We start from the raw sequence: 72,089 nt of genomic DNA, 5'->3' as shown, positions 1-72,089 counted from the left end.
AAACATGTTTTGTTTTGTTTTGTTGGTTCATAAAGGGATGGTATAGTGGTGGTGGAGATGAGAAATGGGCTTTTGACTTTTTGCGAGATATCAAGATTCCGCTTGTGAAATGGTACAGAGCGTACCATTCTAAGAAGAATTCAAAGTTTATTTGATGAAAATCGGTTTTGAAATGGCAGAGACATCCAAAAACAAAGTAAAACAAAGCTGTCGGAATAAGAGGTGGGTCCCACCTTTTATTAGTATTGCTCTGTTTTGGGTATCTCAGCCATTTCAAAACAAATTTTCGTCAAATAAACATTGAATTTCTCTTGGAATTGCATGCTCCTTTATATTTCATAAGAGGGTTCTCAATTATATCTCACCAAAAAAAAAAAAAAAATGTTAGAAACCTGAAGTTAGGCCTCAACCAAAACTATACGATCCCAGTGATTTTTGTTACACTTTTGCAAAGTTAACCACCGGCCAACAAAGCGTCGCCAAATTATCAAGCAGAGTCACTCTCAGTTGTTAAGACAACATCCCTTAAACGAATTTACACCGGTGTAAAACTAAATTACCAAACACCAGTGTAAATTTTTGTGGGTTCTATTAGTGTAAACAGTGTGTCTTGTAGTTACTGCCTCTTAATAGAGTAAACATGTCATGATTAAATTGATTTATCAAACCCCCTTTAAAATAAAGCCACACATTTATGTACTATACCATTAAAAAAATCCTATAACTTAAAGAAATTACAAGAAATCAAGGAATCCAAAATATCAGGCGTGCAATTAGGACTGTAGAAGCCAAATGCACAAATTTCTTATTGTCATAGTTGGAGTACAAGACCTCGCAACCATTCTGAATTTAAATTAGAGGTGGAAAGAATCTAAATTTTGACCATTCCCAGCTCTTGTTTCAATAGGAGTTTGCTATTTTTTCTTGATAATTTTACTACACGCTCTCATGGGAACTGCTCTTTCTTTCCTAATTTTGAGTACCAATCATCCCTGTTTTTCAGTCAGAAAAGTTGGAAGGTCTAGTTGGAGTGACGCTTTGAGAGGGAAGAAACCCAAGTCATATGGCAACCAAAATCATACTGAGAGAATTGTAATAGGGAAAGTATGTTTGTTGAGATTTTCAACAGTCCGCTGAACAGTCATGTGTTTTGTGTGCATTCATGCAGAGAGGTGATGTAATGTCATCATTATGTGCACTCATCATGTGAGTGTGAATCCAACAGTATAATTGTTGTATATATGCAATCCTGATGATCACTTGTGTCATCAACTCCTTTGGGTGCTGCACTCTACACACGGGTTCAAAAGGTTGTAACTGTCACTTTGATGAATTGTCTTGCACTCTCCATTTTCCCACAGTCAAATGTCTATCAATGTGTTTGAGAGTCAGTGGTTAGTGATGACTTATAATCTGATGACATAAAAACAAAATATGTTTCACTCTGCGTTCGCCCATGTCAGAAATTTGCAGTTCATTATGAACGCGTTTCATTAACAATCAACTTGTGTCAGTGGTAATATTCTGACCAGAATTTCAAAAGTGAAAGAGCAATTTGTGTTCTGCAGATCTGAATTTATTTTATAGATTAGAATCGCACTCGTGATTCCTGGGGATTTTTAGTACTAAAATAAAGAAGAGTTCATATCTGGGGAAGAAAGACGTTTGTGATGTCATTTGCTATCATCAAGAAATATTACCTAGTTTTGTTTTGTTTTGTTTTTCCAGTAAAGCAGGATTTAAAAAAAGAAGAAGAAGAAGAAATAAATGCAGTGTATATGTATTTAAATCATTGCACAGGATTTTCCGTTCTTATCATCAAGCGCACACTTCCTGGGATTCAATCAAATATTAGAATCCCTTTCTTGCTGGGAAGGAGTGAAAGTGATGCACTTTGTAAAGATGAAAGGCAGGATTTTCTTGTCTTAATGCTATTATCCCCCAGAAGGAAATTTGTACCGAAAGGCAAGGGATAATGTAAGCTAACACTGCATAATTCTACCGGATAGCGGGGGCATCAAAAAAGAAAATGATTTTAAGATATTGCAATATTTGTGTAAACATTGAGTTCAGCAGGAATATTTCTATGTAAAAATGGTAGGCTTATGGTATACAGAGATATGTGATTCGTGTTGCGACTCCAGCTCAAGCTTTTGTGTTGTCTTTTTTCCCCCTTTTCTGTCAAACAGCGGAAACGATGAAGGTGACTAAAGGCAAGACAAAGGGAAAGGACAAGAAACAGAGTGAAGCCGAGGTAAAAACTCAGAGAGAAACAAAATGAACAAATATCTGCATTTCATTTGCCCCCCCCCCCCCATACCCCACAAAGATACTCATTGCATACCATCTTCTTCTACCAGCTCCATTCTGTTCTCTACCACGAGATTTGGCTGTTAATACTAACTAACAGAAATAGTGTGGTAGAATTATTAAGTTTCTCTTTGTATTTTTTTGTGGGGGGGGGGGGGGGCGGGTTGGTATTGTAAAGGTATAGGCCTACAGCTTCGCGTATGGATTGGGTCGGTGTAACACATTCAAGCTTTTTACGTCTGTTAAGTTAGACATATATGCAAAATTTACCGGTACTTAAACGCCGGTATGGTTCTATGAATAGCGTGATCTTAAGATCATGAGTTAACTCAATGCTTGTTAATTAGAGATATTTGTGATTAAAACTGCTAAAAAGAAAAGCAAAAAGAAACTGAAAATATAGGATATTTGTAATCATAACTTCAAGAGTATTAATTCTTGTGTAACACGTGATGTATCAGTGGAAAGGTTTTATTTTACTCTATCTGATTATGTACTTGGCTTTATTAAAAGATGTTCAGAAATGGCAGTTGAACTGTTTTGCAAACAAACTCTTCATATATATGGATATATATTTATGCATATTTTAAGGCTATTGTTTTGATATGGCTATTTCCAATCAATCTGTATCCTCATACATTTTACTCCACCTTTAAAGACCCCAGAATTCTCCTGATTGCTACATCAGATTCATCACTTCTTCTTCTTCTCTCCCAAGATACCGTCCATTATCTTTCTCTTGCCCATTCCTGCCATCACCCTGCCTTTTAAAAACAAGTATATAGCCATTCTCTTGTGCAAGTCCCTCATTTTTTGCTCTTTTATATTTGTTTTAGTGGGCTTGCCCAATAAAGTTACTAGTATTTCTCCCTGAAGAGCACACTTTGGTGTCAAGAGTGGGCATGTACTCTGTGTCAGTGCAAACTGCACCAACTGGATTAATAGTGCCAAAATGTCTTCTCCACCTTGTACCCCTGATAATCTTAATCCAGTTAGATTTGCACCCCGCTGTCACTACCAGTGTGCTTCATCTATCTCTCATCTCCCTCTCTTGCTGTCTACGTCTCCTCCCACCCCTCCCCTCTCCTCAATTCTGATTCACACCACTAAGCATCTCTAACACCCGGTCCCTTGTTCACCACTGAACTATAAATGCGGCCTTTGCTCTATTAATGCCTGTCTCCCAAATACATCCTGCCCATCTTCCATCATTTAATTACTACAAGTGTCTTGATCCCCGCCCCTCCCCAATTCCCTTTTTCTCTTTAATGCGAGCCTTCCCTATCCAGCCTTCTTGCCCATTACATGTGGAACCATCGTAATCTTGTTGAGCGCCCAGTAACAGGGTTCATTCCCCAGCTCCATATATAGTGCCCGCCTGTGTGATAAAGTCGTCTGCTTTGTCCACTGCAAATGTCTTCTCTTGGCTACCAAACATGCACTTTAATGTGTGGAAGCAGAGGTCATATATTAAACCTTCATGAACTGGGTAGAGTTTAGGGAGAGTAGAGGCAGGGTGGGGGTATTGTGCCCAGGCAGAGTTCAACCAGATTTTTTTTTAAATATAATACATTATGTTTATTGTATTTTTTGGTGAAAATTTGTGTGCTCATTGTTTTCAGTGTCCTGTGCAAATATATGTCATTAACCAGATTATCTCAAATGTTTCCATGTCTCATCCAGTTTATAACCATTTCTTTTCATCTGTTTTCTCTAACTTACCATTTTATCTGTCTTTGTTTCTATCTTTTTTTTTTATTGATTTACTGGTAGGTAATAGCTAAAGCTCGCCTTACCACCCAATTGCCTGACACCCCTTTTCACTTCCCATCCCCTAGCTCCTCCATCTGTCACTTCTATCTATTACAATGCCATGTCTCAATCACTCTGACAAGTAATGTGTCTTCTCCCTGTCCTCCCCCCTCCCTCTCTCCCGTGCATCAGTCACCAGACATCCTGGAAGCCATCAACCCTCTCGTGGCGGAGCAGCCGGAGTCGATCGACGGCCAGCTCTGGATCCCCGGCAACCGGGCTCTCATCAACCTTAACCTTGCACGTGAGTAGGCAACTCCCTCGATCCCTCCCCTCCTCTCTTTATCTCCCCCCATCAGCGTGCATCGTCGTCATCGCGGGCACGAGTCCTCCAGAGTTTTCCTTACATTGATTAGGGATGTAATCCATCTCACGTTTGCTCACTCCTCTGGCGGGATCGATTCTCCTGCCCTTCTCGCGTGCGTTACCGAGAAGCTGTCAGCCCCTTCACCGGTGGGTCAGAACAACGACATCAGCGCTCAGTGCTCAATGTCAGGCCCAGAAATAACCCCTCTGTGTACACACAGGGGGTTTGGAGACACCACTACGTCTCAAGTGTGTGTTTTTCATGAACAACACAAAGAATGAGTGAAACAAGATGTTTGCAATGTGGACTCACGTAGGCTCAATTTACTTCATTTTTCTTTCTTTTTTCTGCTTGTGTTTTCTGTAGATACAAGCAGAAAAAAAATAATTCTGCTTGTACACTTCATTGCTGTTTGGGGATACTTCAAATGTGACATTCTCATGAATATTCATGGTTTCAAGAGAAGGAAGGAGAGGATGGGTATATAAAGTGATATTGGATGCACGAGGTAATATGAACAGATGATGTGAACAGACTTGTATGCCTTCAAACTGATATGATGCTCTGCTGACGTTTTGAAAAGGAGAGATATGTGGAGACTTTGCGTTTATATTGGAGATGACCAATCATCGTATCAAATGATGCTTCAAAGAATTAATCATGCATTTGACTCGTGCTTCTCAAACAGGTATTGTTTGTATATCTTAAGTCCCTCTATCCCCCCCTCTCTCTCTCTCTCTCTTTCTTTTTAACACATTGATGGGGGCACCCACGCTTTTCAAGAATTTAATTCCTTTTTAACTATTCAAATACTGCATAATGCTACCCAGTGGACACAGATAATACTTTCAAAATGATACCAACAGTGACAGGAAGCCTAATTGATACAGAAAACTTTCAGCAATTTGAGTAAACACATAGAAACTCATCTGGTAATTGCCCACTCTTTCCGTCATTAGGTAACCTTATACATGGCTGACTAGCTTTCATCCACTCCATTGGACTTTCTCGAGCCAAATTATTCTTTCACGCAGCAGCTGCTCGTTTGACGCTGCTTCCAAGTCACTAGGGTGTGGATGGGAGACGATGTTCATTCAAGAGCTAGCCAGTCAAATGATAAGATTGTTGACGCTCAAAGACGCAATAATGAGGAAGTTCAATTCCCCATTGCTGAAAAAGGTGCAGAAGGCACTTGGTAAGGATGAAATATAACATTATCTGCATTGAAGAGTATCAGTCCTCTTCATTTTAGGCTCATGACAACAACAAAAAAAAAAAAAATAGAATGGTATCCATATATTGACAGAGTGCCTTCCGAAGAGTGTTCCTTTATGAAGTACAGTGCACAGCATCCCAGAACCCAGAGCATATTGTTCATAATAACTCCTCCTGCTCCTCCTCTTCTTCTTCTTCCTCCTCCTCCTCCTCCTCTTCCCCCTTCCTCCTCCTCCTCTTCCTCCTCCTCCTCCCCTTCTACCCCTCCTACTCTTCTTCCTTCTCTTCTTCCTCCTCCACCTCCTCCTCTCCCTCCTCATTCTTCTCCTCCTCCTCTTCCCCCTTCCTCCTCCTCCTCTTCCTCCTCCCCTTCTACCCCTCCTACTCTTCTTCCTTCTCTTCTTCCTCCTCCACCTCCTCCTCTCCCTCCGCATTCTTCTTCTCCTCCTCCTCTTCCCCCTTCCTCCTCCTCCTTTTCCTCCTCCTCCTCTTCTACCCCTCCTACTCTTCTTCCTTCTCTTCTTCCTCCTCCTCCTCTCCCTCCTCTCCCCTTCCTCCTCTTCATCATCCTCCTCTTTCTCCTTCTTCCCCTTCCCTCCTCCTCCTTCTCCACCTCCTCCCCCTCCTCCTTCTCGTCTTCCTCCTCTTTCTCCTCCTCTTCCTTCTCTTTCTCCTCTTTCTCCTAATCCTCTTTCCCCTCCTCCTCCTTCTCTTCCTCCTCCTCCTCTTCCTCCTTCCCCTCCCGCTTCCCCCTCCTCCTCCTCCTCCTCCTCTCCTTCCACCACCTCCTCTCCCCCTCCTCCTCTCCCCATCCTTCTCCTCCTCCTCCTATCCCCCACATTCTTTTTTTTTTTTTTGCTTCGCACCACAGGTAATCAAATCGGGGAGGCAGGTATGAAGGCATTACTTCTCGCTGTCCAGTATCAGCAGACCCTCAGCACACTGTCTCCTCATCCGGCTCTCAAAGGGCTAATGAGGTTGTCCATTGCGGTAAGTCAACTCTCCATCTGAACAGGAATTCTTACCCAACAATGACAACATTTTCAAGCAAAGAATAGGATCTTAAAAGTGACAAAATACTGTGCACATACATAGCAGCAGTGTAAAATCATTCCGAAATGTGTAAAAGTGCCAAAGTCAATGGCAAATATTCAACTTTTATTTGACTTTGTAGACTCAGACATAAGTATTTTAGGTTGTGAAATGGTTAGGGTTAGTTTGTGCATGACTGAAAATCACTATGGGAGCCTACAGGGCTGTGCGAAACCACACTAGTGCCGCGTGCTATAGCTTGCAATTGCCCATGCATGCAGTGGCTTCAGATCAGAAAAATAGTAAGATATCAAATAGCAAGGACCTCCCACATTACCTCTCTCGAAAAATCCAGACTAGAAACTAACTTTCTCTTTTTTACCTGGCCTTACATACCAATTATGCAATGCTCTGTCCAGAATTTCCTAGCAAAAGTTTGCAGCGATGAACAAATGCAGAATATTCTTATCACAGCTTCTTCATCAAAAACTTTTGTATAATATGTCTGTCATTAAAGATTGTGGTTATGGATATTTTTGACACTCTGGTTCTCATGAATTATTTTTTCCACCTGATGTTCTCCAAAAATGAATACATGAAACCCACATATCTGGCACTAGAAAAATAAAGGGGGGAAGGAGAAGAAAAAAACGATTAGTCTAACAGAGATGTGAACAGTCCTCGTCAGTAATCCTCGGGGGATCATCATGTACCGGAGTAGATCCCAGATCTCACCATCAACTTCTAGAGTGTGAGGGGGAAAAGCAGGTTGGCAGTGCTGCTGTGAAGGATTATACAATCCAACCGTGATTGTCAAGTTGTTTTTAGTTGAAAGGAATATGTCATGTTGGAATAATAAACTTTGCAGAGATTTCTTGCTTCTGTGTACTCAGAAGATCATTGCAGGGGGGAAAAACGGGTAAATATTTAAAGAAAGATGAGAGCTTTAGATTGCATAGTTGACTCAGGGAAGGAAATACATGAGGTGCATTTGGGTATCTTAATTCCCAATATTTATTACTTTCTTGCTTCTTGGGGGATTTACGTGCCCTGAGGGAGGACATCTGCATTTATATGAATTTTCTTACCTATGCCTACTTTACTCATAATATGTGTTTGAGTGTATGTGTGTGTGTTTTCCCTACGTGTATCCAGACTATCAGGATGCTGTGTTGTGTCAATAGCTATCAAAACAGGTGTAATAATCGGCCCATTGGAAGCACAAGTTTTTTGAAAAGCCGCAAATTGCGTATTGTGCGGGGATTCGAATTAGGCTGAACTTTGGGATCTCGGCAGACTTTGCAGAGCAAAGGGGAATGTTAATTTGCAAGCTTGTACTGATACTTGTCATTAATAGAAGGCGATAGAGTGTAGATATGAAATAAAGCTGGCAACTTCTTAAAGAGAGAGAAAAAGAAGCTCTGCAACAAGTGTGTTTTAAATCCTTGTGCCCACTTTGTTTTCAGTGTAGCTGCCGAGTTTTACATTCCTAACATTGCATACTTTCTTGACTATCAAAAAGCTGTTTTGATTGGCCAACAGAATGGATCAATAGCCCATGAGAATCCACAGAATGGATTAAAATTGCCTGGCTTTGTGGAGGACTAGATGGAAAATGCTGCTTTAGACTTGATGGGGGGAGAAGAGAAAATCAATATGTCCTCCAAATCCCAATGAAACGAAGTCGTTAACATTGTCACAGAAATCATGTGGGGAAAACTTATCATGGCAACCGAAATGGTCAGGTGATAGCCATGTTTTTAAATCCAAATCTTTCTGTTTCATTGATGTGCTGAGTAACATCAAACATGAAACAGATAGCAATGGACCCAATAAGCCTGTTTAAACCAGCATCTTGGTCTGAAAGCCCCTCACTTGCAAAGACCACTAGTTTGATTCCCCTGAGAGTTGGTAATGTGTACACAGTTTTGCCTGTGTGCAATGTCCACCTGCCAGTAAAGGTCATATCATTGTGTTTCCGTGCGAGTGGTCTCCCTATTTCATTGAATGCATACAATTTCTGGTTTCCGAAACGGAGAATCGTATGCATGCTGTACTTGCGGCTGTCACCATGCTTCTTGGTACCCTAGTAGATTTCCAGCATACAGATAATATTTTGAAGAACCACAGAACATGTACATGACTAAGAGAAATGCTGATGTGCATATCGCGCTTGAGCTGATCTGTTGATTTTTGTTTCGTCTCGTTTGTCTTCAAACCATCCCTTTGCAGAAGAACGGCGTCAGCGGAGAGTGCGAGACTTACCAGAAACTCCATGACCTCATGGTCCAGAAGGACCCATTCTACAAGCCGGTGTCGCAGAGCCCCTCGGGGGACAACCAGTCAACGGCGGGCTAGTTTGGAGGATCGAGGGAAAAACCAGCCATCAAAAATGAGAGCCGGGCAGTTTTCTCCCATGACTGCACACGGCGGCGGCGACAGTGGGCGTGGGCGGGGAAGAGAGGAGGAGATTGAGAGATACTATAGAGAACTCTTTTTAAGATTTCCTTCAGTTTTCTTCCCTTGAATGCAAAACGACCAAAGCCAGTGGCGCATGCTGGGGTGCAGACGCTGGGATCTTGTGATTTTTGATGTAGCCTATTGCTCATCATCAGATGTATATTCATTTCTCACCATTCCTCCTGTAACAGTTTGTGAGAGGCAGAATGACATCACAAGGGAGATTAACAAATCAATTTTTTTTGTGTGTGTGTGCAAAATTAAAAGCTGGGGCGGCTAGGATTTTGTTTGATAATCAAAGTTTGGAGAGCATGGCTCTAGCAACATTCCTTGATATTTGATGGGGGTTTTTTTTGTTTGTTTTTTTTAATAGGGGGCTTGCTTTTGCTTTCTTTTTGGCTTTTAGTTATCAAATGTTTTTGTCATGAAGACATTAACCCATTGAGGACTGGCTGATTTTGCTACAACACGCATTTCCCATAGACATTTGCCCGAGTATACTCGGGACTCGTCCTCAACGGGTTAAGGGCTCTGTGTTGTTGTTAGCAACAGATGGCATACACAGAACATTATATTAGTCAAGTAATTGAGAATTCTGTGAAAATCCAATGTTTTAGAAAAGCCCCTTGAAATTCCAGTCTGTGCTTTATATCTGAATTGAAATGACTGTCTTCGAGACACTAATCGCAGGTGGTCTGCAGTTTCAAGCAATCTTCAAAATGCTTTATAGCGAAAGCCAACTTGAGTTGCTATTTTCTAATCATTCATAGGGCCTAATTCACTATACCTCTCTGTTATTCCATGATGAGAACTACATGGCATTTGTTGTCTTTGTTATCAAGTAAATACAGACATTGGCAGGGAATGCCCATCAGATTTCATTTTTTAATAGTATTTGCAGATTCAGTATCAATCTTACATGAAAAGGTCACATTCACTTGGAAATGATTATTTTGATCTTTTCTTGTTTTCTGCTTGATTTTAGCATTGATAATGATATTTACATAATACTGGATATCAATGAATGGGATACCAGGAAATATTGCAGGAGTTACCGGTCAATATGCACGAATTAAAGATGAGTGCAATATTGGCTCTAACGAGTGCAATATACCCTGGCATTCCATGAATTAGAGCCATTAAATATATTCATTATTATCTATAGTCATTATCTAGAGATGGCATTAACTGTGAAAAAGTACCATACTTCTACGAGACATTGAGGTCAACTCTGCACTGAAAATAAAGTGACTTGCACTTGCCTATGTAGCAAGATGTTTGCAAACTTGTGAAATGTAATGAGAGTCTGTGCACCTAGCAAGCACTTGTACGACAGATGAGACAATACACGGTGTAATATTGCACGGCCACAAAGAACGGTAGCTTATGGGGAATTAAAACATTGGCCTATGCATTTCCTTCAATATTTTCTCGTATTACACAGTGGAAATCAAGCGGACAAGAATAAGCTTTTTGAATGCACCACTTAAACGTCCTGTGTAATTCATAATTCCGAAGCACCCTGCAACTCAGTACTGTGCCCTTATCAGTGCTGGTATATCGTGAAGAAATGTGTACATGATTCTTCAACACACCATGATAATCCCACAAAGTGTTTTTCGGGGGGGGGGGGTTTTCTCTTTTTTTTTCTATATCTTTACAAAGAGGAGCCTTAGGTAACACAAGCATTTGTAATGACATTCCACTTTTAGCAAACAGCAGATTATTTGCCCAGATGTTAGCCGTATAGGTTTACACCCCATTTGTTTACCCTGGCGTAAAATCCAGTATTTGCTTAGACTGCGCCCATTGGTGTTAGCAGTCTTTGAAGATTTTTTTTCCACTGCTGAAAGAGTTGAGGGTTGATTTAAAATGAAAATCTTCCTTCATTTTTTCCCTCATAACTATTTTGCCATCCAATAAAAGACCACAATTAATAGATTTTTTTGATTTTTAAAAAAAGGCAAAAAGAAGGAAGGCACTGTTGGAGGACAGAGAGGCAGGGAGTGGAAATGATGAAAGAGAAGATTTGCTCTGTGGAAAGAGAGGCAAAGAAAAAATATGGGTGCGTGTGTTTTGTCTGTAATAATGTATGTGTGAATGAGTCCATGTGAAGGTGTGTGCTGAGTTTGTCAGTCTCCAGATTCCCCTCAAACAAAAGAAAAATTGATAATTTGAAATTTACATAACTTTTGTAAATACAGTTGGATATGTACACATCAGCTGAATTGTACATTGATTGCTGATAACTACAATATTCAGCGCTTGTATAAACTGTATTGTAGAATGATCTGTACATACTCGTATACTTCATATTGTGATATATGTTTTATCACTTGTACATTGCCTGAGAAACTTGGTAAATTAAATCTATGAATGCAATTTAAATTCTGTGTTGTGTCTTTTGTTGTTGTGATTGTGATAATGAACGGGAATGAGAGCAGAGTGATTCTAAAGGAAGCACTTTCAATTAAAAAAAGAAAATTGATTTACACTGTATTGATATACCACTCAATGAGAATGAGAGTGTACGAGAGTTGGAATTATATCTCCACTTTCGCCCTAGTGCTTCCATGCTTTCAAAGCACGAAGCAAGTGGCCGACTCTCAACAAACTGACAAGACGATGCTTTCTACTCCAATGACTCCGTGTGTGTTTGGTATGACCGTTATTCACAAGAGCATTCTTTCGATTTAGACCGCAAGATCATATGCCTGGACATATTATTCTATTCTTGTTTTCTTGCTATGAATGATATGTTGCCTTCCTGACCATTGAAAGTGATAATGAATGGTAACAATGATGATACTGAAAATGATGATTATGATGATGATGATGATGATGATGATGATGATGATGATGATGATGAAAATGATAATAGCAATAATCATAATGATGATGATGATAGTAATGACAGTAAGAAAAGTAGATGCACTGTTGAATCAAATCTGTATTATTTTCTAGAAATTAATCAAATCAACATATTGTTTACTGTATATTCAAGGAAAATCAACCACATAATGGTACATTCATTGCCGTAGGGAACAGAAAATATATCAAAGAAAGCATTCAGCAAGTATACTTTTATCATTACAGCTATAGGATGAGAGTATAGTTGATTCATTTTGTGAAGTGTGTCCAGGAACTTAGTGCAGAGCACTGCCACACGACTTGAAAGATGAAAATAAACTCTGAATGTCTTTCATGCATTCTGAAGGAGACTCGCCCAAAGTTCACCGTTGAGGGAATATTTGTGACATTTGATGAACCAGACAAATGAGGAATTCTAAAATTCAACATCTCATTAAGATTAACTCAACAAGTATTTTCGTGACTCTACAGATTCTAGATAGTACTTGATTCATTTGATGTCTCAAGAGACATTCAAATTTTCGTAGATTCCATTTTGTGTGGTGTTTTTTTATACCCCCGCCAAACGAAGTTTGAAGGGGGTGTATAGGAATCATTATACCCCCGCCAAACGAAGTTTGAAGGGGGTATATAGGAATCAGCGGACGGTCGGGCGGTCGGGCGGTCGGTCCGTTGCAAATCTTGCGTCGCGAACTACTTCCTCAGTTTTCAACCGATTCCCATAAAACTTGGCACAGATGTGTGCCTTGGGTTGTAGATGTGCAAGACGTATTTTTTGACAGTACCCAAAAGTACGTTGCCATGGTAACGGCATATTATGGGCAAAAATGGGTACAAATCTTGCGTCGCGAACTCCTCCCACAGTTTTTGATCAATTTTTATGAAATTAGGTACAGATGTTCATCTGAATATGTTAATGTGCAAGACACATATTTCCGCAGTGGCAAAAAGTGCGTTGCCATGGTAACGGCATGTTATTGGTAAAATATAGGGCAAAATGCTTCATGGCAAAACTGCTTCATCAGTGTTCTTCCAATTCTCATGGAATTCATATTGAATGTTTGTCTTAGGATATAGGTCAGCATGACACATTTCTTGACAGTGACAAAAAGTATGTTGCCATGGTAACAGCTCACATATTATGAGCCAAAATGATGGAAAATTTTGTGTTGCAAACTACTTCCTCAGTTTTTGCCCAATTTCCTTGAAACTTGGTACAGATGTGTGCCTTTGGTTGTAGATGTGCAAGACGCATTTTTTGACAGTACCCGAAAGTACGTTGCCATGGTAACGGCATATCAATGGCAGAAGATCAAGGAAAGATCTTGCGGATTTAACTACTTCCTCAGTTTTTTGACCAAAGCTTATGAAATGTGGCACACACCTTGATCTTGGTGGGAAGATGTGGAAGACATATTTTTCGGACGTGTCGGAAGCTGCGTTGCCATGGTAACGGCATATAAATGGCAGAAGATCAAGGAAAGATCTTGCGGATTGAACTACTTCCTCTGTATTCGACTGAAGCTCATGAAATGTGGCACACACATTGGTCTTGGTGGGAAGATGTGCAAGACATATTTTTTGGACGTGCCGGAAGCTGCGTTACCCATGGTAATGGCATATTAATGGCGGAAGATCAAGGAAAGATCTTGTGGATTGAACTACTTCCTCAGTTTTTGACAAAAGCTTATGAAATGTGGCACACACAATAGTCTTGGTGGGAAGATGTGCAAGACATATTTTTCGGACGTGTCGGAAGCTGCGTTGCCATGGTAACGGCATTTAAATGGCAGAAGATCAAGGAAAGATCATTCCTTGGGTAAGACTGTCGTCACGGGGCGGGGGTATTAATCACCTTAAGTGATATTTCTAGTTTTCAACAAAATGTGCATTGAGTTAGTATCGGGAGTCACAGATCAAGATTGCATGGCAGCAAAGAGTGTCTGTGCATATGATTAACCTGTTGAGGATGGACTGATTTTGCTACAACACCCATTTCCCATAAACATCTGCCTGAGTATACTCGGGACTCATCCTCAATGGGTTAAATGGATAATATAGTTGTGGTTGGGATCCTAGTAACAAGTGGGCCCCACCTTTTATTATGACCTCTTTGTAATTGGATATCTCAGCCATTATTTCTGGGTTTTTTTTCAAAAATTGATTATCATCAAATAAACTTTGAATTCCTCTAAGAATTGTATGCTCTTTCATATTTTGTAACTGGCTTATTCAATGAATATTGATTTTGAAATGGCTAAGATATCCAAAAACAAAGTGGTCCTTATAAAAGGTAGGTCCCACCTTTTATCAAGATCATCAAATAAACTTTGAATTAATCTTAGAATTGTATGTTATTTCATATTTCATAAGTAGTTTCTTATGATCTCACAAAATAAAAAAACAATCTGAAGCCCGATCTCAACCAAAATTATAACATCCCTTTAATGCAATGATATAGTACTTGTATGGTCATCTTCCTACCAAGTTGTTAATGAGTATGAAACCTTAATGGCAACTTGCTCCAGTTATCAGAAATAGAAAGTGGTTTTTTGTTGTTGTTGTTGTTCTCTTCTTGTTCTTGTTTTGGAGTTTGGTGGGTTTCAGTTTTCCGGGAGTATGTTTATAATGCACCAGCTAGGGCTCTATATTCACGGGAGCCAGCTTTCTGCTTGAATCGTAGGAGGGTGGAGTTTCCTTGATCAGGGGATGTCATCTGAGAGGATCTTTGCGGTGTTCTGCTCATATTGAGACTTTTCCGATGATGACAGGCGAAATAAAAGTGCTAGAGGCCGTGTAATATCAAGCTCAATCATATCCTTTTCATTTCCTTTCCTCTCTCTCTCTCTCCTATCTCTCTCTCTCTCTATCTATCTATATGTTTCTCTCTCTCCCTTTCTCTACCTACCCCTCTCCAGTCTTCCTCCTGCCTTATATTTGCCCTCATATTGACCTTAATATTTTTCTTTCATTTTCCCCGTCTGCCATTTTGACCCATATATTCTCTCTTCTTTCCTCACTTGTGTTCTTGTGATATGTCTTTATTTTGTGAGTTATCTTTCTTTCCTCTCCCTATTTTTTTTCCTCCCACACTCATCTTCTTCTCATATCATGGCTTCTCATTTCTTCCACTATTTTTATTTTCTTCTCTTTTTGAGTTTTCCTTCCCATTTTCTACCAGCGATTGTCCTTTTTGTTTCCTCACACTCCCCATCCCCGTTTCCCCCTTCTGTTTATTCTCGTTCTGGCGCGCTCTCTCTCTCTTTAATTCTCTGTATGTCCTTTTCTCTGTCTGCACATATGTTGCATGGTACAAATAATATGAGCCAATATCTTGCCGCACATGGGACAATTTTTATCAGCAACGTGCAAAGAGTTCCTAGTAAAGAATTGTCCCCTGCCTGCTAGTGTAATATCAACAAAACAAATCAAAGAAGGTTGGGCAAAGGGGGGGGGGGGACCCATGGCCCGTTATTTCAATCAGTCAGAGATGGGGGTTGTGCATCAGTAGTGACAGTTGCCCGTGGTTCTCGTTGGTTTGAAGTGTTACCAGACACGTCCTGGCCCCAAGAGGGCAGTGTACGGACGAAAGAGACTGGAATGCGAGTGAGTGAAATATGGAAGGAAGGAAGGAAGTGTTGGCAAAATATGATGTTCTCTTATCCCCGTAGGATATGTAGAAGTGGGCGGGTGGGGGGGGGGGGAGGGGCAAGGGAGAAGAGGATGATTCTGCACGAGGGCGCGCATTGTCCTGACAGATCAATTTAGACAGCTGTGGGGAGCCTCGTTATCGGGGACATTCAATCATGGGTCGGGATCGAAGTGTGCAGCGGGTAACATGGATGCTCAGACTCCCAGGCCACTTTTTGGATGGGCGAGGCGAGATGAAGTTTGATTGCTTCTCATTCCCCTGGTGATGCAGGTGACAAATGTGATTTCCAGTGCATTGTGGAACAAAGAGGACCCAAAAGAAATAGTTTCAAAACAAAACAAAGAAAAAGACAGATTGTAAAGACGTTAATTAGGGTAGTGCTTCATCAAATAACGGTCCCCCGTAAGGAACCAGGGAAAGTCTCAGAACAGCCTTGAACCATACAAAACTTGTTGAATATGAAACATATAAAGTGACAGAGATGAAATCATACAGCAGCTGCAAAATTGATTAGGAGCAGAGGATACTGTGGCTGAAATGAGAGCACAAATCTTGAGAAAGAAAAACTTGATGGGTTTCGTGTGCAATGCCGATGCACAGTTTCAATCAGATATGCTGAAAATGTTCGGTGGAATGCTTAACCCGGTTAAAATCCACGGGAACAGATGAATTCTACAAATCTCCCCAAAGGGAATGGAGAAATTGATTTCGCCACTGGATTCTCAAACAGTCGTCACACAGATGAAATGAACTGTTGCTCTTTTACCATTCTAGAATGTAGCAATTAATAGACGGCGCCAAAAATGTTTGAGCCAATTATTTATGTGCAACAGATGCTCTCCTTTTGGGTGTTTACGAGAAGTCAATATAATTTTTATTTTCTTCGGGGTCACATAACTTACTGGTAGACATTCATAATACGTCACAAAGTAAGAATGTCTTTGCACGGTATCATGATCCAAAAAGATGTAATTATTTCAACTACACAAATATTAAAAAAAAAACTGAACCAAAAAGTTTGATGTGAAAGACACATGAAGACGATGTCATTTGTTGTTCAGTTAGGTGCACTAAATTTAAACAAGCTATATTTTCCTACTTTTTAAACTTACCCTTGTTTTCAATTGAACTGATTGATTTATTACACTTTTGTTGACTGTCAATCTATAGCAAGTTGGCATACTGGCCAGAGTTCCCTATAATATGCATACTCAATGTCCAGTTTGAGGTATTAATAATACCTTGCCCATAGTACATTTCAATCTTTTACAGTCCAGGGATGCCTTGTAGGTGATCATATTTTTGTTTTAAGGCTAAGAAGATTTTTTTCCCCCCATGGAATGATAACTTTGTCTTGGCGCTCATGGCACCTTTCCATTTATGCCTTACAAGAGACTGTAGATGAAACATGATTGGGGTACTTTGTAAAGTGTGAATTATTTCCTGAATGCTTTTGGGGAATATATATATATATATATATATATATATATATATATATATATATACATCACGGTAACTTCATTTTCAATTGCTAAATTTACATTGTGCCTTCAAGCCTGTCCTAGTTCATGAGAATGAAAGTACAAGTACATTATATGTTGGAGAGGATATGGCTTGCAGACAGACTTATTTTTATCTGACAGCTACAGGCATTCCAATTTAATTTTCCCATTACCACTACGTGTTTAAATGGAAAAGAAATGAAAAGTAAATGTGATCATTAGTTGTAGGCCTATATTTTTGTCAGTTTCCTGTCCAGTAAAACATCATTGTGAAACACTGCAAGCGACAAGCATATCATCCAGGTGAAACTGCGGGAGAAAATTCCATCAATTCAGATTAAGTCAATTCAATTCATTTTACAAACATTCAAATAATCGGCATTTTCACATACATGTTATTTGAAATCGTCGATGTATTGTACATCAATCTCAAAATTGAACCAGGTTCATGTATACATAGCATGTTGTGTGGGACCTAGAAAAAAAGCAAAGCTTGTATAACAAGAGAGTGGTGAACTAGGATATAGGATATTTGGAGGACAGTACAAGTTTGGCATTATTGAAATGATACACAATTGGCTACGGAAGAAATAACTACATTTGTGCATACAAAATACACATTGACCATTAACTAAAGGTCATAGTTATCATATCATCAGTTGGCATACAATGTAGGATGCGAGGAGGTGTCTTTTTTTTTTTAAGTTTCTCTTTGAATACAGACAAACTGGGGGCAGATTAAACATCGACAGGCAAATTATTCCAAAGCTGAATTAGGAGAAGGAAAGATAACAGTGCTTTGTTGATCTGCTTCTTACGTTCTTTGCACAGAACCAGAAAGAGGGATGTGATGACGATTGTGTGAGAGACAGAGAGATTTTTAAAAAAAATGAGAGGTGGTGTGGGAGCGAGGGAGTGACGCGGGGGGGGGGGGGAGGGTATTGATGGGAGGGGATCCTGCGGGAGAGAACAAATATGGGGTATATATCATTTTTTGTTAACACTCTTTACATTCTTGGCAAACATCTTCCATGGGGGTTGTACAAGAGGAATGGTCCATGTGCATATCACAGCATAAAAGATATATGCGCATATAGTATGTTTGTGTATCCCAGCTTTCATAATGTGGCCGACAAGAGAGCAGGGTCGTTGTCATTGGTGGTATTGTTGTTTTTCTTCATATTCTGTGGTATGTCTCGTCTCGGCGAGCGCGCTTAGGGGAAGTAATTGGATCAGTCATGCTAGAATGATGCCCACGATATCAATATGCATTAAAGCCCTTGCTCGACCCTCGGAGGCAGCAGTCCTGATTTGGATAGCATGATGGAAAAGCCATTCAGTGCAGACCAAAATTATACCTCTGGTGAAAAACATTACAACACACAATTTGGGATTATAACAGCCTTACAAGCAGATGAAATACTCTTTTTTCAACTCTGAGTCTCTTTCTCTCTCTCTTTTCTTTTACCCGGACTAGAAGAAATAGAACCAAAGGCATTTGCCCTAACATATGAAGTAGCTGAGGCAAGAGTACGGAGCATACTTTTTCTGTCATTCTCTACATGTATCTCATGAGGATGGTATACTTCTAGGGAGAAATTGAGATGGGTGGTTAAATAGGGGTACACTGTTACCGCCCCACGATATCAATGTGTTTCTGGAGGTGCATTTCTCTCTTGAAATAAACAGAGAATGTTTGAATTTGTAAGAAGCAAAAAAGTGAATGTTATGATAATAGATTATTGCAGGTACAGTATTGGTGTTCTCCATAATACGAGTCCACCATTGTATATCATAAATTTGCTGTTTACTGAACAGGTGCCTCTCTCACAACGCACACACACAAACACATACAAAAATCTTTTAAAAAATGTCAAAAATATATTACAACAAAAACCAATCACAGGGGCATAATGCCCGGCATAATGCCCCGAAATTCTTCCCGTTAATGGGGTGGGGTACCACTGACCACTTGACCCTCCCCCTGCTTTAAAAAAAAAAAAGTTCCGCACAGCCCCAGGTCTGCTGCGCAGATTATAATGTGTAAATGATTGAACCTTACCTACATATCTATCAAATCAAAAGAACATTATCTATAACACATTCTGGAAAGGAGAGAGAGAAGGGGAGAGACATACATGTACAGACTAACAGAGAGGGAGAAAAAAGTAGTTGAGGTAGACATTATCAAATCAGGAACCCTTAAAACATCATTCATGTACCTCTCCGTTTACAGATGATGGGTACACTGCTCCCCCCTCCCACCACCACCACCACCCCACCCTTGAAAGTGACTTCTCAACAGCACATATCTGTATAGTCCTGAGTCCAGTGGCTTCACAGTAGCTGTTTGTACACATGTTTTTATTAAAGTTTGTGTGGTGTGATCGTAGACGTGTATAAGTATTATACTCTAAGGGCTAGATCAGTATCGGAGGCAGTTTGCAAGGTGCAAGGGTGATGAAACGTTTACCCTGCACAACAAAGAGCATTGGTTTCAGCTTTGCCCCCCACCCCCACTTCATTTCTTTTTCCAATAGCCACACAATGGATTCACTTTGAGAAAATAAAGAACGACAAATAGGGAACACTTACTTGACGAGCAGTTTGACTGCTAATGGTGTACATGTATTTCATTACTGCACATCTGTACAAACTTTTATGATTATATACAAGCTGCTAAAACTAAACACAGAACGGGCTGTGGCATAACATTTAAGTACATAGTAGACACTGACAAAAAATGGATTTCAAAAAAAAAAAAGAATAAAGTACTTGAAATGTGATATACAGCACAAGTGAAACAATTTTTCTTTGATTCTTTCAACTGCAAATAGATGTGATGAATCTATCAACTCAACTAAAAGCTAGATTTTTGTAATAACTGCTATGAATGCAGAAATCCATTGCAAATCTAATACTGTGAATAATATTGTTACTACACTTGTACACATGCATTTCATTCACAGCTCTCTGTCATTATGAATACAAAGCATCATGTGCCAGGACTGACAAATATAATTTGAATGCAGTACTAATGACAACAATTTGCATGCTACAAAGTAAAAGAGAACAGTGAAATTATGTTATGTACACCAATTTTTACCCCGCATTTTTTTTTCTGCCCTTCTTTGAGCACAACGTAATTTCAATAAGCATTTGAAGGAGAGAAATGACTAAATACCATTTGCAGTTTATTCTTTCCAAGTGCCTATCTTTCCCCACATTTGTTTATAGTAGATATATTATGATGTTTGAAGAGCAAGTTGGACATTATGTGCACCAGATGTTCACAAAAACTGAACAATAGATATACCTTTTTCACAGCATGTCCTCATTATAACTTACTCATCAAATGTTTGATCTTGCAGTGCAACATTTCTGTCACATGATCTATCAAAAAGAAGAAAGCAAGAAGGCTCATGTACACTTTTGGGGAGATATTTTGGGACATAAACAAAAAAACAAGGCAAAGTGGAAAAGTTTTTTGTTTTTGGAGGGGGGAGAGGGGCTACTTAATCATCTCAAGGAAATTATCTTAAAAAAACACCTGATCTTTCAGTCAAATTTCTGACATAACACCTTCCACTAATGTACTTTTTTAAGACAATGAAAAAAAAAGAGTGTGCCTATTCCAAATAACATACTAACATTCACTTCTGCACTTTTCAACTCCACAGCAAATTGCCTCTGTGACTTCCTTTCATTTTGCTCGTATGCAAAACCAAGGGTATTGAAGATCATAGGAAATTGGCCTTATCTACAATCATTGGCTGATTTCTGTTAAAAAAAGAAAAAGAAAAAGAAAGAAGAAATGTTTTATTTTACAATTACGTACTTTGCAAGTTCTCATTTTCATCCTTTCACACAAACTTAATCCTATCAGATTCCATGACAAACCTCTGACAAGTAATATTATTTTTTTCTTAGAATCTAAGCTAAAGCTACAACCCATGACCATGACCCAAAACATATTCAAAATTGTCTCCACCTCGACCAAGCAAAGCAATCACAAGAATGTCTCTGCCGAAAAGTAGAATAGACCATGGGTATGGCCAAGGATGTCCTCTTGCATTAACTGTTTCAATGCTTTGAATGCTGACTGGCATGGAAATCCCCATAGCATTGTACACAACTGCCCAAAGTTCCCGGTACAGAAGGGGTTAAGAGGTCCACCAGTGGGTTTTGCATGCAAGCCTTTCTTCCAATTCTACCTGCACATTCTCTTTGATTTAAATTTTACAGAAGTTCATAAACACATTGATGCTACTGAAGCAGTCTTTCTGCATAGACAAACTTTGCCTGCTGTAGTCAGCACAGAGAATAGAATACCATGAGAATCTAAACTTCGTGGCAAGAAAAAATTACTGCACTTCTAATGAGAGTTTGGTTTACTAGCATTTGTCATCGTAAGATGTCTACCGCATTAGATGTAGCATAAGTACTCCATGTTTTTCAGGTGCAGTGATTAGCTATCATGCCTCACACTACCACCAAAAAAAAAATGGTTATATTGAATGACAAAACCATGAGAAAACTTTGACTTTCCATCTAGAGTAGTGAGGTTACGACATTGACACATTATTTCTTTAACTTTTAGGAATTGGCAACGACTGAAAGAAAGGTACATGTAGTATCTAATAGTATGTAAAATATCTACAGCATGACCGTGAAGCAACAGCACACTATTAAATAATCGTTATATTCTCACAATACTGTATACGCTGATATTTTCGCGTACAGATATTTCCGCGAATGACGAGGTCACAAACATTTTCGCGAGACGTTGTTTTCGCAAATCGACGCCGTCGCTTACGTTAATGCTCCATTAACACAGCGCATGGAGTCATTTTCGCGTGTTGTTAAATTAGCGATCCAACTGTGATTCGTGAAATTCGCAAAAATTGAACCCTCGCGAAAATAACAGCTTATACAGTAACAAGGGATAAATGAACAGAAGAACACACAAGATCACAAGACAGAAATACACAGATACAGTTGTACAGCAGTCTATTGCATATGCAGCTCACACCCTTTTCACATGCTACTGCTGTTTTCACCATATACACAGTATATTGTTGTATGACAGTTTGTTACATGTTACAGGTGTAAGGCAGGCAGGATTTTCATGACCAAGAGTAAATGTTAACCGGTTGAGGACAGTTTGATTTTGCAACAACACGCATTTCCCATAGACACCTGCCCGAGTATACTCGGGACTCGTCCTCAACAGGTTAATGTGCCTATGAAAACGACATTCTTTTTCACACGTGGCAGTCTATCTTGTAAATTAGAAGAAGAAAATGTAGATATTTCCACTGTGTTAAAAAAAAAAAGTCAATGGAAACATAAACACATGTGGCAGTCTCTCTTATAAATTAGAAGAAGAAAATGTAAATATTTCCATTGTGTTAAAAAAAAATGTCAATGGAAACATAAAACAGTCAATGGTACTGCCTTTGAAGAAAATGTATTCACTTGGGGTTTGGGATGCTAATTGATTGTATTGCATTCCTCTTCACTATATGGTGCCAGTCACTAGTGTACCTTTGAGTTTTACACGATAATATCCTCTTGTTAAGACTGAACATTTAGTATACACATTCATCTCGTAGAACAAAATTGATAATCATAGCTACTAAAAATGCATAGTTGAATCTGTTTGACCGGACCTCCTTGTGAAAAACACAGAGCTTTATAACATCTTCATGACTTGTCCAAGTAACTTTTTTGGCTCCAACTGACTAGCTAGCATTCAGCCGTGATGGATGAATGGACAATATGTGACAGTGCACCTCAAAACAAACAAAAAGTCGCCAGACATGAATTTTTAGTTAAGTCCATATTCTGAAAGAGCAGACTTTAAGCTTTAAAATGATGTATAACTCAAATCAAATGGATTCTCCTAACCTATCTAAATATTGGAAAGAAAGCACAAACTCAGGAAAAGTGTGAACTGAGAAAAGCGGCTCTGAAGTACAGTGTCTATTCAAGCGCTTAATCTTTACTAAACCGTGCTGGCTGTGCAATGAATGGGACAAAAAACAGGAAGTAAACCATCAGAGTAACAACAATGAAGGGATTATCAGATTGAATTGAAATTGAGCATGCCTCATTAACACATTCTGTCCATAATCAATGCCAACTTTCAAAGCAGTAGCACTATTCTTCCAAAAGTTACTAGAGTTGAAAGTGAAGAGTGTGGACGAGGTTTTTCAGAAATGAAAACAGGGTTCTAAAGACACACATAATCACACTATTCTACCAAAAATGTTCGAGATAAACTGCTAAAAAACACACTTTCCTGCCCGTTTTATGATACCAAATTTCAGCATAATGTAAAAGAAGACCCGCTCTTTCAGAAAATATTAAAAAGTCTAGTTCGGCTAGGTTGACCCATTTCACTAATTTTCAGTCCTCGCGCAAAATCAGTGTGTGCGACTTTATGTTCGTTTTGAGGTGCACGGTCACATATTACTGCCTATAATTGTTTACACACTGGACATTGCTTTGAGGACAAAGAAGATGCCATCCTCGACAAGGAAACCAGATCGTCCGCGAAGCTGTATATGTGAACTTGAAAAAGTCCCTCCCTCAACAAAGGAGGGGGACTCCGACACAACCTTCCACTAAAATACGAATCGGTGATCCGGAAAATTCTTCGATGTCTAAACAATAAAGGCAGTTGCATTACCCATTCATTAGTCACGGTTGAACGCTTGCCATTCAGTTAGAGCTGAAAAAGAGACTCGGTAAAGTCACAAAATTGTTGTCTTTGTTATCATGGCAAAGAAGTCCAGTCAAACAGATTGAGTTACTAGTACATGTTGTTATCCTGGATGATTCAAAACCTACATCGATATAAATCATAGCTATTGTTTGTTTGCTACACGACACCCATCTGTCCATTACCCTAATCTTCCTCGCATCTACCACTCCGCTTGGCAGGTCGAGAGCGAAAAAAACTTGTCACCGCGGCACGCACGTCATCCAAGGCGACAAACTCCCAGGGGCAGAGGGTGTGAGGGAGGGGTGCATCAGCTCATTTGTTCTTTTGACGTTTTTTGGCAAATCCCGGAATCTCCTCAGAAGATTGTATATACAACATACACATACAGGCAGCTTACTTACAGCAGGACTTATTTACATGTTTGTAGCTCTTCTCCCATCAGAGCGTGTTCTGCGAGAACTTGGGAGTCTCTACTACGAGGATCAGAAACTGCAGTTGTTGCTGTTTTCTTTTCCTGGCAACATCCATCTTCTTCCCCTCCTTTTGACTGTTTTTTCACAGGTCCTCTTTGATATCAGTGCAGCTGTACAAGTTGTATTTCATCCACAAAACATATCACTGGTGAGCCCATGCTGGTCATAATTTTGGATCCACATCACTGCAGACATATAAAGCAAACAAGGAATCAAAAGAAAAACAGAAAAATATGAAGAAAACAACAGGAAACTGGTAAGATAACAGGAAAAACTATACAGGTTTACAACTGCCAGTTTCTTTCAATCACAATATGATATAGGTCAGTCTAAATTCACAACTACGAAAAAATATATATATTCACCACAAAACATATATATTGTAAGTGCAAGTTTGAATTTCAAATGAAATAAACTAGCTTTACACCAAGTACTAACCAAAGCACTTTAAACTCTTAAAATGTTGCTATGTTTTGATCACTGCCTACTACAGGTGACTCCCATTATAATGAAGTCCTCAGGACTGGCAGTTTTCTTTCGCTGTATTGATATTTTGTTACAGCAAAACAACATGGAACATAAAGACATATAGCTAATAATTTTGGTGTCTGAATTGTAACTTCTTTGTAACGAGAGTTTTGTTATAAGCGTGTTTGTTAAAATGATAGAAAATAATAGAGATGTCTCTTTAAAATAAACTGCTTGCCCTGAGCAGCACAAAGTGACCAGACTGCCTCCAGCAGCTCCGACCCTTACCCGTGCAGATCCAGTCTGTTGACGATCTCCCTGACGTTAGTGATGAGGTTCTCGTTCTCCTGCGGTGAGTCCATGATGAGTTGGTGCAGCTTGGTCATGTAGGAGTCCACTGTGGTCAATGAGGGCACCTCGTTCGAGCCTTGGACATTCAAGTAACACAAGATGTACACGTATTATCTTCACAAGACACTCATGCACCACACTGAGAGGTGGATAGGATCGGATGGGGGGTTGGGGGGAGTTGAAGGATGGTGGCGGTGATCATGGCTAGAAATGTAGGAAATAGGTGTTGCTTTTAGTCTTTCTCTTGAAAATGTTCTCCCTCAGGAGCTGTACGTGGCCGGGGGGCGGGGCGGGAGGGGGAGAGGAGGCAGTGAGACACTGTGCAGAGATGCCAATGGTCTGAAGAACTTTACTCCACATGCATCAGATGTTGAAGGAATCAAGACAGACAAAATATTCAATCTGAATCCTCTGATTAGCAGAAAATGTAATGCTCTTCAAAATGCCTCTGTACCAGCTGGGAAGATAAATTCTCTAATATTGGCTTTTGTATTCCAGGCAAATGAAGTCACAACGGAAGCAGAGACTCCATGGGAGATCTTCCGCCTTGAGGCCATTTTAACAAAATCTCCACCTCTCCCATCCGAATCGGAATTTCTCCAGCTCTAGCTTAGTGCCTCCCGCTTAGGGCATAGTTTGTCCTGCCTAAAGTTTATCTTTCTCTTGCCCAACTATGGTTCTTTGTAATATATGTTACAAAATAAGGCTATGACAGTACTAGATAGCATCTTTAAACCTGGAACTTCCACGGCCCAGAAGTGGGTCCTGGACCCTGGCTAAATGGCATCATTAATGGGACTGCCACGTTGCTCACCTGGAAGGGGCACCCCGGCAAAGTTGGCGGTCAGCGTTGCCCGCAGCTGCTGCAGGTGGCTCTGCAGTGCCACATTGGTGTTGCGCTGCTGCACAGTCTCCGCCTCCAGCTTATCGATGGCCTCCTTCATCTTGTCGATGTGCTTCTGAAGGATGGCGTTCTGCTCCTCGTACTCCGTGGTCGACTTCCTCAGCTGCCGCAGCTCGTTCTCCCTTGCTGCATGCCAAGGAGAGACAGTGGTAAGATTAGAAACGCACTTGGAGAGCACTGACCTCCACCAAGCAGCTCATTTCCAGGACTACACACATGCTGAAAATCAACCTACATTGTATTTCCCAATGTAGTGTCTCAAGAGTCTATGGGTACCTCGGCTCCCTGCTGCGCCTTGACTGTGCATGCTGCACATAATGTATGCACACCTCAAGTACAATGTATGCACAGCTTGAACTCCCTCATTCGTTGGCACTGAATCCTTCCAAAAAAAAAATCCTGGATCCAGATGGCCATCTGGATCACTACCAAAATTAAATCATCTGTTCCTAATGTCCTTATCAACTTTCCAGCAAGTTTCATCAAAATCTTTTTTAAAAATCATTCCCTTCCCCCCTCCTCATCAAAGTTTGGGCTATAGTTTACATACCCAATACCACAAAAGATTTTAGATTTGTGTGCATGCAGTTACAAAGTTGGGCATCCATAAACTACTTTTGCAATGGATCATACTCTGCAAAGCAGACAGCAAACTTGCTATTTGATTACATTTCACATGATGGTCTGGCTACTAGATCAGCAGAAAAGGTTGTCTCATTTTGTGTCTGCTGGCAGCAAAATGTCCTCAGAAAACTTTGAGCCTTGTTTTACTTCACAAACCCTATCCAGTTTACGATTTGACATGTTCATCCCTCAATCTCTCTCTTTTGGTCTAAAACTGTCTCGAAAGTTGATCAAACTTTAATAGTCACTCACCTTTGTTGTAGTTCAGAAATTCCTCTGTAAAGATAGGGATGTCAAAGCCAGGAATCTCTTCCCTATTGTCATCGATGAACTGGAAGGGAAAGATAGCAGTCATTGTGAAGGAGTGAAAGATTAAAGGTCCTATTAACCTTTGGAAGCAGTGATTTAAAAAATGTTCAAGATATCACATTTGATGCATATGTGTAGGTCTATTGTATCACAAAGCATCTTACCATATAACATTTTTGCAATAAAGCCTAAAATATAAGGAGATATCAGTGTTTTTCTCAATAAACCGAAACTGTAGTATGGTTTAGTCTGGAAACATTTTTATCATAAACTATTGTTCACATTTTGTGTATTCAACAACACTTAACATCGATTATACGGATTCACATTTTTACAGTGGTTGTTTCTATCCCCAACTCACGTTTTAGAACTATTTTAACCCGTTGAGGACGAATTCCGAGAATACTCAGGCAGGTGCCTATGGGAAATGCGTGTTGTAGCAAAATCAGTCTGTCATCAATGGGTTAAAGCACTAATGTTGGGTTTTTGTTTCATCTGCAAATGGTAAATTAACTCTTTCCCTGCCAGGGGCTTTTGACAGAGTGTACAATGCTATGGAGTTATCTGTGCTAATCGGCACTCGAAGAACATAGAGGACTAATGCAAAGGTCATTCACTGCTTATAAAATGGAGGTGTCAAGTCACAAAATCAAGATAGATATTTTGTGGCATCCTAATAACCAACATATGAATGGAAATAGCTTTGCCTGATAGGTATACCAATGAATATGTTTCTATGTTTCTCTCTCTGCCATATTGCTTGCATGTAACTACGCTGATTTTTTAATCAAAACAGCTTTGTGAAAGTCCCTCTCACAGATATTTCTGACTGGTTTTAGTAGAAAGCTTCTTACAGCTCATTAAAAAAAAAAATATGAGAGCAAAGTTTAATTTTGGCAGACTGATCAGGAAAAGATTACAGCGTATCATTAGCACTTCGAGCACTTTGAAGCTCATAATGTACTGGCAGCTAATAAGAGGTGTCATTTTACTTACAGTAATGCAACAATAGACATACAGGAAAACGATATCATAGGAGGACAAGCAATCCACCTACATTCGGAATAAATGGGACATTCTATGAACTCTGTCATTTTCCTTCCCTAATTTGCAATCTGGTGTAATCCTAGAGTGAAGTTCAGTTATTTTGATGCCAGCTGCATTTACAGGGCTCCGCTGCCTATTAAATGTTGTAGCATTTACTTTTTTTTTTTAAAAGAAAAAAAAAGATGGTTGCAACTACTTTGGCAAATTCGCAGGATTTTGACAGCTGATTTGTTGTTTCCATGGTAAATAGCATTAGTAAAAATGGTCTTTATTGTATTGGGCTAGGGTGAAATTCAATGTGTATTGGGATACTGAAATACACAGTGTCAGTTACCTTTTAATGAAGTCTGTGAAATATCTGCCATATAATTTTCACTAGTTTTCTTTTAGTGAATTTCAAAGATCAACTGAGGTTTGCAAAATGAACAACAGGCTAAAATATTAAAGGCTGTATCTCTTCTCAGCATGTCAGAGTTTTTTTTAAGAATTTATATTCAAGTGCATTTTGAAGATTTTCTGTTGGAAGCTATGAAAACAGAGCATTCTTTAAGCATGTATGCCCATTTAACCTTAAATGCCTACAACATTTAATGTCAGGTAACATAACATGCATAACTGATAGTCCAACCTGCGCGTCAAATGAGCAGAGCACCAAATACAAGCTTAAACTGTATCCCATTATACAGGAGACTACTGTACTAATCAACTATGTCCTATGACTATGGGTGTATCTGAGCGCTCCTAAAGCATACTGTACCGTACCGTACCGTACCATACCCAAAACAGAGGAGAGCTCAAAAACTCCAAAAGTGTACCACATTGTATCATACTGTGCCAAAAGTGGACCACTTCTCGATGTGCTCCTAAACCATATCATATAGTACCTTTGAAGTTGGCATGAGAAGAATACGCGTCACACGTACTATATCATAATGCAAAGAGTTAATTCTCTTTTCAGGAAAACTGTATGTAGCATACATGTAATCACACCAGGTGCATTACCCTGTTGCCACACACAATGTGTGACCCCTCTGACTCAAGTCCGAAAGTCACTCATAAGGTATGCTTTCTCCATCAAATGCTTCCAAACTGGCATGGTATGGTAGGGTACGGTATTGTTTGGTTTGCTGCAGTTTGCTTTTTAGAGCTCAAATGTGGCCTATGACATAGACAGTAGAAGCACCCCCTTGCTCACGTCCATGGAGGAGCCATTGATCTGGGACTCCTCAGCCTCCATCATCTCGTTGCGCAGCTTGCGCTCCTCCTGCTTCTTGGTGAAAGCCTTGAAGGCCTCCGTCTGCTGGTACTGCTGCAGCTCCTTGGCGTACCTCTCCTTGTCCCGATCCGCCTCGTCCAGGTAGCGCTGATACCGGGATGGATTGAGAGTGATGCAACACAGTGAGATGATCATATCATGCAAAATTTATGCGGTATATTACACTGTTATGTACAAGGGCAGAGTCAACCACTCCTAATCTTCTATACTGCCAATTCTCTGCTTATCTGCTACAAGGCATAATAATATGGTGCTTGTTCTCCAAAGTAGCCTATGCAATGTTACAACTGCTCTACTAGAGGACCCTGTGATTATCATTACCTTTGCGTGGCCATGTATTGTGATACACTAATAGGTCGAGAGGGACATGGTGGGTAAAAACCTACTAGGATTGAGCAAAATTTACGGGTAGATGAGCATGATCAAGGTAAGTGTTGTGACGGTCTTCAACGCAACACTTTATAAAACCAGCTGGTTGCAACACGTGTTTCATGTTACTTCACCCCACACTCAGTGCTTATCTGATATGCCACATTCACATGTCTGTCTCAGTCGATGGCGTACGAAGTTCGCATATTTTGCTCAAATGCACAAACCTGCCCAAACCGATCGATAAAACGCCAAATGCCACCGAGCAATGAAATGAAAATTTCTGAGTAAATTCTATGTTTCTCTAAATGTTTTGTGTGCTGTGCAAAAGTCATGCCTGTGCAATTATGTAACCTGGGCCCCGTTGCTAGAAACTTTGCGTTTAAACGCAACTTGCAACTGATTGTCACTGGCCAATCAAAATCATTGTTGCATGCATGTCTTCTTAATAGGGCAGACCCTGAGCCGATCAGAATGGTTGTTTCAAAATTAGCAATTATTTGCAATTGATTGCAACTTTCTTGCAACGGGGCCCTGGTCATTTGCAAGAAAAAATAATCACAGATTTGTCATAAAAGTTATATCATAGAACAGCTTAAAATTTTCTCTATAATTTTGCTCATTGCGTGTAGCAGAAACTAGAGCAAGCACTTTTGTGCTTGTGTGAAAACCTCAAAAATGCGTACATGTAACTTGAACTCCCAAGTTCATTGACCCTACCTGCCGAAATATAAAAAATCCTTCATAAAATCCCTATGTCAGATCACTACCAAAATTCAATCATCTGTTCCTTGTGTCATTCTCAATATTTCCTGCAAGTTTCATCCAAATCCATGCACAACTTTTTGAGTTATTTTGCACATGGACAAACAAACAAATTAATGGTAATGAAAACACAACCTTCTCCCTTGGCGGAGGTAATAATGTGGTACACACAGGGTTTACACCATGACACATTAGAGATTCCTAAAATTGTTTACAAACAAATGTGCGATGTATATCTAAAGAAGCAGACTAACCTGCTTCTCCATTGGGGTCATTTTGGACCACTGGCCTGCTAACAGCTTTGTGATTTCCGCAAAGCTCATGTTGGGATTCTCTGCTCTGATCTTCTCGCGGCCTTCCTTCAGGAACCTCACATAGCCTGTGTGGGGGGCCCGTGGGGCGTTGTGGTCCCTCAGGGGTTTCATCTTCCTCTTCTTACCCTTTGGCCATCCCCCTTTACCCTTCGACGCAGTCTGAAGGAGTGAAAGAGAAAGAGAAAACATGTTTTTATGAACACATAGAAAAGGAGAGCCTCTCCATAGGTTTATTTATGCTGTAATTTCAAAATACTATATTTGACATACTTAATCATATGATCTCTAATCAAAGGCAGCAACACTGATCTAACAGTATAGTACTGGTGGCATAGCATTTCTAATGATCATTCCTCCTTTACTGTATTTGCACCTTCAATGTAAACTATATTCATGACACAGTATGTCGTTTGTTTTGTTTTGTTTTTTGTTTTGTTTTTGTTTTGTTTTTGTTTTTTACTCTCTGACATATGAAAATTGAAAAATCTGACAACTTGAGCGGATGTTAGTTTCTAAAGGATGATTACAGACATTACTTTTTTGGATAACAGCATGGAGGCAAAGGGCTGATTCTTACTTCTTCATTATGCGTGCAGTGTGCTGCAAATGATGCATCCACTAAGATTATATACTATTAGCATGATGCTGTATTTCTGATACAAATGATATTTCTTCGAGGACACACGTACAGCATGCTCATGAATGATACTGTTACCTCTGCATCTTTGTTGTTATCCGTGGCATCCTGTGAAGGAGCATCCTGCTGTAGAATGTCCACTGTGATCAAATGAAATAGGAAGAGAACTTTACTATCAGGGTCACAGCACTCTTTCAGGGTTCTGTTGGACACATTAAACACCAAACTAACAAGTCATCTAAATTCATGATGCTGTGAATTTTAGCATAATAATAAAATTTTGCACTCGATGTCAACTGTAGTTAGTAGCTCTTTGAAGTTTTAACATAAAACAACTCTGTCTTTCATATAAATTAGCTTTTTAGACTGAGTCTCCAATGTGCTGTTGTGAAGTGTCTAAGGTTTAGATAGGAGCTGACAAGGATCTATTCATAAGTGAAAAAAATTCTTACCCATTATTTTCAATGTCTATGGTTTCTCCAAGTTTACACTTGTAAGTTTCATACAGTTTATACATGACACATCTGACATGTCACTTATGGACACTACATTTTTTTTTTTCACGTATGATAAAACATGTATTTTGCAATTATGTAAAATAGCCAGTCAAAACATTGTTTGAGGTAATTTTTCAAGGTAAGCTATTCATAATGGCTGATAGCTGATCGGAAGAGTACACCAGTGGGAGGAGTGAATACATGAATGATATCCCGAAAAATATTTCAGATGAACATTTTGTGCTTACCTTGTGAGATGTCTGTAATAATCTGCGGATTACTGAGTGACTGGTCCAGGCTTCCAGTGACATTTGGTGTGGTGGACTGACTAAAGCTGGAAATATGCATAGTTGATCAATTAGAAAAACCTTCAATGGGTGCACGTATGGAAGAACGGGTTCAACGACTTCCACATCTCAAAATTGATATTCAAGCAAAGGAGCAGTAATCAGAAAGACTGGAGATCACTGGAAGATAGTGAATCATGATTAGATTTCTCCTTTTTTTTCTTCTTCTTCTTCTCCATTCAAGGAGAGGATGCAAATGCAGGCAAAATCACAATGGCTGTTGGCAGTATGCCTCACTGACTGAAAAGAGTCAACAAAGTAAACAAACAACACTGCAGATGCCAGATTTTTATACTTGCATCTGCTTGCATCATCCCTGGATGGATAGCAAGCTAAAATTCATCATCATTAAAAACAGAACTTACAGTACGTTTTTCTTAAAAACAGGTGTATGGTGTAAGTTCCTACCCATTTGTATTTAAACAAGTTTTAATACACATACATACTGTTGTATCTTCGAATGGTATCTAACAACTAGTGACAGGAATGTGTGATATCAGCACACGTGTACACATACCTTCCTTCCACAGTAAGCTGAGAGTCATCTTTAGAGACATCCTCCTCAAAGCCTGTGATGTTGAAGAGACCCCCAGAGCCTGAGGCTGAAGACATCAGAGATTGGTTGGTTGATCCCTCAGTGAGATCCATCGCTCATCCAACTTAGATGCAATGACCAATACCTGAGACAAACAATGACATAGAATGTACACCATTATGACTTCCACGGCCGAGAACTCTTCTGAGCTATGCACACATAACATAAAGTGTATCCATGGATGTTGAATCAACAGCATGCTGATGGTGATGATAATCCACCTGGGCCCATGTAAACAAAAACGTTCACCCTAATGTGAACCCTGATGAGATGATCCCTGAAGCATCTTTTTCTTCTTTTAGAATGATGCCCATGTACCATTCTGTAGTGAACCAACCAGCAGATGAAGATTATTGCAGATTTTTTTCCTGTTTGTGCTTTCTTCAAGACAAAGTGGGATGGGATGTGGACTGACACTAAGTACGAGAAGGCGTACAGAATGACAAATTTTCTCTTTTGGAAACCAGGGCTGTGCAAGCACAAATCATGCTCCTGCAGTTTACTGCATCCAGGAACTTACAGGAGATTCCAGCACTCTGATGGTGGGCAGGGCCAGGTGGCTTCCTTGGAAGGCAGCAACTGTAGTGGCTGGTACAGTATGTATTTTTTACCAGGTTCCAGGCGTGAGCTATCTCCACTAAAGTCATGAGTATGAAAAACCTTGTACATGTACAACTGTACTTGTACATGTACTAGTCCGACCTGTTGTACACACACCTTTTTCTTCATCTTCCTTATGTGATTAATGCAAGGGCATGCAGTGTGAACTGAGAAAGATGTCATGAATCTCCTATCCCTAGCATGCAACTCATATGTGATCTTGTCTGTGAACACAGACATTGCACACGGTTTTTCACCATGACAACAGAAAAAAATACAAAAAAAAGAGAGAAAGATACAGACAGTACACATCTAGAAATCTAGGTAGATAAGTTATTTATAGGTCGCTGGGGATGCACTGACCTACTGTGTTACGTTTCTTCACTGGACACTGCTTCTGAGAGCTGACTGAGTAGCTATTTAATACAGTTAATTAGTTCTCAGGACACACACCAAATATTCAATATGTGGGACTGCACAATGTACATAATGTATCGAGGTGCGGAATTCAAAATAAAGTGCAATTATATCGGTACTCTTATTCGCTAAGCGCTGTTCTTCTCAGATCAGAATTCTTGCTTCCTAATATAGTTACAGAGCAAATAATCAGAGGCATGGAAACAAGGGAATTGAAAATTCTTGATATTTATAAATGATAGCACTCACCAAATATAACTCGGCCCAAGCAGTTTGCCCAGCTTGCTGCAAGAATGAACGAACGTCGAAGTCAATACGTTTTTCATTGAAATGGCAATGCACGCACGCACACACGCACGCACAGCCAAAGAACACAACAGAGCCCTTGCTTTTCGTAGTCTTCTCTCAAGGCTGCGCGGTACAACTGTTATAATGAGATTAAATGAAATGAAATTTATTCATATTCCACGACGTTGTATATTACATACAACATATCATGACATTTTTGCATACAATTGCAAATGTAGAGGAGACTTTTAAGAAGCAGTGCATGTGAAATGTAGACCCCCTACGGAATACGGACAAAATTAAGATGTGTTTATTAGTTTGACAATTTCGGAAGAAACAAAGAAAACACAATGTATACATACTTTTATTATGAGCTCTTTGTATGAATATATGAAAACATAGTATAGGATTACGTAGATGTACAAGGCGCTTACCGTGTAATGTTGCATAAAAGTATGAATGAAACAAAAGATTATCATCTTAGTATACATTTTGAAAATACTACTAGAAAACACTTGTGATTAAAATGCACAGGCAGACAAAACTACCGCAGCGTGAACCAATTATTAAAGAGGAAATCCAGTCCAAATATAAGCTAGTCTTTAAAAAAAAGAGTATACTGTTACGAATTCAAGGGTAAAAATTTGACTGAAATCGGACGAAAAATAAGGAAGTTATGAAATTTTGAAGTTTTGCTAATTTCTGCAAAACAGTTCTTGTACGGTGGATATGAATATGCAAATAAGTGAGCTAACCATGTCATACCCTCACAATATTCCATTGATCGAGTACAAAAAATGACGAATATGCAAAGTTTCTGTCATTGAAGTCTGAAACACGATGTTATTCGAGGTTGAATGACTTCAGAATAGTGATCAGGGCGGTGAGTTGGCTCAGTCGGTAGTGCGTCTGCCTCACGATCACGGGGCCCGGGTTCGAACCCGAGTCTGGACTGAGCAATGTTGTGTGTAAACATACCGTCCCCTCTAGCAAGAGGCAAAACACTCTGTCCCTCGGACAGGACATAAAATGGAGGTCCCGTGTATGAGAGAGTCACAGTTCATGCACGTAAAAGATCCCGCTTCATTCATTCATCGCAAAGAGCAGGGTGTCTAACCCGGTGAAGTGGTCCCACCCCACATCCAACTGGACCCCATGGAAGACCAGCTTAGTGTAGCTGAATATGGGCTCTATCCAGCCATCTTCACAGATGGAAAATGAACAACAACAACAACAACAACAACAACAGTTGCATAAATGAGAATAGGAGAGTCTCGGGCATAATTGCGTTTGAATGAAAAACTTGACATTTCAAAATTTTATGCACATTATTATGGTAAGTATGTGAGGGAATGACATGCTCACTTTGCTATCTGCATATTCATATTACTGTTCAAGAACTGCCCCCCCCCCCAAAAAAAAAAAATGGCGAAACTTCAAAACTTAGTATTTTTCATCCGATTTTGATCAAAACTATACCTTTGAACTCGTAATATTTTACTCTTTCTTATCAGAGTAACTTATATTTGGACTGGATTTCCCCTTTAATACCGTTCAAGAAATTTAGAGCTATCAAAGCTCCGTGCTTGTGTCAATGAATGGTTAGAAAAGAATTGTATAGCTTAGGACCGATAAACAAACAATTTCTATTGCCAAAACTAGTTATAGGCCATTCTTAGGAAGATAAAAATCGTTAGTTGCTTGCCTGGTTGAATAGGCATGCTTAACTTTATTCTTTTGGAACATTTCCTGCAATACAGCGGGAGTATCGTTCATTTCTACATTGTATACATAAAACAATCCAGGTGAAGTATATATGTTATATGGTATAATGGTATATGATGTTAACATGGTTCTTTGTTTTGTTTTTAATCATAAAGGGGTTTTTTTCAGACATGATTGAAATAATACACATACACACACACATTATATATATATATATATATATATATATATATATATATATGCATTTCAAAATAAATAAAAGAAAACAGACACAAGTACCAACGTAATACGCATACCCGTTTTTTTTTTCTTTCTTTTTTTGGGGGGGTCATACTTTTTCATGTTTATTCTCTTCTTTTCTTTTCCTTGCTCTTCTTTTCTTTACTTATCTCTCATTATTGAAGACTCTCACTGTACTAGCCTTGTAAATCATTTTTCATTAGGGATTTAGTTTTCATGTTTGTGTTTTATGTGATAGTGTATTATACTTGCATTGTGAATCTGAGACAAATCTGAGACAAGAAGAACAGTCATATCTTTCTTTCATTTAATATGCCTTGTTCGCCTTGGACTACTTAACATAACAATGTCGGAATTTCGGAGCTTGGGTATTTGTTCCATGTTCATCGTGTCACTGCCGGCAACCAGGGACAGCCTGGTGGTAGTGTCGCTGCCCGGAAAGCAGTAGATGACAGGTTCGAGTCCCACTGGTTCCTTTTTTCCCCCGACATGTTTGTTAATCTAATCTACAGATCAGCAGTTGCGATCTTAACAAATTTAATTTGTAGAGGGAGACAAAGTAAAGAAACTCGCACCTGCATACAATGTATGTAACACACACTAACACACACTAACACACACACACACACACACACACACACACACACACACACACACACACACACACACAACACAACACAACACATAGGCCTATACATAATTTTCACCCCCTCCCACTGAGTCGTCGTTGTTCTGCTTATCGAAATACAGGCTTTTTTCCCCTCTTTCAACAAACAAGAATTCAATGAAGTTCATATTTGCAGAGAACACAGGGTACAGATTAAAAACAAACAAACAAAAATGCAATTAAATATGTCTGGCAGCATGTTGTTTTCATTAATTTTATTTCATTTATTTTTCCATCTCCAACAAAAAACATGGAAACATATATATCTATATATTTTTTACATTAAATAATGCATATTCATAAAACATCTATCGACATTACAAAATATGATAAGTGAAATGTGTGGATATACCATTGATGAGGTAAAAAGAAAAATCACAAAAAGCATTCTGAAATTTTGAAAATGCTGGAGATGGGGAGGAATGCTAAAAAGGGGGTTTTCTGGCTATAGTGATTCCATGACGTTATTTCAAAGGTTCGTTAATCCGAAAATGACCAAAGGACACTATTCCTTAGGTTAGTTAATCCGAAAAAAATGAAGAGCAAGTGCATACTATGACGAACCGTATAGGAACTTTTGTCGTTAATTTTCGGAAAAACAAAAAGTTTTTTCTTTTCATTTTCGGGAATACGTCCCTTCGGATTACGAACTGTAACCACTGTGACGATGCTATTACCACTTGACAATAATCATTATCTTTGTAAGTTGTTTGACACTAAAGTGTTGCGGTGGCTCCGGGCCGGAAAAGTTTAACATGATGATTATCAACAGTTCCTTTAAGAGACACCATTTGTGTAATTTCTGCTGCCGAAAATGATTATAATTCCGTGAATATACTTTTCGTCTCGAGATTATATCAAGAATGCATTTCACTGAACCAAGATAAAAATGATAATCATAATTACACACGCCATGATGAATGCAAACCATGGGATAAACTAGTTGGTATACAACAACAACATCAATCGTCAATTGTCACTTGAAGGAGAAATTCCACCTCTACTGCAGATTTTGACATACGCGGATATAAAAAAGCTGTGGAAAAACAAAACAAAACAAAGGTTTCATCAGCAAATAGGACTTATAAGCCCATGCCCTAAATCGCACGTATAGATGATCGTTCAGAAAAAAATTATCTAATTTCAGTTGCTATTCAGAACACTTCTTCTATGTGTGGTCAACTTAATAATACTATGAAAAATAAGGGATTAAAATTAATATAAAATCAAAACACATACATGTGTTTTAGGTCAAATGAAGTTCTGTACTTCATAACCCTGTAACTACCTGAAACTAACGATACCACTCTGCAATACAAGTGAAGCATATACAGTACACAGTGTACAAGTTGTATGTACAACCATGATAGTATGATATCTTGTGATTACCAATGTCTTTCCTTTTATTTTATTCCTTAGCAGCACGCATTCATCTCCTAAGAAATAACGAACATGTTATTATCTCCTTGATAGCAACATACTGCATTTTCATGAATGATTCTATATATTTCGATTTCTTCAAACATTCTTCATCGAAGTACACTCTATATGAAATTATATCTTGAGTATATTAAGGTTATGATAATATTTGTTAGTTTATTGTTTCATTCATATTTTGTTTTATTCATATTCTTATTTCACTGAAATAAAATATAATTATGATTATGATATAGTATATTTATTCATAAATTATGAATTTTATCGCAAAACGAGTTTATTCCTTTCGTGTTAATTTGAGATGTTTAGATTGAAGCTATGAACAAAGGAAACGATATGAATGATTGGATATTTCATATCATAACTCATATCATTATATTCCTTATCATGTAACAAGTGATGTAGGCCTATTGTTTTGTGTATTGTGTTTATAAAGATTTCATTTTGCTCTACATCTGATGATTTACTTATTTTATATAGAATGCTTAAAAATGGCGCTAAACCCATTTTGCGATCATACTCTTCATAACTATATGTATATGGAATAGAAAAATTACGCACGGTCATTTTACTAACGCATTAGTATACCACTCGACCGCTGTACTGTCTTTGCTAACTTTGTTCACAAGAATGAGTGTGGAAGGGCGTGGTGGGCAGTGAGCAAAACATCTGGTCCAAGTGGAAATTTTTTGTTTTTCTACTTTTGGTTTTGATGCTCGTTTTGCACAGGGATAAAAACAATATTCAAAGTATCATGTAAACTATATCGCATTATATTGGCACTGATTAGAGCGATTCGAATTCAATCTTTCTCTGATAATGCGGCTCTTGGTATAAGTCTTAAATCGATTGCACACTTTTGGTATCACATATCAACACACACACACACACACACACACACACACATAAATCGAGCGATAACAAATCTTTCTTTAAAAAAACTATAGTCTTCACCGTGTTACCAATCACAATGGCTGAAATGAAAATTTCTATCAAATTCAAGCTGGAAATGTCGACAATAATAATTGAAAGCTGCATCATGATTGTCCTAGCAAAGCAAGTCTCTGTATATCTTGCCTATAAAGCGAAGTCTTATTGTGCTTGCTATATCATTTTATTTTGCCTGATAGTTTCCCTATTTGGGCCACTTGAAGTAATCGTACAATTTGACGCCACCAAATATTGCCTTGAACCCCGTCTTTCCTCTTTTCTTTGAAGTCTTTTTCTTCGGACATTTGCCACACGTACATACTTCGTTCTTACAAAAGTAAGAGAAGGTGAATGATCGTGTGGTCCTCTGGTTGAAGTAGTACGGATCCTTTCGCATTGCTCGGTACCGAGCTATGGAGAGCGCTTGGACGTATGCTCGCCCATAAGGATCATTGTCGCCTGTTGTTGACATGCCTTTTCTTTTGTCCGCCTCCGGGAATTTGTCGTAAGTATTCTTTGTATCAGGCTTATTTTCGTCTTTGACTTCAGAAGCTTCTATACCAGTTGATGTTCCAGGTTCGTCATGTTCTCTCACATCTGTATGCCCACTTTCTTCGCTTTCACGCTGGGCCCTTCTGCGATCCTTACTATTGTGGTTGTTGCTTGTTGTACATCTGTCGCTGCCTCTGCTAGCACGTGACCCAGTCTTCGACGAGGGCAAAGACTGCGGCGGACTGTTGAATGGAACGCGGTCTTGATCGCTTTTATTGAAATTACTCCCTCGAGTCATGCGTCTCCGTTTTCGATGGCGAGACCCGATAGGATGGTCGATATGCAAGCCCACATCGACATCATCACTGTCCGTTTGCCATCCGTTCGGTGAGAAGGCGGATCGTGAAAGGTTTGGGAGTGTTGGCCGCGCGACTCCGTGATTGTACTGCAAGATCGGGCGTGGCGTCGGCTCGGATGACGACTGGTCATCACTCGGCTTCTGCAAGCGATACGCAACCTTGGCTTCTCCTCCCTCTCCATGCCTTGGATTCGCACTGATGTTCGGTAGGGCTTTCCGTTGGTTGAACGGCGCCCCATTGTGCAATCTCGAATTTAGACCCAAAGTTGACTTCTCGTTGCGCCCAGAGTCTACCGCTTGCAAGTCCTTTGATGCCTGCGGTCCCGTCCTGGGCAACACTCCTTTCCAACCTGTCTCGTTCTTCCGTGGTGACCTCCGTTTATCTGTGCCATTACCGAACGAATCCCTAGCCCCAGTTCCATGCTGCACATCAACCAAGTGTCCATGAGATGCGCTGTATTTAGACACCGCGGGATTGGACCCCTTATGGTCCCACTCGGCGGGCCGGATTAATGGCCGCCCCAACGGCGGGTGACTAGCCACAAGAGAATTGGCGGCCTCATACTGACGATAGAACTTGCTCTTATATAGATCACGGACGGGGATGCCTTCGTACACCTGTAAGATTTAAAGTGCGGGAAAGCAAACAATTAGTTAATAAAAGTTGATATCATACGTGAAAGGAAATAAAGCGAGTAGAGAGTATACACCATCAAAAACAAAGTTATTAAAACATCATTGTAGTTAATTGTGCTTGTTCGTAGAAGCCGTGCATAGCTCATTGTCGCTTCAATTTTTTAAAGAGATGGAACACGATTGTAACAAGCTAGCACAGGAGGGACGATGGCTGCTTTATATGGCTTCTTATGCAGACTAATAGTAGTTACGTTATTGCTTTGAAATTTCCAAAAATACCAAAACATTAATTAACAAAGGAAAACGTTCTGCATTAAAGTTTGCCAATCTTGCACTACTCAATAACATTGTCTGGATCAGTTTTAATATCAAAAAGTTAATACGTAGTGCATGATCTAGGTTTACGATAATGGGTACGATATGGGCACATGGATATAGGACTACATTTTTTTTTTTTCATTTTCACCAAATTGTAATCTTTGCAACTGTGATAAGATACGATAAGAGATCGGAGTGCAAAATATTTAAATACCCAATGTCAAAAAGGACATGGTGTGCGGTCAAACTCACGAACTATATAGTTCAAAGTCTTCCTGGACATAATCACTTCCATTCCTTAAATCTGATATCATAGTCTTTGACAAACATCATAAGGTGTAAAGAGGTGTTACTTTGATTATTTTTATCTCACTAAATCAATTTGAGTATAAAAATCCAGATACCATGGTCATTAGGGCAGACAATTAGGCCCTAAACTGTTTTTCACTTTTTGTAGAGTAATTCCCCCCCCCCAAAAAAAAAAAAAAAAGAAAAAGAAAACCAAGTTTCACAATCTGAAATTAACACCTCGTCGGCCTCAAGGATGTAAGCAAACACGGTATCTGCAAGTTATCAGTTAATGAATGCATAGTGCCTATTTATCAGCAATTGTTAGGACGTCCAGTCATTAATTCTCTTCATGATAGTCTTGACATTCTTGCAAAAGTGTCATCGTGGTCATTATTGAGAGGACAAATGCCTTTTCCTCATTTACGAGATGTGGCACTTTTGTCACGAGTTCCTATGTCAATATGTGGCAGAATACTGCAAACTTAATGTGGCAAACATTATCAAAGATGACGCTGATGATGATTCATAGCATTCGTGTATACGGCGCTATTTAATTGTCTGTTTTCCCCGTTGAGGACGATTTGATTTTGCTACAACACGCATTTCCCATAGACACCTGCCCCAGTACACTCGGGACTCGTCCTCAATGGGTTAAAGCCATGGAAAGACGCAGACTCCTAAAAGAGAGTCATTGTAGTGATTGAATGTCTTGCGAAAAATGTGAATCTCATTAGTGAAGCATTGATTGAAGTACTCGCGATTGTTAAGTTCACGAAGAAAACGGTGAGGTGAATAAAGCGACAACGAACGAACCCCCCAAAAAACACACACACACACACACACACACACACACACACACACACACACACACACACACACACGAAAAAAGCAAAATAAAACATGTCTTTTGATTACCGGAAATGTAACCTCAACTTGTCCCGATGCCCTCAACAGCGCCGCCACACGCCGCTGTTCGAGACGCACCTCCGCCAGGTTCACGGCGCCGACCCGCACACGTGGAGCCGCCGCCATTCATTTTTTCTGGCAGCCTCTATACGAGCACAGATTCAACCAAAAAGGTCTGTGAAAACAATTATGGAGAGAATAGGTAGTTGGCAGCATTAGTTCTTTGAGACATCATGTTGTTTGTTAGTGATTTGTTTAATATTTCAAAATGATATTAATTTCACCCAAACCACGTATCCACATTCGACATCATATCCTAATATATACATTCACATTTTGATTGTGCGTGAAAATAATGAAAAGAGTAGGAAGGGCATGGTAATCATTGTTGACATTTTGTTTTAAAAGCAATGGTACACCTCGTACAATATTGAAATTTATGACAATCATACTTTTTTGTTGTTGTTTTTACTGACAGATGGATGTCTCCAGAATGATTGTTGCTCAAACGAGAAAAATGCTTGAATGTTTAGCAAGAGAAGAAACGTTGTACGTAGCAGTATCATTATACATGTATTTTAACATTCACACACACACACACACACACACACACACACGCCTAGAAGATTTCGGCAAAAAGCACAACAAAACTCAAAATGAATAATACTTATTTCTTTTCGATGCAACCCCCACGGTTTTGTTTTCAAGGTTTATATAGAAATGTGTATTCAATTTCTCATTTTCACTTGTCAGATTTCACCTGATGCGCACAATGTCATCTGCATTTAAGAGGCGGAAATACTGCATGAGAGAGTTCGTTTGCAATGTCAAGGAAAGACTTTTTCCCTCTCGTTTGCAATGTGGAAGGGCCTTATTCATCACTTCGTATGTACTATTTTGACTAATTTAATCTCGATGAAGGGACATATTACAGAGGCTTGTTATGTGAGTGGTACTGCAGGGGTCTTGTTCATAAAGTACGGTTTGATGATGAAGCTTCGGGGAAAGTCGCTGCATTATTCATGGTTGCAGCTCAGTAGCGGTTTTATACCGATGTCGTAACCTGGTAACAAGGCGAGAGAATGCATCATTCTGGTTGCCATGGGCGTCAAACGAAGCGTACACCAAAACTCCATTTTGTACACTGCATACCATCTTCACAAACGAGACAAAGGTCGAATATTTTAAACTTTATAATGATGTTTCGTCGATTTTAGACTTCAAAAGGTCGAAAATCAATAGTACTATACCCCCGTCGCAGACTATATGACTGTGATAAATACGCGAGTTTTGGGGTTGTTTTTCCTGTATATTGATCCTCCTCGGGCTTGTGCAAATAGAAGACCTACACATTACGTCAGAGACGGAACATGTTCAAATAGTCCAGCTTCAAGTCACGATTGCTAGATAAACAATTCGGTGTGCGAGGGGCAAAAACACTTTTATTGGTACGGCAGTATTCACTAAAGATCAATGTCTGATAGTCTCAATCTGAGATAGACTCATTGACTATCGCCGCTCTGTCATCTTGGCAATTTCATATGGTCAACTTGTTCGGTATATATAGGTGGTGGACACGTGAGGCTTTAAAGGTACTGTTTACCACTGGGAGCAGTGACTTAAAAGAATGTTCGCGTTATCACATTTTGATGCATATGTGTAAATCAATTGTATCACAAAACATCCTACAATTTAAAAAAAATCGCAATAAAGCCTAAAATTTAAGGAGATATCATGCACTAGTTTTTTTCTAAGTAAACCATACCTGTAGACGGTTTAATCTAGAAACATTATTCTATCATAACTATTGTTCACATTTGTGATGCGCTCCGTCGGAATGAGTCATAAGTCGCAAAACATGAAATCGTAGTTATGCCTATATGTGAATTCTACAGACTCTAAGCTTTACACTGATATGTAATACAACTCATTTCGATATCCCTATAGATCATAAAAACGAATATAAACTACGTTTATGATGTCAGACCATTTTCTAAATAACGGAGAAAATCGCTCTCAAAGTTCAGGCTACGTTCAAGCTCACAACCTGTTTCTTTCACGGGACGAAACAATACAGCAGTCCTGCTTAGCGACGGCGTTTACGCTCCATCGCACGCACTACCGTATAAGGCGATAGCTTGGGTATGTAAGATAATTAACCAATCGCAGGACAGGTCTGTCATTAACGATTCTGACCAATACGGCAGCCAGAATGTAAACTTCGGCGCGTTTGTGTCCGTGCCGCTGCCGCCGCATGAATGAGTAGGTACGCGTTGTGTGTCGGCTGCGTTGTGGTTTGCCGCAAGTTTTTAACTCACAAACAATAGGAAACAGTAAAAAGAAAAAAAGGCACGCAATGCGTCTTACGAGAAGCGTCTTTTAGCGAGGGCGTTGATCGCTTCCATTCTCCTCCCGTGTTGTTGTCAATGGAAACTAAAGAGGATGCGTTTAGCAAGTACGAATACCTAAATAGAACCTGAGAACCTATTGTAGGCGGGCACGCAATGCGTCTTACGAGAAGCGTCTTGTAGCGAGGGCGTTCATCGCTTCCATTCTCCTCCGATGTTGTTGTCAATGGAAACTAAAGAGGATGCGTTTAGTATGCAAGTACCAATACCTAAATAGAACCTGAGAACCTATTGTACGCGGGGGTTCAAAAGACAGCATCGGTAGAAACAGTCAATGAAGTTAATTAACGATAGTCGTCTTTTGAGATCGTGTTTTTTGCGTGTACTAAAACCCCTCTAATTACGCACATGGTCGTAATGTTGCAGAGCATCAAAGACTGCCTTCGCGTCTGTTCTGCCGCAGCTGTATACAGCCGTAACATTCTGAATTCCCGCCATATTAGGCACATTTCCTTTATAGGCGTTGCGTGCACAGTAATTATCGCTTATCACGCTTGCCAATGCTGCACATATTATACGTATCAGAAGCACAATGGTTGATGTAGGCTTGACACAGAGACTCCAACCCCAAGCACCTTCTGATCTGGAGATTCTCCTGCCTGAAACCCCTAGCAAACGGGAGACTCCAACCTGATGTGCGCGAAGCCCACATCACGAGCGCAAAGATACCTTGCGGTCTAGGGTTCTAGATGCTCTCTCGCGCTATTTAAGGCTGTTTTTTTTTTCAACATACAATGAAATTAAGTAAGAAATCATTTCAAGCGGGAGAACGGGAGATTCTGCAAAAATGGGCTTTCGGTGGGAGATCTCCCGTCGACAGCGGGAGAGTTGGAGTCTCTGTTGACAGCTTCACGTTGGGTTTACAATGATTGTATCATAAATATACTTCTTATTCTCAGTCACTTTTGTAATACCATAGCATATAAAAAACCATTAACTTGTAGCTTAAGCTGATTGTTTTTTTTTAAACATCACATTTGCAGTTACAATCTTTCTGCATTTGAGAAGTGGAGTATAGATAATAATACTGACAAATATTCGGAATTAATACTTAGGCCTTCTTCATTTCGTTTTGTATTCACAAACCTTATTAGAAAAATGATTGCTTGATTACTTCGGGTAAAGGAACCACCGGCAATGACCGGAAAGGAACCGCATTTAATTTTCTTGTTAACGAACCTAAGCTAATAGTGAACCATATTTCACTGTGTGATTAACGAACCTTCAGAATAATCAATTGTATTACCCCCCCCCCCTCCCCCAAGGGAAAAAAAAAGTTCAATGTCATGCGTTGTCAATAGTGATAAAAGGCCCGTTTTTATTTCGTAGTGTGTCTCAGTACTCCTGTGCTTATTTTTAAGGGTGTGCCTCTCCCAATGATTGCGATTGATGTTCAACTATTTCTTTCACGCAAGCTTGAATAGGAAAAAGCTAAAATTCAGGGAAGGAGACAAGTTTTCTTCCATGAGATACAATCATTAAGACACACATCTATTCCCGAAAGTTGTGTGATTGCTTATGTGCTAAACAATTGTGTCCATTACATGAATCAGGCACTATACAAAACAGTTGAAATCTACTGAAAGTCGAACTTCTTTTTTTCTTATTTCATTTCCATTTCAAGTGGGGATAGACTAAAAATTAGTTTGTCTATACTGGCAGGAGACATTACAGTTTTCCAGTACATGCTCCGCATTTAAACAGTCGCCATATTTTCGTGGTACTCTCTAAAAAAAAATCGAGTGAAAATATCCACTCTTAAAAGAGTGAATACAAAAAAGAGTGAATTTCGAGTGAAGTTCGAGTGAATTTTGAGTGAAAATGTTCATTTTCACTCATTTTCACTCATTTTGGAGTGACGTCAGGGATCACTCCAAAATCTTCGAGTGATCCCTGACGTCACTCCAAAATGAGTGAAAATGAGCATTTTCACTCAAAATTCACTCCAAATCACTCGAAATTCACTCTTTTTTGCATTCACTCTTTTTAGAGTGAAAATTTTCACTCGATTTTTTTAGAGAGTAAGAATCAGGTAATGGACACATGATATATTATAAAAATAAAAATACGAAACAACGAATACGCCATATGTACAAACATTATGAACTTCAATGAATTAAACTTACCTGTGACATCCTGCATGAAAAACAAGCACGCCGATTAAATAATATTTTAATAGAATTAATAGAACACACAGCGATCATGCGTGGCAGATCAAATCAAGTTCAATTGATGAGAAAGCTAAATGAAGTTAAAAAGTTGACTTCTTTTCGTTTCTCTTTCAATTCATGAAAACAGAATTACATTGTATATCTATTGAAGAGGATTGTCTCTGTTGCGAACGATCGCCATATATAGCACTGTTAGTCTTCTGCGCTAATCCGAATCCCTAAATACTTTAATTTTTGCTTGATAATGTAATAACCCTGCTTTTAACTTTATAAAGGACTCGCAAATTAAAAGTTTCAAACCGAACACTAAAACATTAGTACACGGTGTATTTAAAAAAAAAAAAAAATTGAATTCGTTGTGTGTTAGCATGTTAATAGCATCAATCTGCCTTTTGTTTTCCGTACGTAAAGCGCACAGAAACGTAACCAAACGTTACCAAATACAGTGAAATGCATTGTACGGCGTGGTACTATCATTAGAAGTATATCCCATTCCTTTTTTGTTTTAATTTGCATGAAGCAGTCGTCAAACCATGTGTCATTTTCGTAGCGACATCACTTAGGAATTAGAATGTATGAAGATAATCGTTACTCATTTATTTTGCGCTACTATTATAGCATTTACATTTTTCAACTTGTATTGACATGAAGTATTATGTTACTGTATGGTTACGATTACGAATGTTGGTTATGAATTCAAAAGACTGGTGTATTAATCGAACTATAAAGGTAATAGCTGTTTTGAAAGTAGTTCGATACAAGTTCAAAACGCAATCGAAGTCACCGTAATAGGGGGAACTGATAGCTCTAGAAAACTTGTTTAGGCTAGTAAAGATTGCCGTATGCAATCTTTGTAGAAAGTTTTGATTTTAATACGCCATCTGTTGAGTATTTTGAGAAATTTTATAATGAATTATTTGTTTTGATTATGTCAAGAATTAGTTTGAACTATGAGAATAAAAAGGCGCGGTTACCTTAACAATGTCGTAGGTCGATTAGACATGATGGGTAAAGTGAATTCATGACTTGGCTAATTTTTACTGAATTGATGATCTCTTCTGTAAACCATCAGTTATGTCTTGTAGATGATATCTCTGTAATCGTAGTCAAAATTCTTTTGAGCGATGAGATGAAAACCAACAAACAAAATGCCGTGTATCATTGCTCGAGATTCCTCCATTTGGCGTCACCCGACCAACAATAAGTGGCAAATCAAATGGAATGTTATGTTGTGGGACAGCAGACTGTGTTACGATTTTTAAATGTTTCGAGCAATTGTTTTAAAAAAAAAAGAGAAAATGAGGCAAAGTTCAAGAAATTAGAAAAAAGCACGTAAATGCAGGCGATCATGTTTGATAATCAAAGTAAGATATTACACTCGGCCGTGCGGATGTATATGATTGCCTTATTTACATGTCTGATTTCTGTAAACTATGTTATATTTAAATTTAAGTTCCCTTCCCTCCTTGATAAAAGTTGTGTTGGGTTTTCGCTATAGGCATTTATTAGGAAACGCTGTAAAAACGACAACAAATGCCTACTATACATCAAGAGACGACCTATACATACATGAAACAAAAATTATGTACGTTCTGATATAATGCAACTGCTTGTTTGTTTGTTTGTTTGTTTGTTTGTTTTTAACTACCATGGTCTTTGTCGGGGGAAAGATGAAGAAAAGTAATAGAGTGTATCACTCTCAAATCCGGATGATTGCGATAAGTGTGTATCCCCGCCCTTTCTATACAGGTAAGCTTGGTATCCTATTATAAAAGCCTGCATGTGTCACGCAGAAGAACTGATTCCGCAATCACTTTTAACCTTTCATAAAATTCACGTTTTAAGATAGTAACGATAGCTTGTAGGAGATAGGGAAGTTAGCGTCCCTGACTGTGGTTCTGAACACAAAAGGGGACTGAAAAATTCTTTTACAAATTAGCAGACATAATACCGATCCCCCAACACTGTTGCTCCATCCGTCACTGATTCTGCTATCAATGGCGAAGAAAGAATACTGGTTGCGTGATTATCCACCCCTTGATAGCAGGAAGTTTACCTTTCATTGTTTAAGGCTTCGTTGATGCGGAGTTTACTCGGATACAAAGCGTGAACAGTGTCGTCCGAGTTCTTTCATTCGAAATTCCTCAGAATACGAAATTCAATGGGCAATTAGCGCTGCTACTTCGCAAAGCTATTAGCCAAATTCTTTGCAGACTTGACCTCTCACATGTCAGCTACACGCAATACACGACAAAAAGCTATCATAACAAACATCCTGATTAGAAAACAAAACAAAATGAAGAAGCACACTTTTGAGTAGCGACACAGCTTTCTGTCCCTTTCTCAAATAGGTCCTACTTCTAATAAATACACAGATGACAAGGGTGAGAATATCCTCCAAAGGGAACACGAGCTATTTGGGCATAAATAATGTTTGTCTTCCGATTTCTCTCCATGCCGTCACGGCCCAAACCATCATAAGAAATAGGGCAATAAGTTTTATTAACCAGGGAAATAATAGTACGCATTACATACATTTGGCGAATTATCACACGCATTGTCGACTTTATAAAAACGAGAATAATTGACAACTTAGGCCTTACTATATCTCCAGAGATTAACTTAAAACAGCAAGTCACATACCAGGGAACGAAAGTTATGATTATTTGAATGAATTCATTAATGAGGCCAATTAATAACCGTTGTAAGAGTACACACACGCATAAAGAGGTTTCAAGTTCGATATGGGATTGTGATAATTGTATTAGCTCATAGATAAAGTATCATAAATTTTGCGTGATCGTTCGTTGAAATTAAGTTTTCAGCGCGATTTGTGCGTCACATCAATCGCCACTTCATGAAATGGAGTGCATGTATCAAACGAAACTCGCTGGTCATGCAATCGATAGCCTTGGTCAGCTCACAATAGGGCTTTTTACACTTGTAAATTTTTGCTTAGCCCCGGACCAACGGTGGGGCTAAGGGGGGGCCTTAGCCCCACCGTTGGTACGGGACTATCCTTAGCCCACTTTCTGTTTACACTCGTTTTTGCCAAAGTGGGCTAGCCCCACCGATAGTACGGTACTATCTGGCCCTGCAAAATAGCAGGGGTTAGCACCGCAATTGCCGTGCCAAGCAAGTGAGTGTAAACAGAACGAAAAAATAATCCTGGGCTAAGCGACGGAGACGAAGTCCGACCCTCACTGACCAATCAGAAACGAGGTAATCAAGTGCTGCCGGTGCGTGCGTGTACGTGTACAGTACACAGCGTAATTATGAATATTCATGTGGTTTGGAAAGTCCGGGGCTAAGAAATACGAGTGTAAAAAGGTCAGTTTTCTCCTTAGCCCCGGACAAGAGATAGTACGGGACTAATTGGCGAGTGTAAAAAGCTGAAAAAATTGGTACGGGACTAACGATAGTCCTGGGTCAGAGAAAGTCCGGGGTTAAGAAACACAAGTGTAAAAAGCCCTTATCATTGCGTAATTCTAAAGCCCTCGCCGCTTGGCCGCCGACGCCGCCGCGCGCACCATGCTTTGTTTTGTCTTTAATGGGGTCAAGAGCAATGCCTCATTAGCATACACCCTGGCAACGGAGGCGGAGTCTCGATCGGGCAAGAATAATAGGTGCGAAACGCAACGCAAAGGCGAGCGTTCGAAAAAAATGTAACCGAAAAAAAATTGTCTCAGAAAAACTGTGATTTGGGACACTTGTACTCATTTTTACACGCTGAAATTTTCTGTACAAACAGATAAAACATCAAGGAATCAAAATCCGTCATAAAAAAATTCGACCCGAGCAGTGCTTCCCCTTCATTTTCGGCTCGTTACGGGAAAACTCCCCGTGCGACTTATGACTCATTTTGTCGGAGCGCCACACATTTTGTATATTCAACAACACCTTACATTGATTATACTGATTAACAATTTTACGTTGGATATTTTTATATCCCTAACTCTCATTTTAGAACTATTTGAAGCACTAAAGCTGGGTTTGTGTTTCATCTGCAAATGGTAAATAATGCCTTTATAGAGTCAACCGCAAATTACCAAGGAGACTTACCAGAGATTACTAAAGTCCTCTCTCTCGATGAGAATGTTAGATAACCTTTGATGCATATCCATTTACTTATTCAGTTATAAGTGAACATACGACGTTTTGATAGCACAGCTGATACAGAAAACATTTAGAACGCTTTAAGAATTGTATTATACGTATAAAGGTAATCGAGTGGGTTGATCTTGGAACAGCTTGAAGTGATACATCTTGAGGCAAATGAATAACTATAAATTAAAGTAAGACAAAATATTAATGTTTCATTTCTTGCCACTATATAGCGATATAGGCAATATTCCACTATACATCAGTGTACATTAAACATAGCAAAATAATTCAGTGTCGGGGAGAGTTTTAAGAAAAAACAAACAAAAAATAAACAAAACATCAATTGTGACTAAACAACAACAACAACAACAACAAACAAACATCATTTATGAGAGCCAGGATAGCATTCTATCGAAACGTTTTTGGATCACGATGAAATATGATGCCATAATCCGAACTTATGGACTGTAACTCCTCTTGATTCCACAACACTTACAAACGCGTTTACAAACCGACCAATCCCTATTTTCAAACTGCTTGATTTTGAAGGACACAGGGAAAAGCATACAACAACCTTTGCAGACTATAATACAGTACGCTGCTTGCAGATGGGAAGCGGGTTATTTTTCACTCGTTTAAGCCCCACTTAGTTCCTCTTAAGCTATCCATGTTCTTCTGAATGGGTGTAAGGGTGTCTTTTTGTTGAAACACAATGACATCCCTGTCGCGCCGAGCCCTTACAAGGATTCTTAGCCTGGAAGCAGGTAGAAGTATTTACTCAGTGAACGTTCTATACTCTTGTTGCTGAGTGATTAGCACTCTTCGAAAGCAAAAGCAAAGATCGTGTTAAAACGCTTTCTCCAGTGCGTCGATACTCTCTCTCTCTCCCTCTCCCCCCCCCCCTTTCTCTCTCCTTTTCTTTACCTCTAGAAAATACAGTTGTATGAGACGGGACTGTTTGTGCACACACACTCATATGAATGTATGATATACATTCATATGAGTATATCATACATTCGTAAAATACAATATACACAAACGAAAACAGAAAGATGAATAGCAGATGCCTTTTTAGTACTTTGGTAATTGGTACCTCCTATATAGTTTCTAATCCCAGTGATGATTATGATGACGATGATAACTACAGTAATAATAGCGTAACATTTTGATGTTTAATATTTTAATTCTGCAATGTAAATCTGCTTAGAAAATTGAACTCATAATAAGTTTTGTTAGATCATTGTAAAGAAAAAAGAAAACGATGGTAAAAATCAAAGTCAGACTGGTTTTTTTTTTGAGTGGTCTCCGATGCAGTGCTCAATGGAATAAGCCTACATTCGAAGTAGCAATGTAGAAGATTATGCGCATTCTTTCTTCCCGATTCCCCCTTCCACACATAATAAACACACACAGACACAAAAACCCACACTCAATCGTTTGAAAGAACAAAATGAATCCAAATACGATCATGTCGTCATCAGTTTGGATAAAGGAAAAAAAGTTCGTTTGGACTCACCAGTCCCAGCGCCAATTAACACTATGCGTATTGTCCTTTTTTTTTTCTTCATTTGATTAATTAAAAGAAATTGCAGTCTCCCACGTGCATCTTTAAAGTATTTTATCAAGAACCCATTCTGAGGACCAGTATACGTAGGCCTACTGCATACACTGCGGAGTTGCGTCGATCAGTGATGCCAATAACTGCCGATTATCACGTTGATATTATCACAGTGGTCTCCATTGTGCTATGGTAACGTGTAACGAGAAATCGATAATGATTAATTCACTAGATTTCGAAGTGTTACCTCGCTCTTTTAAAACCAGCCCCCATTCAATCTAAAACATTCTCAACACGCAGCTACAGGAGATTGCGTCCTTCATTGTAGTTTACCCTCACTCCCTCTATGGAGGCAAACAGAAATATTTGTGTATCTAGCGTGATACGACGTATAAATAAAAATGACATGAACTTTATTGATTCTTCGTGCCAGTGACAATATCGATTTTTTTCAATAAACGGGATCAGAGGGCAATGCTGGCATACATTCCAACCTGTTTACCTTTTATTTCCCTATCTTAAACACACATCGCAGGTTGATCCTTATCTCTAGTGTAATCATACCGCGTATATTGTATGATTATATGAATACCCGTTTTTAGATATCGTATTTTGCCTGTGTCGTCCTCAAGATATTCCTTTTCTAAAACCGAAACTTACTGGATGAAAAGAGGACGGGGAAAATTTTAATGTTGCCAGTATAAAGAAACTAATTTGCGCTGGAACTGTTTGCCAGGCAAGTGAATTAATAGTCATCCTACACACAACCCTATGTGTTGTTCGAGCGAGCAGCTTTTAAACTGGGGTCGCAATTACTGTATGGGATGCATGATCATAGCAAAGTTGCTGTTACGGGTATGTTATAGGCCTATATTACAACACAGTTTGTAAAGTAGTGTTTCATTCAATCTCTCAAAAGATCTTCCGATGATCTATATGCAAAGAATAATGACAAGAAGATTTGTACGACATTATATATCAAGTATTAGAACCCCTTCTTGAAGATTCTACAGGTTGTGTTGTGTTGTCTTGTCTTTGACTTAATCTACCAATCAATTCACGTTCGTGATCGATTTATAGACAAACGCACGGACGAAAAAATCTTTAAAGTTAAGTTCAAAGGCTTATTATTCTCAGGCAGAGTAGCGTGTCTTCAGAACAGTGAGGATAGGGTGATGGAACGTATCTTGTCTGTGCGTGATATCTTTTACTGTTGTACGACACATGCCCGCGACGAAATACAGGAGTCATAGTTTGCAAGAGATTCTATCAATCACAAGACGAAATGGAAGAAAAAAAGTGTAGAACAATGAACCTGAATAATTTGGAGGCAAAAGGGAATTGCAGTGTTAGAAGCTTGCTTCTGAGTCGCTTGGTATCCAAACACAGAAACTGTTGATGAAGTTCTATTGAGGCGCAATTGTTGCTCATGAACTCGAACAGAGCGCGGTATCACTCACCGAAATTTTTTGATTAACCATAATAGTGCACTCGGACTATGTGCTGTCTTATGTGAATAATTATGTATATAATCTATCTCTCTTTCTGTCGCTTGTTTCCGATGTTTTCAAATGATTATAGTCATGAATGCCTATAACCATCGGATACGGCAAAACACTGCATAGCTACTGCTGTTTTGTTTTCCCCATATATTGCATGGAAGTATCCAGGAATTACATTTTCTCACCGACTTCCTTTCCTTGCATTTTTAAAACTTCGATTCAGTTTAATACCTTCTCAACAGAATGAATTGAAATATAAAATATATCATCATAACACAATGACAATACAATAAGTGTGTTATGTGTGAAATCTGTAACATCAACCTTCGATTCGCCGTGCAATGACAGAATTGCTGATGATTAATTTACACTTTTCAGAAAGGCAACCGTCATATTGTGAACTCTTTTGAGTTGAGAAAAAGCAGAATGTACAACAAACCAACATTTTTTCATCTTTAAGGAGGGGAGAGTATAAAGATAGGAAATCAAGTAATAAAGCTTACCTGTAAATTCTCCTTAAACAGCCACCGACACCTTAAAGATACATTTGATCGCCTTCACCTCGCATGGATCCGGATCATGCATGGGTCAATACTTCATTCAAGTATAGTGTAAAATCGGTCCCGGAGCTGTTGTACAAAACCAAGCTAGTCACAGGGAAGATTGTGCAGCGGAGAACGTCCGCTTTGTCTAGTGAGGTCCTATTTGAGGTGGGGTATCAGTATGACTGATTCCTCACGTCGCTTTCACCCGATACTGGTCGAAAACAATATGGGGCCCTCAATAGACGGCATTTTGACAGGTACGTGTCACTTCGTCTGAATACGGCGTGTCGTGAGGAACTTTCAGATGCATCTCCCTATCGCTTATGGGTGTATACAGAACTTGAAATACAGCAGAGTGGTCTGTCCATGACATGCATGTCCTCTGGCGTAAGCGTGCGAATAGAGTGCCTCAGGGCGGAAGCAGCTACCGTTAATTACCGACAGCTTAACCTTTGTATAAGTGCTCTAGAGGGTTTACATCTTTTCTCTGAAACCAATCGCATCGAGAGATGTACCTTCATCCTTTTGTAGTGGATACAAAGTTCAAAATGTTGATGGGCCTTATTAATTCATAACTTTATCCGTTTCATGTGATGAAAAAAAAACAGACATCAACATGAATGCTCAAGATATCTATGTTTTTGTGCAAATATTGATGTGGTTGATATCTTGCAATAGAGTGTTTTGACTGCATATTTTGTATGACATTATATCCTTTAAAGAAATTAAGGCCTAAGGTTGAATTTTCCCTTCCAATTTCTATTTCCCTGTTTCATAGTTGTATTTTGTAAGATTAATTCTCTCACAGTGAGATTGTAGTATTAGATCCTTACAGTTTGAAACTGGTGGAAATCAACGGTTGTATCCAATGGTTAAAAACGAACGGACAAATAAGGAAAAATCTCGAAAACTGTGCATGGCTCTTGAGATATGACCGTCATTGCTGAATTTATTAGCATTTATGGCAAATTATCTGCTATATTTCCTGGTGCAGCAGTCTCCACAAGCAGAACAGTGGCAAACAGAAAATATTCAAATGTAATAATAGGAATCGTGCATTCTTGTTAAACCATTACACTGAGCCAATAACTACATGAAAAAAAGTATTTTGTTGTTGATGAAAAGTGAAATTACTAGTCTGCAATAAAAAAGACACGGAATATTAAAAAATGAAAAAAAAAAGTATTCATACCTGTCAAATACGTGATTATTTTAATTGTAAATTGTATGTCCAAGTCCAAAAACACACATCTGAATGTAAAAACTTATTTTTATTTCATGCATTCCAGGAAACCGATAAGAATTGCTGCCTGAATGTCAGGACATTGTTTGAGCCAGGAAGAACAACACAAGGAGCAGTGGAGATGCAGAAGTACAACGTTTCTCTCCCCCAGGGTAGTGCGTGACAAAGGTAGCTGCAGTTGGGTCAGCTGAGATTGGCGTTCGGAGAGACACCAGGGCCGGCGGAACGGGTTCATCCCACGAGACCGACACCCACGAGTCATACAGAACACGAGTTCGACATTGAAAACAGGTCCATGAGTCAGACATTGAAAACAGGTCCATGAGTCATACAGCTCACGAGTCATACACCCATGAGTTCGACAATATAGGCAAATAAAGCCAATGAGTTCGACACTAGGTAAAAACAGCCCACGAGTTCGACAGATATAACATGGGCCTTAATGTGTCGGTCTCGTGGGCTTTGTTTGCTTAGTGTCGAACTCATTATGAATATCAAATTATCAAATATGATAATGAATATTCATTATGAATATCAAATTATCTACTATTATCAAAATATCTACTCATTATCTAATATCAATAATTCGAGTCATACATGGGCTGTATGACTCGTGAGCTATAAAACTCGTGGGCTTTATTACTCATGGGCTGTATGACTCGCGGGTGTCGGCCTCCCCCCCCCCCCCCCCCCACTTTTTTCCACAACTTGTTCCTTTTTTTTAAACCCGGAAGTAGCACCAGAAAAGAATTTTTTTTTCTCTGATTTTTTTTTTTTACGTTGTATATTTTGCCAGGCGATGAGACCTAGAGGTGGGAGCGCAGGTAAGGTTTTGGGTGGGTTTTTTTTTTTTTTTTTTTTTTGGTTTTGTTTTGTTTTGCTTGTGAGCTGATGATTTTTATATTATTTTATTTCTTTATTTTATTTTTTTTTATTTATTTTTTTTATTTATTTATTTTTTTATTTTTTTTTTTTTTGGGGGGGGGGGGGCATGTTAGCTGATGAAACTTGCAAGCGTCATCAGAAATATCAACTGCCTCCCCTAACCCCCCCCCCCCTCTACTTTTAAAAACGTGGCGCCGGCCGTGAACACTACTGTAATGAGGACATTCAGAGGCTGTGCCCCCCCCCCCCCCCCCCCACCACCACCACCACCACCACTAATGACTTGGATGATGAGAAGAAGGATGATTTCTGCCATCACCTGCACGGAGTTCTAGATCGCACCGGACAAAAAGACAAGGTAATACTCATGAGAGACCTTGCGCCAAGACTGACTGGGACAACACAGGATACAGTGAAGTCATGCGTGGGAATGTATGGACCGCGACAAAATGGGGAAAAATCTACAGACTTGTATTCCGGCCCATCCAGTTGGAGATAAGAGGAAGCATCTTCCCACATAAAAGGAATCACAAGGACACGTGGAGATCATCAGATCATGTGACTGAAAACCACGTTGACCACATCTGCACCAGCCATAGGTTCAGAAGATCCTGGAGGGACGTCCGGGTAATAAGAGGAGCAGACGTATCATCAGACCGCGGCTGCTGATGACTACGGTGTGACTTCGCCTCAAGACCGTGACTTTGCCGACGACCTTGCTCTCCTTGCTCGCAACCATACAGTCAGATGCAGGACAAGACAACTCGCTTGAGCTCATTAGAGAGATGGAGCTAGTCCTTCAGCTACTTAGGGAGTGTAGCGGATAGACGGGGAGGGGGGGGGGGGGGGGGGGGGACCGGGATGCCACATCTAGGATCGGTAAAACCCAAGCAGTTTCATCATGCATACTCAAGAACATCTGGGCCTCGAAGGAGATCCGCCTCACACCAAGCTACGCATTTTGAACTCCATCGTTAAATTAGTATTGCTGTGCGGCGCAGAAACACGGAGAACAACCAGAGAGGTGGAATCTCTTCCCACTTCCGTGGAACAGCCAAAGTAATAGCCCTACGTCAGAATTAGACACAGGCATTTTGTCTGAGGCGCATCTTTAACATCAGGCGGCCAGAGAAGATCTGCAACGAAGCTTAAAGGGATGGTTCAGTGGCGTACCTATACCTAGGGAAAACGGCGCCTGGGGCAAGCGGGGAAAATTGCGCCTCTAATTTCTGAAAGAGTGTTCAACCCCACCCAATCCAGGCAGGGACTGTTACAAAAAAAAAGTCCACATAATATGCTTTTTCAAGCACTTAAAAGGTTTTTTTTTTTTGAGGGTGATTTAAATGTAATAAATTTTGATAAATTTTGGCGAGCGAGCGAGCCGAAAATGTTTGTATTTCAGCTTACAAAACATGGAATTCTAATCATTTTTGGTTATCAAATCCTACAATTCTAATCAAGATATAGTGACGGCTTTATAGATAACGATTTATACCAACACACTGAGGACTTGAAAAAAATACTCTAAATTAGTACGAGCGAGTGAGCTGAAATTTGTATATTTCCGCGTCATCATTAAGTTTTTGTTCTTATCTTGTGTGATTGTTTTTTTACCCCCACCCCATATTCGAAACCGTTGGCGCCCCTCTTTTGATCCAATCGGCGATCGCTTCAGAACGAAAGAAATTGCAGCCCGCTGCTCTGTGTAACATTTTGCCTGCTAAATATACAATGACATGTGTGAATTTGTCTGCGTCATCATCACGTTTAGTTCTTATCTTTTATTTTTTTATTTCAGCTTACAAAACATGGAATTCTTATCATTTTTTTGGTTATTAAATCTTACAATTCTAATCAACATAATTATAGTGACGGCCTTATAGATAACGATTTATACCAACACACTGAGGACTTGAAAAAAATACTCTAAATTAGTACGAGCGAGTGAGCTGAAATTTGTATATTTCCGCGTCATCATTAAGTTTTGTTCTTATCTTGTGTGATTGTTTTTTTACCCCCACCCCATATTCGAAACCGTTGGCGCCCTCTTTTGATCCAATCGGCGATCGCTTCAGAACGAAAGAAATTGCAGCCGCTGCTCTGTGTAACATTTTGCCTGCTAAATATACAATGACATGTGTGAATTTGTCTGCGTCATCATCACGTTTAGTTCTTATCTTTTATTTTTTTTATTTCAGCTTACAAAACATGGAATTCTTATCATTTTTTGGTTATTAAATCTTACAATTCTAATCAACATATAGTGACGGCCTTATAGATAACGATTTATACCAACAAACTGAGGACTTGAAAAAGTACTCTAAATTAGTACGAGCGAGTGAGCCGAAATTTGTATATTTCCGCGTCATCATTACGTTTTGTTCTTATCTTGTTTGATTTGTTGTTGTTTTTTTGCGCCCCCCCCCCCCCTATATTCGAAACCGTTGGCGCCCTCTTTTGATCCAATCGGAGATAGCTTCAGAACGAAAGAAATTGCAGCCGCTGCTCCATGTAACTTTTTGCCTGCTAAATATAAAATCACGTGTATGAACACAATAGACACTTTCATTTTGTCCGCGTCATCATCACGTTTTGTTCCTATCTTTTTCTCTTTTTTTTTTTGGTATTTCAGTTTACAAAACATGGAATTATTGTGTGAACACAATAAACATTGTCATTTTGTCCGCGTCATCATCATGTTTTGTTTTTATCTTGTTTGATTTGAGTTTTTGCTCCCCCCCCCCCCCCCCCGCACCGCCCCCTGTAACAAATAGTAAATCAATTATTCAAAGACCAAAATGACAATAAAGGCACTTTTCTTGTATAACAGTTGTCAATTTCATCACTGAAAATGCGAATTTTTACTGGACGAAAATCATAATACGCTATTATAATATACATTATCTATACACTAATATTTACTTATGAGTAAATCTAGAGTATAGTAAGATGGTAGCCTCGCGTCCTCAAGTGTGCCCCTTTGAAACATACCTTTAGCAAACCTTACATTTTCCCTTTCTTCTATGCCTTTTAGCAATATAGGAATAAATCTTTATTGCTCGAACAATGCGATCACGTTTAAGCTTTTAATGAATACATATCAGACAAATGGCAAAGTGAAAGTGGCTCGCTCGCTCTGCCCGTACTTATTGAAATGAACAGTTTTCATAAGTTGTGATCATAGTCTTTCGTAGTGATTTTTTTTACTATGTTTAATTCGCTTCGCTCTCTCGCCAAGGATCTCACACCGTCACATAATTCAATTCAATTCAAATTCAAAGTTTATTTCATTTTTCAAACAAAACATAAATGTAACACTTCTTTTACAACAGAGAATAAGGTAACATTATGCAATGAAAAGACTGTACAATAATTGAGGACTATAGTAATTATACATTGTATATAGAAAAAAAGAAACAGAAGTGGTCGAAATGAAGTACATGTATAACCTTACTTAAAGTGCGAAAAATGGAGAGACCCACTAAAAAGACAGAGCTTGTAGAATGTGGGCCCCTCTGGAAAAAAAGAAAAAAAAAACATCGATGGGAAGATTAATTGGAGCATCATGAATACAAATGGATTGAAGGAAGAAGAGGAAGAAATCTGGAAGCCCACTGGGGAATTAGATTTTACAGATAAATACACTTACTTTCATAGACGTGCCCCCGTCGAGACCCCCCCCCCCCCCCACAAAAAAAAGAAAAACCGAACAACAACAACAACAACCAACCAAAACAACAAACAACAACCAAAAGAGAAGTGTTGCGGCGCGCTTGTATGCAATACATACCAAGTCAATAGAAGACCTATAACACAAAGGAAGGACGAACAAAGAGCTTGTTTATCAAATTCTCGTATTATAAATCGTTAAAGGGATCTATAGTTTTTGGTTGAGACCTAATTTCAAGTTTCTAAACATTTTTTTGGTGAGATAATGAGAAACCTCTTATGAAATATGAAAGAGCATGTAATTCCATGAGGGATTCAACGTTTATTTGTTGAAAAAATGGTTCTGAAATGGCCTGACATATCCAAAGCAGAGCGATTCTAAAAAAGTGTGGACTCACGATCGCTTTGTTTTACCTTGTTTTTGGATGTTTCAGTCATTATAAAACCCAATTCTTATCACATAAATTTTGACATCACTCTTAAAATGGTATGCTCTGTAGGGCCTACTGCTATTTCATAAGAGTTTTCTTGGTATCTTTGCAAAAAGTTAAAAGCCAAATTCTCATCTCCACCAATACTGTACCATCCCTTTAACAGCCTCCTAACAAAACACACGCACACACTCACTCACACACACACACACACACACACACACACACACACACACACACACACACGCACACACACACACACACACACACACACACACACAAAACCAGAAGTGTTCCGGGGCGCTTGTATGCAAATACATATACCAAGTCAATAGAAGACCTACACAAAGGAGGGACGAACAAAGAGCTTGTTTATCAAATTCTCATATAAATCGTTAAAGGGATCTATAGTTTTAGTTGAGACCTAATTTCAAGTTTCTAACATTTTTTTTTTTTTTTTTGGTGAGATAATGAGAAACCTCTTATGAAAGGCGCAATGATCAAAGTGAACTTCAGAAATTTTGGCCTCCGGACCAGGGGTTCCGTTGTTACCAACGTCATACCTCACTTGCTTTAATGTATGTTACGCGTGACTGATATTTGTAGTGCCTGACTGTGCAAATAATGGATGTGCATGTACCAAGAATAGCTTACAACAGCCTTGTTAGAAGAGGCTCGTTATATACACTTATTCTCCCACCTTCAATTTGTTAAGTGCATTGAACTTCTGACTTTACTTGCTCGTTAACTTGAGTCAGCGTTATTCTTCACTTGATAGTTCTCCTTCTTTTTCTCTTACTTCTTTTGCCTTTGGACAATAATATTTCATTTTATTAAATAAATGTCTTCAGTACTTATACACTGCGTCCCATCTCCAATGCGAGAAGTATTGAGGCCTACATTGGTATTTGTTCCCTGGAACCCGCATTATAAGCTGTGCTTTCACAAACCTTCATATTTCACATCTTATTGGGAATTCTTATGAATAAATCCTGTATATATACAGACACACTTTCTGGTCATAATATGTTGTATAATATCTGTTCCATTTGTCTCGAGTGTAAGACCGGTGCCGTTTCAGTAATCACATATATATATTTGTATAAGTAAAAGGGAAAATCAATTAGAATTACAGGGAGTTTTAGAGACGCACAAAAAGAGGTTGTTGATCAAAGCAAGTAACAAACATGTCAAACCATTCAAAGAGTGCAACCAAGTATATTTTTGCTCATCAAAGATAAAAGTTCTCACGAATGGGACAGACAGACAGACAGAGAGACACACATAACACACACGCACACACACACATACACACACACTCACACACACACATAGGCCTATACTAACAGATCTTCTATATTATGCTGCATGCATAACAACCTACTTATGACTCATATTGGCAACAATTTCCATATTGGTCAAAAACAAGAGCCAATAACTTTCAAAACTTACATGAAAATTAGATGGTCTTTATACTTTTAGAATTTCGCTTCTGAAAGCGTGTTTGTATGATTTCATCGTCCTTAAATAATACCGAAAGTTCGGTTCCCATTTCTTCCCAGAGTGCAACCACGTATAATATCTTGCTCATTAAAGTCAAAAGTTCTCACGAATGGGGCAGACAGACAGACCGAGAGACACACACAACATACACACATACATTGGCCTACTAACATATCTAGAATAATTATATTATGCTGCATGAATGACAACCTGTTTATGACGAACAATTTGCGTATTGATCAAACACCTGAGCCAGTAACTTTCCAATTAGACTCTGGTCTGCCCCTATCCCCTTTTCAAATCATGGGATCATATCATTGTAGGTCCTACGTTATTGGACATGTCTGCTGAGATAAGTGATGACCTGGTAGCCAGTATAGGCCTATAGTTCATGCAACACATTTTCCAAATATTTTATAGGATCATCATGCACGTGCATGCATTTGCACATTGTTGCCAGCTTCATTATCGCAAGCCATCAAAACAGCCTCCGCAAAAAAAAAAAATACATACATGTACTTATATATCATATATCTATCTATCTATATATATATATATATATATATATATATGTATGCATATATATATATATATATATATATATATATATATATATATATATATATATATATATATATATAAGGACAGACAAAGTTTCATGATCAAGGTGAAATTCAGACATTTTCTCCTCTGGGTTTCATTATTTCCAACTAATTTGCAAACTGCATCATAAAAATGTTGTTTCCAGATTTATAGTGCATAACTGTGCAAATATAAAGTGCCTAGAGAAGACCTCGGAGCCACTGAATGAACAAAATCAAGCATATCCTGCTCATTCAAGTCAACGAGTCAAACCAAGTACAAGGCAAAATAACTGTGATCAATGACATCAATGAATGAACGCGACCAAGTACTAGGTGTTACAAAAACCTTTCCTACTTTTGATCCGTAATAGCTCAAAAACTATAATATCAGATAACACTTTCATTGATATAAGTAATTGCTGAATAGTGTACAATTTTGTTGGAGGTGATTTTAGTATGAGAGCATTAATCATTTTCATTAAATTCATGATTAATCTTAAAGTTAGGTTCCAGATTTTGGTCACATTTTAACCCTCTGTACAAAATTGAACTTTACACCTGCAGGAACCAATGATGTGTATGTGAGTGTGTGCTTATACCATGACCCAGAACAATATACATGAATATCACGAATACCTCCTTTTCAGAGATCTGCTGACTATAGGCTTCTGATCCAGTATTTACTGGATAATAGTACCTTTAATAATTAATATCTAATATTTGTATCTTTTTTATATGAGCTCCCTCGTGGAGACTTTATGAGCTCCTTTGCGGAGACGTTGAGCTCCCTCGTGGAGACATCGTACATTTAATATTCCTGTTTAATACCTTTAAGATTCATTATGTTTGTTTTATGTTAGTATTGTCTGGGGCACATTATATGTTGCATAGGGCCCAATTATTCTCTCTTTCTTCTTTCTTTCAAACACCACAACAACAGCGTCTGGTCTCTTGGTCCACGGTGCATGAATGCTTCATTGGTAATTTTATGGACTGCCCTGGGTCCTACTGGTCCGATTTCATGGTAAAGGGTAAAATGTATGCACATTAAAGGGATTGTACAGTTATGGTTGAGACCTAATTTCAGGTTTCTAACATTTTTTGGTAAGATAATGAGAAACCTCTTATAAAATGTGAAAGAGCATGTAATTCTATGAGGAATTCAACGTTTATTTGATGACAATTGGTTTTGAAATGGATGAGATATCAAAAAGGAGTGATTCTAATAAAGTGTGGGACCCACACTTTATTACGATCGCTTTGTTTTACTTTGTTTTTTTATGTTTCAGTCATTCCAAACCCGATCTTCGTCAAATAAACTTTGAATTCCTCTTAAAATGGTATGTTCTGTACTATATCATAAGTGTTTTCTTGGTATCTCGCAAAAAGTTAAAAACCCAATTCTCATCTCCACCAAAACTGTATATCCCTTTAAAACAGTAAGCACATTTTTAATGTGCTGCATACTCTACATTTCAGGATAGATGAAGACTAGCTGTTATGGCGGAATTTCTCATGAATATGTAATAAAGCATTCAAACCCTGGCCATTGTTCAGGACCATTGTCTGGGTATAAACCACAGACAACCATATACACACCAATTGACCCCTGTGCAAAATTAAAGTTTAACCCTTTGTTAGTGATAATGTTGCACCTTAACAAAGGGTTAAAAATAGAGCAAAATCTGAATCCTGACTTAAAAATAAATCTTGAATTTAATGAAAATAATTTATGCTTTCATATTTAGATTACCTCCAACAAAATTGTACACTATTAAGCTATTGCTCATATTAATGCCAGTTTTATCTGATCAATAGTTTTTTTTTTTAATTTATATCAACGATTTGCCACAATCCACAGATTATTTCAATTTTCGATTATTTGCGGATGATTCGAGTTTATTTCATTTTTTTTTCCATGTGGAACTAAGAATATTGAGTTAAAGGAAGTTGAACATAATTTATTAAACGTTTTGAAATGGTATAATGCTAACAAATTAACAATCAACACGTCCAAAACTATAGTTTGTAAAAATTAACGTAGACATGTGGAGATAAATGGAAATATCATGATATGCACAGACATGATATAACAGGTACATTCAGCTTTGTTTCTTGGAGTTGATATAGACAAAAACTTATCATGGCAAAAACACATTGAATGTGTCTCTTCCTCAATGAGGAAAACAATTGGAATCATAATCATTTAGAATTAGACAACTTGTGCCTAGACAAATCTTACAATTATTATTTTAACACTCTTATCCTTCCGCGTATGTTTTATGGACTAGAAGTTTGTGGATGTACATGCCACTCATATAATCTTCAATCTATATTTTTGTTACAAAAGAAATTAGTGCGTGCAATCTGTTTCCCATGTTCTAGGGAGCATACTGGCCCTTTATTTCATAGTTTACAAAATTAATGCTGCATGTTTATAGACTATACCAATTTGAATTGGAACCGTAATGTTCGACCTAATCCATCACACTTTACAGTACGATGTCTCCGATTATTGTCTTAAATTTGAGCATGATTATGATACAAAGTTTAAAATAATATGAATTATAAACCAACAAAAATCAGATATGAAACTGGTAAACAATCCATGTCATATGCGGGCAGTATAATTTGGAGAGGATTTCCACAGGATGTAAAAAAGATAAACACCCGTAATGCTTTTAGGAAATCATTACGAAAGTATCTCTTATCAAATAATGTATCAATGATCCCTTATGAAAACATGTGAATATGTACATGCACATAACATTGCATCTTTGAATATTGTTAATACGTTATACGTGTATTAACGTGGCATAGTTATATTAACGTGGCTGTGGTATAGTGGACAAGACTCCCGACTCCCAATCGGAGGACGCGAGTTCGAGTCCCGCCCAGTGCTTACGTCCTTGGACAAGATGTTTTTACCCATCATGTCCCTCTCGACCCAGGTGTATAAATGGGTACCTGGCAATGCTGGGGTAATAATAATGGCAGGGCTCTCTGGTAGAGCAGTGGCAACACTGAAGAGGCTACCCTGGATAAATAAGACCTTATTATTATTATTATTATCATTACTATTATTACTATTGTTGTTGTTGTTGTTATTATATTACAATCTATATCATTGAAAGACTGGCCTTAAACTGCTACTTAAACTATACGCTGTTGTGACTATATTGAAGATGTTTGTTAAATAAAGTTTCATGTCATATCATTTCATTTCAAAAGTGGGAACCTACCGTATATCATGCTTATTCAGTTCTCACCAATGCAGCAGAAACACATATTCACACACGCGCGCGCACGAGCTCACGCACACACACACAAACACATATAGATACGCACACGTAATAGTCATAGACAACATCTGACAACACTCATGAATAATTGGGGGAACTGCAAGACTGGTCATTAACAAAGCTGCAGAATGAAATAAAACTTGCCCGTATAATCATCATGAAATCATTTGTGTCGTTGGCATTACTGGATTGTGGTCCTAGGAGAATTTTGCAATTGACTTGCTACTCTTTTTAATCCACATGCACATTTCGATGCGAACGACCTAGGCCTAATTGCGAGACGTCAAAACAAAAAAGGTAAGAGCCCACTTTTTTCTGAAGAAACAAATAATATCAACACACGCTTTTTTTGCATGCCTTGAATATAATAACAAAGCAGCTGTTTGTAAGTGAACAATTTCCTTTTTTTCTTTTTTCTTTACTCAAAATGTTTGCTGAAACCTATGTTGCCAAAGTTTGCAAAAGATGAGTGCGGGCCCCTATGGAATGTGAATGTGATTTGTTGAATAACATGTGGGGATGCACTATACAAGCATTGCTTTTTGGCATTCCTCCCCATCTTCAGCATTTTCGTGTACTTTGCAGAGTTATACATGTCACCTACATGTATTGTAAACTGAAATGTGATTTATGCATTCGACTTCTATAAAACATTCTGATGTTTCTGTTGGAAATGGAAAGAAATGAATGAATGTTTAGTTTGATTACATTTCTACCGCCACCGACCGTGTGTTTACCGAACGAAAGACAGTTTGCAAACACCCTTGGAATATTTCTCAAGACCTCTCATTATCACACACAGACAAGAAGAAAAGAAAAATGGCTCGCGAATCTTGAGGGTGACCCTACTTCTATTTCCCGACCATATAGTCCATGGGCCAAGACCCGAAAAATGGGTTATTGGTACCACCTGAGGTGGCAAAACCTTTTTGGTGTCATTTTGTTTGTCGGGCATAGATATGCTTATCAAGCTATGATTGCACTTCCAAATGAGTAGCTTAGTCATAACAAATGAATTTTTAACCAATTTGGTCTCCTTTTTATATCCATATACTTCTGAATCGAGACTAACCGCTATACAAAGAAGAGCACTGTCTTGTGTATGTCCACAGGTGTTCTGTTGTAAACGCGGTGCGCTTAGTCTTTATTCAAGGCAGCGAAGGGAATATCCAAAGGGTTATGATGTCCACAGCTGTCACTCGGTGCGCTTAGTCTTTATCTAGAACAATGTGCCGTTATCATATCTAAAGTTCCTAATAAAAGGGATTATCTATACTGTTTTTATACTACCCTCTCAACAAATACATCAGTTTTAAACAAAAATCACTCTGTTCATTTACAATATTATCTATCATAATGTATTGTAGTGTACCGGTACATTGTTTTTGCATTATCTTTCATTGTTGGATGGAAACAAAGCGACATTGGCGTGGTATTAGCGTTTTCACCGTAGCGTTTTCACTGGAAAATGATAAATAATTGAAAAATAAGGTAAAATTCAGGAGGAATTGCTTTTTTGTTACTTTTGTTTTTAGATAAAGAGATATACACTGTATAAGCGTTGGATATTACCTTCGCCGTCTTGAATAAAGATAAAGCGCTGTGGACATAACCTTTACATCTTCCCTTCGCTGACTTGAATAAAGACTAAGCGCACCGCGTTTACAACAGAACACCTGTGAACATACAGAAGACAGTGCTCTTCTTTGTATAGCGGTTTGTCTCGATTCAGAAGTATATGGATATAACAACGAAACCAAATTGGTTTAAAATTCATTTATTATGACTAAGCTACTCATTTGGAAATGCTATCATAGCTTGATAAGCATATCTATGCCCGACAAACAAAATGACACCAAAAAGGTTTTGCCACCTCAGGTGGTACCAATATCTGGCCTGGCCCATGGACTAATAATGAGTTTCCATGATACCATCTTTTCCCATGTAATTGACATTGTACACAAGCGTGTTGCCGACAGGACTGAAAAGTTAAGACTATCCTGGACGGGGCATAGTACTCATGAAACTCACCCTAATCTAGATGGCGACGTATTTTTAGCCTGAATTAGTCCTTGATAGCCAGTCAATAGAAGGCAGAGCTGCTGGCAGGTTGTGGTAGTCGACTAAAAATGCGTCTAGTGAGAAACCTCCGAATAGAGGCGTGGAACCAGGCGTGGAAAGACAGTTGGCAGTCTTCAATATTGAAACCCCCTCAATATTGAAACTCCCTCGCAGGTACATGTACTTCACAGCTGTAACGCAGGTACTTTGCAGTTCCTGTGTATCACTCGTAGCTGAAAATGGATCGGTTTCAAAGCTCTCACGCAGGTTACACGGAATACACGCAAGTAGCAGGTAAATAGCACGCGTCTAGCAGTATTAAAGACACAAGTACGGAACTCGCCAACACCCTTGTCCTCCCGCAGAAAATTCTTCCGCGTGCTGGAAAATCCCTACTCGCAACAAGCCCGCGTAGCTTACCCAGAAAGGTGTGACAGGGCCTTTAGACGCTTGCGAAAAGTCGGATTGGGAAAAAAAAAAGTTTGTGTCATTTTTCAAGAGATCAAATCACATGTTTGCAAAATACTTGCAAAGAGAAAGAAAGAGGGGACCCAATGCAGAACCTTGCAGAAAACCTGTCAACAAGCCTGTTCTCACAATAACACTAATCGAATATTACATTATTGATAACTGAACACTGTATAAGATTTGAAAATCACATTCTAAACCAAATCAAAGCATTTTGTTCTTATTCTATGACAGCACAATTTCGTATTAGGTAGCATAATATGGTCTATACAATCAAATTTCTCCGTTAAATGCAACAAAGTCCAACCAACAGTTAATCGTGAGTTTAGATAGTAACCATTTCTAAACCCAAATTGCTGATGTTGAAAAATAAATGACTTGCTGTTAATAAAAGATATGCATTGAGCGTTAAAACTATTCATTTTTTATGAAGTTGATAATGATAATGAATAACACTTATATAGCTCTTAATACTGATGTTTCTAAGCGCATTTATCCGGATAAAAAATATTGAGGCAAGATACAGCATTATGTACATAATATAACAACAACAACAAAAACAACAATTAGGATTGAGTAAACAGGTAAGTTTTCAACAATGATTTGAACTTATCAATACTTTCAGCATTACGAATATAGAGAGGGAGTTAAGTCCAAAGAGAAACCATGTAGTTTGAAGTAAACACCAAAGGAAAAGTGAACACCTAAAGAAAAATTGACAACAGTAATATAGTCTTGAGGTTTTGTAACTTTATATCTTTTGTGCATCTCATTTTAATTGTTCCATCAGGGCCAATTGGATAGTCGATTAGTATTCTGACTACAAGCCACGGAGCAGCGATGGCCTTCCTTGGCAGTCTTGTATCGGCAGTGATTACTTATGCCATCTTGGTGGTCATTGCGAGTGTTGTAACCCTGTTCGCAGCGTACCTACTTTACATCAAATATACCCACATCAAATATCGCCACATCCCCGGCCCACAAAGGTCTAGGTAAGAAACAGAACAGTTTACAAACGTTTTAACATTATGCAAGTACACGTACTAATGAAAATTACTTATTGTAATTGATCGAGAAGACGATTTTTTTTAACGTACTGGAAGAGGTTCCCTTACATGGGACTGCATGTGTCTGTATTACAATTTTATATCATGGAGTGGGAAGGAGTTTGTTTGCAGACTTTACATTTATGATAATTTAGGTTTAGAGAATTCATCGCAATGACCTTTCCTTTTACCTCCAGCGCAGAGAATAATCGTCAATGTGTTTGTTGGTATGTTTGTGGAAAGCTAAAGCTTTTCAGTATAGATTAGAGTAATGTGTTGATGTATCCTGCTGAAGCATCATCGTTATACTGTTAGATGTTGTATTATCCATGAAACAGCTTTTTTATTGTGTAACTCATCTGTCCTTCCAGTTCAAGTGAGATTTGTGTGCCATCTGTAAACTCCTGTGCTCTTATCTTCTCCTTCGGCATCACAGTAAAGCTATAAAATGACCCAAATATAAGTCATCTGCTCATCTGCAATCTCCACATTAAACAGCAGCAGGAGGCTTACCACTCTGATATTTAAAAAAATAGTGGGCACACTAAATCTGCATAGCTTCAAGGTGTTACAAGTTACAATAATTAATGGGTTGAATTTGCCTCAGAGCTGAGGGAAAGTAGTGGACCTTATATGCCTTCAGCATAAAAATTGACCTTTCACGCATGAAAGTTATCATAACCAAGACTTAAAATTGTGAGGCCTATGTCTAAACCTTTGCGTGACATCAGAACTGGGGCATATACCTTAAATGTTTTAAGAGCCTAGGAAAACCCCTGACATAAATTCCACACACTCAGAGGAAATTAATTTCTCCCCCAGTTGTAAGACTATTTTTCTTCTTTATAGTACCAATCTTTTTTGAGATTATAAGTTACAGCTTGAATCTAGACATCACTAAACTGAGTTATTCACTGTTTGAGTTTGACTTCTTATTTCTTGCTTTCATCATACAGCTTTATTTTCGGCAATGATGTCATGCTAAAAGAACGCTTGGAAGAGGATGCCATTGGAAAGCTGGTATATGATATGTAAGCCTTCATTATGTCCTAGGTATAAGATACACAAATTATAATAAATGTATAATATGATAATAACATGATTTATATATATATATATATATATATATATATATATATATTATACTATAATATACACACATATTGAGTAGTTTGTCCACGTGTTGGCGAGATAATAATATAAAAAATAAACAAAACTGGAACAAAGTTCTTAAGTCGCTCGAAAATTTGTGTGCAGAAATAAACCGTTGGTGAATACATGAACTTCACTCCAGTTTTCATATTTGTATATATATATATATATATATATATGCTACCAATATACGTCCAGGGAGGTCATGTGTGTATATGCGTGTGTGTGTTTGGGTGTGTGTGTGTGCGTGCTTGTTTTCATAAATGGGGAACTATGAAGCACAAATGTTTTTCTCCTTCGCATGATAGCCTATCAGAGCATCGTCAATTAGCCTTGTGCAATCTTACGTGATCTATGACAGAAAGTCACTGCAAATGCTACTCTTATGCGATACTTTTCTTCTACTTTTTTTTAATCCAAGAAAAAACGAAATCATGCAAGGAGCTCCATTTAAGAGGGTTTATAAGAGAATGCAAGTGAGTGAGATTTGTGATTTTCACTTCTGTGTTGTTTGTACTGCCATGGCGGATGGTATGATGCGCGGTTACATAACAAAACATGTTGTACTACCTCCAAGAGTATAAAATGTTATTATGTTACAAGTTTGAAGCAGGTCAGGGTCGTCCCAGGGTCGTCCCACGTGTCTATATGCATCCTTGCCTTCTTTCTGCCTTCAATATCAGTGGTTTAGTGGGGATATTTCACAACATATAGCTATGAGCAAACGTATATATAAGCATCAGGCATTGTCAGGGGGAAAACATATTTATGCAGGAAATATCTACATGTACTTAGTGATTGTTTGAAATTCTGCGACATCTAGCCTTTTGCAAAGGCAGCGCGCTTTAATTTCAGCACACGCATGCAGAGAACAATCATAGAGATGTATTTCTTTAGTATACATCTCTATGAGAACAATGGACTCGCACACACAGGGCGCGATCTATAGCTGCGAGAGTACTAGTAGCTCTCAGTTCCCATCCGATTTTTGCGTGCGCGCGAGTCAACCGCTCGCCGTATGCGAGTTCATTGCGAGCAGCCTTTGCAAAAGGCTATGTGAACTCTAAGACCGGCATGCTTTTCCCTTCTGTTGTTATTTTCCTCTCTATTTTTTTTTTTTATCAGGTATCAGAAGTACGGCATGCTTCATAAATTGCAAGTCCTGCATCGTGTTATAATTTTCAACGTCGACTCAAAATTTGTCAAGGTAATGATGGTCGCATGATTTCAGGGTATATATAGGCCTACTTGTAAAATGTTGTGTAGAAGTCATGAAATAATATTT

The 72,089-nt window shown here is 38.8% G+C and overlaps 4 protein-coding genes across 4 annotated transcripts in view; 2 read left to right on the top strand and 2 right to left on the bottom strand.

Moving 5' to 3' along the window:
* Window positions 1-9,398, top strand: part of LOC139734872 (leucine-rich repeat-containing protein 71-like) — a 121,540-nt gene extending 112,142 nt beyond the window's left edge. The window contains exons 19-22 of the mRNA XM_071645653.1: window positions 2,190-2,254; window positions 4,255-4,366; window positions 6,516-6,634; window positions 8,909-9,398. Coding sequence (XP_071501754.1) covers window positions 2,190-2,254; window positions 4,255-4,366; window positions 6,516-6,634; window positions 8,909-9,034 — 422 coding nt within the window. The 3' untranslated portion in view covers window positions 9,035-9,398. The remainder of the gene's footprint in view (window positions 1-2,189; window positions 2,255-4,254; window positions 4,367-6,515; window positions 6,635-8,908) is intronic.
* A 14,248-nt stretch (window positions 9,399-23,646) lies between these two features.
* On the bottom strand, window positions 23,647-32,920 carry LOC139734832 (high mobility group protein 20A-like). Its single transcript, XM_071645619.1, has 9 exons — window positions 32,790-32,920; window positions 32,174-32,259; window positions 31,507-31,568; window positions 30,732-30,950; window positions 29,263-29,430; window positions 26,964-27,042; window positions 25,998-26,213; window positions 25,121-25,259; window positions 23,647-24,549 (listed from the first exon to the last, which is right to left on the bottom strand). The coding sequence occupies exons 1-9, from the start codon at window positions 32,918-32,920 to the stop codon at window positions 24,528-24,530; spliced, it is 1,122 nt and encodes a 373-aa protein (XP_071501720.1). The 3' UTR covers window positions 23,647-24,527.
* A 6,310-nt stretch (window positions 32,921-39,230) lies between these two features.
* Window positions 39,231-54,522, bottom strand: LOC139734871 (uncharacterized). The gene is made up of 3 exons (XM_071645651.1): window positions 54,419-54,522; window positions 42,182-42,347; window positions 39,231-40,639 (listed from the first exon to the last, which is right to left on the bottom strand). The coding sequence occupies exons 2-3, from the start codon at window positions 42,296-42,298 to the stop codon at window positions 39,377-39,379; spliced, it is 1,380 nt and encodes a 459-aa protein (XP_071501752.1). The 5' UTR covers window positions 42,299-42,347; window positions 54,419-54,522; the 3' UTR covers window positions 39,231-39,376.
* A 14,924-nt stretch (window positions 54,523-69,446) lies between these two features.
* The window catches only part of LOC139734870 (cholesterol 24-hydroxylase-like), a 19,943-nt gene continuing 17,300 nt past the window's right edge, over window positions 69,447-72,089 (top strand). Inside the window, exons 1-3 of the mRNA XM_071645650.1 lie at window positions 69,447-69,598; window positions 70,609-70,683; window positions 71,930-72,011. Coding sequence (XP_071501751.1) covers window positions 69,447-69,598; window positions 70,609-70,683; window positions 71,930-72,011 — 309 coding nt within the window. The remainder of the gene's footprint in view (window positions 69,599-70,608; window positions 70,684-71,929; window positions 72,012-72,089) is intronic.

The sequence above is a fragment of the Diadema antillarum genome, unplaced genomic scaffold (assembly GCF_040938485.1).
Source record: "Diadema antillarum isolate AM-2024a unplaced genomic scaffold, OU_Dant_1.0 seq00000550_RagTag, whole genome shotgun sequence".
NCBI classification, from domain to species: domain Eukaryota; kingdom Metazoa; phylum Echinodermata; class Echinoidea; order Diadematoida; family Diadematidae; genus Diadema; species Diadema antillarum.
Note: the sequence above shows the minus strand (reverse complement) of the source record. Positions and strands in the feature narration are given on the sequence as shown.

What these genes read in the sequence shown, in the direction of transcription:
- LOC139734871 (XM_071645651.1), bottom strand. Translation starts at nt 42,298, where the DNA reads ATGGCGGCGGCTCCACGTGTGCGGGTCGGCGCCGTGAACCTGGCGGAG. An exon ending in AAGTTGAGGTTACATTTCCG is followed by an intron (nt 40,640 to 42,181) that starts GTAATCAAAAGA and finishes TAAATCTTACAG; the next exon opens with GTGTACGAAGGCATCCCCGT.
- LOC139734832 (XM_071645619.1), bottom strand. Translation starts at nt 32,920, where the DNA reads ATGGATCTCACTGAGGGATCAACCAACCAATCTCTGATGTCTTCAGCC. An exon ending in ATAACAACAAAGATGCAGAG is followed by an intron (nt 30,951 to 31,506) that starts GTAACAGTATCA and finishes TCACTCCTTCAG; the next exon opens with ACTGCGTCGAAGGGTAAAGG. An exon ending in AACAGACTGGATCTGCACGG is followed by an intron (nt 24,550 to 25,120) that starts GTAAGGGTCGGA and finishes ATATGTCTGCAG; the next exon opens with TGATGTGGATCCAAAATTAT.